The sequence below is a fragment of the Malus sylvestris genome, chromosome 8, assembly GCF_916048215.2.
Source record: "Malus sylvestris chromosome 8, drMalSylv7.2, whole genome shotgun sequence".
Taxonomy (NCBI): Eukaryota; Viridiplantae; Streptophyta; class Magnoliopsida; order Rosales; family Rosaceae; genus Malus; species Malus sylvestris.
This window is the reverse complement of record NC_062267.1, coordinates 3,481,970-3,538,497: the sequence shown is the minus strand read 5'-3', so window position 1 is coordinate 3,538,497 and position 56,528 is coordinate 3,481,970. Positions and strand designations below refer to the sequence as shown.

Sequence of the window (56,528 nt, the reverse complement as noted above, 5' to 3'; positions counted from 1 at the left end):
TCTAGTTATCATATTATTACCCACAAGGGTAAAGGAACATCACTACTGCTGGATAATTGGAAAGTCCCTGTGTGTCAACCTCTGTGCTCCGTGGCAAGGTAGACTAGCAAACATGCCCTACCTTTACTCACATTCGAGAAAACACTCCCAACAAGATTGCTTGCTCCAAAATCGAAGAGCTACCGTTCTCCAAATCTCGAGAGCCAAGACTCCCAACATGATTAATTTCTCAAAAATCGAAGAGACACCGCTCTCCGAATCTCGAGAGCCAGACTCCCAGCATGATTGCTCTCTCAAAAATTGAAGAGGCACCGTTCTCCGAATCTCGAGAGCCAGATCCTCGACAGGATTGCTTGTTTGAAAACCGAAAAGGCACCGCTTTCTCAACTTCGAGAGCCAGATCTCCTTGGATAAAGCTTGTCTGTAATCTTCACACGCAACATTAGCTTTCTAGATACCACAGACCACTTTTTCAAAGTGCTCTGACACACGTGAAGCTGGCAGCTCCCACTACCGTGCTATGACCAAGCAGGGTAAATGAATAGCATTACTACTTGTTGTTAGGGAGACTCCTATATATGTCGACCTCCATCCTCAACGAACAGGCAGACCTGCAAAAATGCTCAACCCTTCCTCATATCTGAGACGGTACTCCCAACGAAACCTCTCGAAATACTCAGCCTTATTTCCCCCCGATAATACCTCTGCAAACAAGCTACACCAGAGCAATAATATCTCATATCATCAGGGTTAAAAGCAAGAGTATCACATATCATGCTTTTTCCCTGTCTTTTCCTTTGGCCTTGTTCTTACCAGCAAGACAAGGAGAAAGAGAGCAATGAGTCAGCACTTGGAATCAAGCTTCCAGTCAGGAACTGACTGCCTGGAACCCCTTACCTGATTACTTACCTGGCATTGCTCTCGAGTACTCATCTTCAACATTTTATGCTTCCAGAGAAGATACCACATCTGTCTGAGGAACCGATAGGGAAAGTGAGAATGATACAAGGAAGCATGTGGAGACAAGCGTAACAGAACGCGTGCCGATACATCCACTACTCTAAATTTAATGGACTTGTTTTGACCCTCAAATTCTTCAGTCAGCCTTATACTCTGGAGGAAACCAGAAAACCCTCCAGCCCAGTTCAAGAATAAGCCTGTGGAAAGTTACTTCTTCAAAAGCAAAAGTATCTCATATCATTTATTCTCCTTTTCTTCTCTTTATCCTTCATGCTGCCTGCAAGATAGGGAGAATGAGAACAATCAGCCGGAACTCGAAATCAAACTTCTGATCTGGGACTGATTGCTTGGAGCTCTGATTGCTTACCTTGTCTGTCACATCTTTCAGCAGATCCCTTAGCTCGGCGACTTGGGGGACTCCTACTACATGGTTTGTATCGCGCTTGACCAAGCCTGAAACTACAAGTAAGCTTCAAGTGAAATTGATACATTACCTTATGCATCTCCACCAGTTAAAGATACCACCCCTGGATGGAGGAAGAGTACTTCCAGAGAAGATGCCACATCTACCTATGAGACAGATAAGGCAAGTGAAGACGATACCACACTTCGGTACTTAGAAGTTTCGTGATTACGAGATCATTCTCCCACAATATTTCCTAATGTCATTTGTACTAAATCATTCATTTGTACTCACTAAAGGAGAGTTTGAACCTATGTACTTGTGTAAACCCTTCACAATTAATGAGAACTCATCTACTCCGTGGACGTAGCCAATATGGGTGAACCACGTACATCTTATGTTTACTTTCCTGTCTCTATCCTTTTACATACTTATCCACACTAATGACCAGAGCAATAACTTAATACTTTCTGTTGTACCAAAGTCCTCACTGATTTTGTGCATCAACAATCCTTAAGTCTTTACCCTTTTGCGTTGGTAATGGATGAGTTAACAGGACATATTCAAGATGATATTCCTTGGTGTATGCTTCTCGCAAATGATATAGTGTTGATAGATGAAACTCAAGAGGGGTAAATGCGAAGCTTAACCTTTGGAGAAGTGTTGGAATCTAAAGGTCTTCGCCTAAGCCGATCAAAGACATAATATATGGAGTGCAAGCTCAGTGCAAATGGAGGCCAAAATGAGTTAGGGGCGAGGATCGGAGATCAGGTAATACCAAAGAGCGACCATTTTCGCTACCTAGGATCTATCTTGCAAAAGAACGGAGAATTAGATGGAGACCTCAACCATAGAATACAAGCTGGATGGATGAAGTGGAAGAGTGCATCCGACGTGTTGTGTGACCGTCGTAGGCCACTGAAGTTCAAGGGAAAATTTTATAGGACGGCAATAAGGTCGACGATGATGTATGGCACAGAATGTTGGGCGGTGAAGCATCAACACGTACACAAAATGGGTTTGGACATGTGCAAAACCGAGCGCAATGGCGTTCTAGGATTCATATAGCCAACCCCACTTAGTGGGAAAAGGCTTTGTTGTTGTTGTTGTTGTTGTTTGTCAAGTTGATCTAATCAAATTTAAATTATGATGTGCTCCAAGGCTATGTTTGGATCACTACGTATGGGATCGCTAATCGTTTAAAGTTGATGAGCTCATCGGTCAAAATTTCTATGCAAGGTGTATCAGGTGTACAAATTTATGTTCCAAGAAAAACAGAGATATGCAAGTGGTGGATTGCCCTGGTGTTTAGGGTCTTCCTCTTCAACTCGTTGCGTTCCGAGTCACTTTGAGTAATTTAGAGTAGAAATATCGCTTGAAAAAGAAAATAAGACATCATGCTTATTGGCATATTGGCATCAAATAGGTTTTTAACCCAAGTTTTTAATAACGGATAGAACGTCTTACCTTGTATATTTCTTTCTCTCTTGCATAATCATGTCAACTCCATGTTTATGAAAAAATAAAAATCCTAGCCCCATCATAAGAACCGCCGCCACCATCCACCACCAGGCATTAGGGGTGAGTCCGCAAATATCTTAGACGTGAACTTTATGAATCAAAGCTAATTGTGTAGCTCCAAAAAGGAGGAAGAGCCTTCATGTATAGAATTGGATGATTCGTACGTAATAACACCTTAGCGATTTACCAGCGACGCATCAAGTTGATCTATATATCAAATACATGTTGAGCACATCACTATTTCAACAATATTCAACATATTTAGTTATGAATTGATGTCATTGGCAGCCTTGACCTCCTACCCAACTATTTCTCGGAAACTAGGTTTTGCCTTGTCCTACAATATATCTCCTGGAATCTCATTTTAGATGAAATCATCGTTTCTTACTATATTTCTGAATGCTTGGCCTAGTCATATCTACATAACTACTTTCGGAAAATTATTCACTTCATTCCCACGTACGGGTGGATTTTTTTGCCAAATTCTCATGCCAACCGAATTGTCAACCGTGCCATACCGATTTTGTACCAATCGGTAATGGTACGGTATTGTACCGTATCAAAATTTCATGATACAGTATTGGTAATAGATATCATTGCCACGGTATTACCGTACAGTACCAAAAATATAATTATATAATATATAATATATAATTTATAAATTATATAATATATAAATATATAACACATATTTATAATATTCAAATAATTTGAAAATAAAACTCTACTTATATTAGCATTGTTGTTGGTGACTTTGATCTCTTGAATTGGTGGAAATCAAACACAAAAGAGTTCTCAATTCTTTCACAAATAGCCAAGGATATATTTGCAATCCTCACTTCTACCAATGTTATAGTGAAAATGCATTTAGCCTAGTAAGGATGGTTGTGGACCCTTTTAGAGCATATTTAACTCCTAAAATGATAGAGGCACTAGTGTGTACTAGTAATTGGCTTAGGGCAGATAAAGTAAACTTCTATAAAGAACCAACGGAATATATGATTCGATTTTACAAGGAAATAGAAAAAGTGGAAACAAGTAAGATATGCTTTAATTCTTTTAGTAAATTTGTTATTAAATGGTTTTTAACTTTAATTATTCCTGCTACTAATATTTTTTCTTTGTTTGTAATGTAGGCTTGGCACAAGCTCAAACTTCTACAAGTTCAATACCTCATCCAAAAGCTTCGACATCTCAAGTTTGAAGAATTGATCAATGAATTTTACTTTTTGAAGTTTAGTTCCAATTTTCATTTGGTTTGAGACTTTTAACTTCTATTTGGATTGTTAACTTCTATTTGTTTTGGTTCGTAACTTATATTTGGATTGTAAACTTAATCTTCATCATGAATCTTGCTGCATCATTTGAATTATTGGGTGTGTGAATGATGAATTATAGATAAATTTAGGCTACAATGTATGAGATAAAGGTGCAAGGCTACAATGTATGAGATAAAGGTTCAAGGCTACAATGTATGGAAGATGAATGCCCTACCAAAAATTTAGAATTTCTTGTGGAGAGTTGTGCGGGAGGCGGTGGCCACCATGGCAAGATTATTCTCTCATCGGTCGTCTCCCTTACCTGTGTGTCCAATTTGTAACAACTAGGAGGAATCGGTGATGCATTTGTTATTGCTTTGTCCTGTGTTAAGCCCGTTTGGATTGGTGGTCCACTTGGCTTTCGGGTTAATGGTCGGGGTATTTCTTCCTTTGGAATCTGGCTCCGAGGTATGATTGATGTGGCTTATCGCCTGTCAGATAGATCGAGATTCCTTTCTGTTATTGCTTTTTCTTGCTGGCATATTTGGAAGACTCGATGTATGTATGTTTTCAATGCTAAAGTCATTGTTCCTTCTCAGGTGGTGCATGTTATTTCTTTCACTTCAGCTACCTTCTGGGAGGCTACTCTTCCAAGCCCTTCTATTCCTCGGCCTTTCCCTGACTCATCCAGGCCTCCTACACAATGGTGCCCCCCAAATGACCCATATATCAAGTTGAACGTTGATGCGAGCTGGAACCGAGCGGACGGTCGAGCTTGTTTAGCTGTGGTGTTGAGAGACCACAGGGGATAATTTGTAGTTGCCCGCAAGCTCTCTATTGTGGATTTGAATGTGGTGGTTGCAGAGGCGATGACGGTGCTTCGGGGTTGTGAGTTGGCAGCTGAATTAGGCTTTCGTTGGGTCATGGTGGAATCGGATTCCTCTGAGGTAATCTCTTCACTGCTTGGGGATATTTCTAATGGCAGCTGGGAAGTTTACCCAATCTTGGAAAGAATTTCAAGTATGGGAACTTCTTTCTAGGGATGTTGCTGGTCTTGGATTCCAAGATCGGCCAACCAGACGATAGACCTTTTGGCGTCGAGGAAGAACATGAAGATGTGCAGCAAAACTTGGGTTAGACGACCCCCATCTTCATTGATACACATTCTCAACAAGGATGGACTTTCGTGCCCTCCTTAATAGTTTTTTGTTGTGGGGGTGTTTTGGGGTGACGCCTTGCTTCTGTGGCAACGTCTTATTGCTTATTCCCCTTACACCGCCCTTTCTGGTTTATGTTGCTTTGTTTGCCCCTATGGTGGGCTTTCCATGTACGTTTGGCTTTCGCCCTGGCAATATATGTTTCCAGTTCACCAAAAGAAAAAAAAAAAAGGTACAAAAAAAAAGTTTTGCCCTTGAATTGGGCTAAAAAATAAAAGCAGATTTTGTCAAAAAAGTGGCAATTGCCATTGACTTACCATGTCAACCGAACTATTTGGTAATACCGAACTTTGGTATACCAAAAGTTTGGTATGGTAATGGTAATAAATTTTGTCAAACCAAAAGTTTCGTATAGTAATTGGTACGGTAATTGTACCGAACCCACTTCTATTCCCACATGTTCTTAGACTTGTTTCTTCCTTCTTCATTTTTATTTGAATACCTTAACTTTTGCTTATACCTATGTTTTTTTTTTTTAACAAACGATATTATTTACACTAAGGGGAGGGGAGTGGGCTAAGCCTCACAATTGGCTAGCAATAATGTGTTCAAATTCATCTTTGGCGAAAATCGAACTTAAGACCTTTCACTTACAAATGAAGATGAATACCACTAGACCGTACTACTACAAAAGTGGCTTATTGTGTTGGAGACTAGTGGCGGTTTTATACAATGTACTGTCAGATAAGACATTTTCGACAGCCTGTTTAAATGTCGGATAACAAAGCAGTATTGTTGCTTATAACCGACAAGACTTGCTTTTTGTTTTTTAAATATTTTCAAACTTGCTTCGGATAGCTTAATGTCGGCATTACTGTCGCTTATAACCGACATGACTTGTTTTTTGTTTTTCAATATTTTCAAAATTGGCAGTACTGTCGCTTATAACCGACAGGACTTGTTTTTTGTTTTTTTTTAATATTTCAAACTTGTGTCGGATAGCGTAATGTCGGTTTTATCTGACGAAATTGGCGTGAAATATTTGGGCATGAATTTTCCCGCTAGTTTTGCACGCGGAATTGGGCAGAGTGATGTCAATGGGCCCAAGGTGGTGTCGGTTTTAACCGACAGAATTAATATATGATGTCGGTTTTGTCCAACTCTAGTTTTCTACCCTAAATAAAAGCCTTCTCTTCCCCTATTTCCTTCATGCGCCGCTTCTCTCTCCTTGTTTCTTTCTCCATCACCTACCTTCGAAACAACACTATTCTCCCTTCACCCTACCTTCGAAGCATCCCCGTGGTTCTTTTTCCACTACTCCTCAAAACTTTCAATCTATTTTTTCTCTATTGATTTTCCAAAAAAAAAAAAAAAAAAAAAAACCATCTTTGCAGAAAATGTTTAAATTTTCTCTGGAATTCTTGCTCATCCCTAAAATTTTCTTTTTGGGTTTGGTCCTCAAGTCGCGAATTTAAAAAGGTTTTGTCTTTCAAAGGAGGTGGAGATTGGTTATACAGCAGCAACATGTGGTGTTGTAGTGGAGCAGCTGCTCGACAAGAATCCTTACAACTCTGACATCTTTTCCGATCTCGAAAATTACGTCAACGAGCAAGTATGTATCTCTCTCTTTATTGATGGAAATCGATACTTGGGTTTGATTAATTTTGATTGAATGACTGGTAATTTGGTTGTTTTAGGTTTCTTCACAAATAGAAACTTGGGTTTAATGCCAATCTCTGCCTTTTTTGCCTCTATCAGGTAAATTTGAGAGTTGAGTTGAGTTTTTTTCTTTTAGATTAGATTTTGATTTAGAGTCAATGCATGAGTGATTTTTTTTTTCTATTGTGTTTTGTTTTGATTTGAAAATTATTGCAAAAGTGAAAAAAAAATTATTTGAAAATCCATAGTTTTCTGCAAATTCGCTTAATTGGTCTTTAATTTTCTTAGTTGGTTTTCAATTTATATTCTATGATTTACTGAAAATTTGAACTTTGTTAATTATTTATTTTATTTAATAAAAAACTGGAATAGGCTTTTTATATATATATTTTTATTATTAATGGTTAGTGGCGTCGGTTATGAGCGAGAAAAATCTGCTTTTTTTATTATCCGACTGGAGTTTCAATGTCACTTTTATCCGACACTAATGTTTTCTTTTTTTTTTTAAACACTTTCCTTTTTCTTGACAAATTAAGGGAACTAACCGACAGCAAAAGCCTTTTCATGACGCTAGCAATGCTGTCGGTTCTTTTATCCGTCATTACATGAGTTTCTTTCGGATTTTTCTTTAATATCCAACATTAATAGGTTTTTCTTGTCGCTTTTTAAAATGTCACTGCTAGGTACTTTTGTAGTAGCTATACCTTTTAAATATACTACGTTACTTCTTTTTAAGACAAGATATTGCTACGCAGTAATAAGGAGAGGGAGGAATTCCAAACTCAAGTACAGTGATTGCAAGGCTAAGGTCCTATCCATCAGGATTTTGCAATTTACTTGGAAATTGATAGACAAGTGTTTTTTTTTTTTTTTGCTTGAAATTTTTTTAACCATCAAATTAACATTTTGACAACGAATCAAAGAGAACATTAATTGGCATTTGTTTTTTACATTAAGGCATCAAGATACACACACACACACACACACATACATATATTTATATTTATTTATTTTTAATAAGAGTATCTTATCCATAAAGTGATAGGATATTAAAAAGTGGAACTGTATACTGTAAATTATTTAGCAATTTTCACTTCTATCATTTACAAATATTGAAATTTTCAAGAGACATTCATGGTTTATAAAATGACGATAGTCTAGAGTAATGACCCCGGCAAGACCAAGACCACAATAATGCAGAATTCTATCACATTTTTCATAATTTGCTTTTTGCAGCCACTATCCCATTTCAGAATGAATTGTTTGTTATATAATTCCAAATTTCCATGAATGATTTCAAGAGTTAATTTTAATTCTAAATTTAAAATCAACTGGCTTTTATTTGTAAGTTTTTTTCAGTACAAGAGATATTCTACACTAATTTACAATAAGGAGAGGGGAGTATTTAAACCAGAACAAAGTGGAGTTGAAGAGAAAGACGGACCACTAGAGCAATCTATCACTTAAATTCTAAGTCGATCACCCAAACCCCTTATTATTCAATTCACATGAACTTTCTGTAAACCTAGCAATGTCAATTTATCTTGTTCTATTGTAAAAGAAATTATTGTATAATTATTCATTGAATTATGATAGCATTAGTGACACACCCCGACCTGGAAAGGTCGAAGCATGCTGGCTGTCACCGTGAGGTGACGTAACCATAAGGGTAAGTGATGCAAAAAGTGAATAAAATTAAAACTAATTAGAACTAAACAGTGAAAGAGTGCGCAATTTATTCAGAGCGTAATAGACAGTAAGACTACGAAAGAGTAGTCAAAGCAACCAAAGTACACTTATTACATAATAGTGATAAGCTCGTACGTCTAATAGAAGGAAATGTCAGAACTATCGTGATTCCTCGAGTGCCACAGAGAGTACAGCTATCTAGGTCCTGGAGGGGCGAAAAATAAAGTTGAGTGGGTCAGCAAAACAATGCTTATAAGAAAACATTTATCTTTGAATATACTAACTCATCGCCGTAAAACAAGTATAGTTTCCTCAAAACATACTACGTAAGTATGAAATCCAATATATCAGCCATATAACCAGAAATATGCCAAGTAAATGATGTATCATATGCCACAATAATAATCATGTGATAATTAATATAACTAAGTGCTCATCCATCTAAGCTGACACACAAGTTCGAACAGATGGTTTCTGACACGAACAGAACTGGGTGTAATCAATATGCTCTAGTACTACGATCACGTGAAGACTGGTGCAAAAGCACATCACATACAAGTCGGATCGCCTAATGCAATCTACCCAACAAGACTGGCACCTAAACTTGGATCCAAGGTGAGCGAACGGTGCGGATGTGAACATACACATGAAGGACTGGCCCTGGCCCTGGGGCGAATACTAACACCGGGTGCAGCAAGATGAACATGTACACAAGTACGTATGAATGCCACGACAGTAATATCACAACCATATAACAGCATTTATCACAATTTATATCACAATATTGATACTAGGCAAGATAAGCGTAAAAGTGAAATAAATACGCATTTATGGAAACTATAAATATATATAGGTATAAAACAACTGCCCACTCACAAGTACGTCGCTGGGTCGTAGCCCCCGAGCCTAGCTTGGCCTCGAAAATCCTCGGAATAAGTTTCCCCTATATGTGAAATAACTAAATAACATTAATTAAAGCACATAACGGAAACCTAAATAAAACGTCCATAGTTTGCTCAAACCTAGGGTATAAATATATGAAATTGATCTACTCGACGATACGAACACACACGTGTCAACCACGCGCCGGCCGGAGGCCAGACGCGCCCCCACACGCCGTCTAAAGGTTTAGTCCACGCGCGCCCACACGCCCCCGCGAGTACACTGTACTCGCCTTCTTCGCGAAAATCTGCAGTTTTGCAAATTTTTGGCCCAACTTCCAGAGCCAATAACGAGCTCGATTCTCAACCAAATTCACTTCTACAAAATCCAAATTAAAGCTAGAAATGTGATCTACCGATCCCAATTTACAAAAAGTTCGAATATAGTTCGTGTTGTTCAGAAATTTGGCCTGAAAGTGGCCAAACGACCACGGCTGAAATTTTCTAGAAAACTAAAATTTTCTTCCCAACTTCCAAAGTTGATTTCTAACTCATTACTTAACCAAACTCAGTGATTCAAAATTCATTTTGAAGTTAGGAATGTAGAGAACAAGTTTGTACCTAGAAGAAGTCCAGTTGTGGTCGAGGTTAACCAAAAAAATGGTTTGAAAGTTACTAAATGGCCACGGTTCTTGAACGAAAAACTTCGGTTCTCCTTCTTCTCGAGTTTCTGGGTAAAACCACACGTTCAAAACACAAACAAAGGATCAATAACAACCCATAGAAGTGAAATGAAGGTTCTAAGGGTTTCTCAAGGCTTACCTAAGCCATGCATGGCTTGAAAACCGTAGTATCGAACTCGCCGAGTCGGACCTTCCGAGTTGGACGTTCAAAACTCGGTCAACACTTGAACCAGGGGTATGGTCGTGATCGTGGGACTAAGATGAGCATGATGATGTAGTTTGTTTGTTCAATCTATGAGCTTTGGAGCTCGTTCATGGAGTTGCAGAGGAAGAGAGAGTTCACGGGAGAGAGAAAGAAGAGAGTGAGGTTTTGAAATTTTCTTTGCTTTTTCTGATAGAGGGGGACAGAGAATAAAGAAAAGATGGAATAGTTGAGACTGAATGATGAAGGGAAGTGCACGGGTAGGATTTAAAAGGAATCCAAGGATAGCTTTTTAGATTTCCTACAGTAAAAGGAAATCGAAATCTATCCGAAGTAGATGTTTTTATACTTTAAAATTTACACATACTCGTACTAGCGTGTACAATTTAAATGCGATAGCGAGAAATAAAAAGGAAAGCGATAAGAATAAGTCCACGTTACTTGCCGATAAAGGCATAATCGTCAATACACATACTTGGGGAGAAATTACATAGAAAAATTAGGGACGGGTCGTCACAATTAGTGTCCACACACTCATAATGAATTTACATAATTTAGTGCTTTTGTTGTTGGTTATGTAGAGTGTTTATTGTTAGGTTTTAGGGAGCTTTAATATAAAAAAAAAAGTTTGGGTTAAGTTTTGAGGAATTTGAGAGAATTTGAGAGATTTAGTAGTTTATTTTAAGCATTCACAAATCTCACCTCTCTTCATGAGATTTCGAGGGAATTAAATTAAAATTTTATATGAAATCTCTACTGACACACCCCGTCCCGAAGGAGGGCGTGCTGGCCGTCACATAAGAGTGACGTAACCATTTACACAGTTCGGAAGCTTTAGAGATACAATTACTAAGATATAACACCCGGGGGTGAATCCTACTTTTGTGAATTCTGTCAGAACATCGCTGGATTTCTCCTAGCCACCAAAGCTCTGCTAACTTGAACTTGGAGGGGCGCAAAACAAAATTGAGTGGGTCAGTAAAACAAAGTTTCTCGAAAACCTTTCACTTCTTTCACTTAAAACATTTCTAACCCCTCGCTGTAAAACCTGTATACTTTCCCAGAAAAAATAGTATATAAACATATATATACACATATCATCAAAACTCAGCTCATATCCATCAACATAACATCTCAGAAATAATATGCCACGCCATGCTAAATATAATCAGAAATGCATCAATATCAATCAGGTGAAATAATAAATCAACCGGAGACCCTACAATGGTCCTGTACGGCTGATTCTAAAGCTCAACATCCCACTCAGCTGGAGTCACCACAGTGACCTATACGACCCTACCGGAGTCACCAACTGTGACCTGTATGGCACTACACTGCACATCACTCGGAACTACGTATAGTAGTCTGTACGATGAAAGGTGTATAAATACGCTCTAGTGCTTCTCTCATCAATCATCAACACGCATAACTAAGGTCACCCACTAGTCGGAATCACATCTAGTGATCTATACGACTAGCATGTCGGAACCCTCACATGGTCTGTACGACATCCACCTACTTGGATCCAAGACGAGCGTGCGGTGTGGTGAATAATATAAGCACTATCACCTAGGGTGCAGGTTATGAGCTTTCAATGCAATTCTCATCAAATAACTCATCTGAATAATATAAAAACTCACATGTGCGTCCACCGCGTCAATTAACATATATATGCATCCATTATCAAACTAAATATCTCAACATTTGCATGCATGGCAATTTAAATCATAATTTTCATATAAACGCATTTTCTGGGAAAAACAGTTGTAAATAGGTAGTACGAAAACAAAACTGCCCACTCACCTGTAGTTCGCCCTACAACTCCCTAGCACAATACGTCAAGGCGTCATGACGATCGGCGCCTAAAACAATAACCAAATCCAACCTCAGAATTCATATCGATAGAATATATAACTTATATAAAATACGTCACTACGTAGTTCGATCTGAAAGATCTGCAACTCAGATTTTAAATCCATAACTTCCAGAGGTCCACAATATATCTCTAGGACAACATCCTAAAATTTCATTACCATCCAACTGTCAGATCTCCGTCAATTTCCAAAACTAAGTGACGGTTAACATTTTATTTTATGAACTTACAACTCCAATTCCGGAAGATCCGTAACTCGGATTCCCAATCCGTAAGTTCCTATAATCCTCAAATATTACGTATTACAATGTATCAAAGTTTGGTGACGATCTAACGGTTGGATCGTAAATTCACATTTTTTTTTTCTTAACCACGAATCGTAACCAACTTAGGTTCAATTACTCAATAACTTCTCATATGGTGCTAAAATTGGGTATATGAATATACCACAGTGACCTACTTGACGTCACGGACGTCGTAATATTTTTAGAAAAATTTTCTGATGTGGCACGTGCCCCCACGCGCCAAGGAACGGTACACGCGCGCCCATGCGCGTCTTCTTCCTCGCGAGCTCGCTGGACTGGTTTTTCCGGTGGCTGGAAAACTGGGCAATTTTCAATTGCCTTGTTCTCCTTCGTTTCTCAACCATTTTCTTCGTATAATATATCAATTTGAAGCCCTCAACATGTAGAATCACAATAGACTAGTTTCAAGGTCTAAACATCACGAAATCTCACCGGAACAATTCCAAGAAAACCGGCCAAGGTTGAACCCAGTGATCCCGACGTCCAAAACCTTCAAACGAAGCACTCCGAGCTTCCTTGGGACCTCACTAAGCTCACTACAAGCTTAGAATTCCCTGAAAATCAAGAATTTACGTGTGCATGAACAGTATCATAAAATGGGAGTTCGGGTTTCACGTGATTCCAAGGGTTTCACTTCCTAAAACTAGTACCATTCAACTCAGAACATCAAAAGGATGAAGAATCATACCTTATTTGCTTCGATCTGTGAAGTTTAGAGGGTTCTTGGGTGAGGCCGTACAATTCGAGAGTGAGAGAGAGAGAGAAGTCGACGGGGAAGAGAGAGACACAGGGGAAAGAGAGAGGGATGAGGTGTATGTGTGTGGTCCAACCACAATCAAAAATCTATTTCTTACCACACAAAACACAAACCAAAATTTAATCTACATAAATATAATTTCCAAAAGTTTATGAGATGTGTGCATTTAGTCCAAAATATATCACACACACACATACCTTAGTCACGTTAAGGTCATTTTCGTCATTTCACATTCCCGATATAGAAATCCCGGGACGGGCTGTGACATCTACAAATCAATTAAACTCCATAAAAATCCATGAATTTATAAATCTATTAAAATCTCTCAAATTCACAATTGAATACACCTTTCTAAAGTCTTTTAAAATCCTTTCAAATCCTCATTTGACTACACCCTGACGTCAAAGTACAAAAGTTTAATATAATAAAAAATAAATAAATAAAGTAATAAAAAATTGACGCATCGAACCCTCGTGTCCGTCACACACACACTCTCCTCTCCCTTGCTATTTTTTAAATTGAACACTGACTATTTCTTAAATTGAACACAAGTACTACACTATTTCTTAAACTGAACAAAGACTGTTTCTGAAAACTGAACACGGTACTCACTATTTTTTAAACTGAACACTGGTACTATCACTATTTCTTAAACTGAACACTAATACTATCACTATTTCTTAAACTAAACACTAACTATTTCAAAAATTGAATACAAGTACTACACTATTTTGAGCATATGATTTTGTCAAGGATATAGTCTCCTTAGTTCATTTACAAACTCACGTGTGAACCACTAAATGAGATTACACGTGAGAAGACGTGTTAGCAATCCCACATTGGTAGGGTAATGAAAAAATATTTCACTTGACACTCATGTCACATAAAAAAAATAAAAAAATTGCAAGTCACTGCACCAATCCGAAGACTAAGGAGGAGGATTATCTACCCGCATATTCCCATCTTCTTCCCTCCCCTTCTCTCATAGATTGATTTTTGTCTTATTATCTCTATAATAAAAAATTAATATAAGATGTTGACGTGACTTAACTGTGATCGTTCAAATAGAAGGAGATTGAAGGGTAGAGAGATTATGAGAGTAGAGTCCTCCTCCGAAGACTAAAATCTAGAGGAAGAAAACGTAGTGGCCACTCTACCACACACTTGGTGAGCAAATATCTGTAACTTTTTTTTTTTTCACAAGCAAATATAAATGCATCCTTGATTTGTCAAAAGCTAGACTTGGACAATATAAAACTCACCAGTCAGTAGCCTGTGACTTAGTGCCCCTCCTTCTCTCCCAGAAACTCCTGAACTTTTGAAACCTTCTCTGCCGTCGACTCCTTTCTCCGGCTTGGGATCGGCGGCAACCCAGTGCCCATCCCTCATCGCGCTCCTCCCTTTTCCCCTTTCTTCCACCCTCTGATTCCTCCCTTTCTCCCCTTCTCTCCCCGTTTTTTCACCCTTCTCTGTCTTTCATTTTCTTCAACCTTCTTTTACCTTCATTTCTTCCCTTCTCGCCCTCCGTTTTCACCCTACCTCTCCATCCCCCCTTCCTCCCCCTACTCCATCCCTTTTTTCACTTCTCCAAACCACCATGGTTGATGATTTGGATTTACTTTTTATGCATTTAGCTTTCAGCTTTTTTCTCTCTTGAGTATTTTGTATTTACTCTGAGTTTGGTCTCAGTTGTCCCTGTTTTTATCTCAGATTTGGCTTCTATGCCTTGATCCTCTCCAAATATCGCTCCTCACTGTGAATTTACAACCATCTACCATTGCTGCTAGTTTCATTGGGTGTCACTTCCTAGGCTCTCCTCCGGAGGTGTACTTTGGTGGCTCGTAGCATTTAAAGGGCATTTTACACTATTTGGTAAGATTATGGGAACGCTCTCAGTGTGGTTAGCTTGCCTACCCCTATTTTCCGTTCATCCGTTTGGTTCTTCAGCCCTTCTTCAGGGTGATGGCGTAGGATCTGCAGTTGCGGTAGTGCTGCTTTGTAGAGGTGGCTGCTTTACATTTTCCTGTGTAAACTTTTCTGAGCCCATTTCATTGTATTTTTCTTTTATGAAGTTGGGCTTTTACTTGGCTTATCTGCATTCTCCTATTGAGTTGTTTTTATCTTGGACTGGCTTTCTCTGGAAATTTACTTTGATTGACCAAAACCAAAAGACTTGGACAATATAATATGAGACAAATAGTACCTTTGAATTTTCAACTTTTAGAGACATCCCGTACCCATTGATTTGGAAAATCCAATTAAAACCTTCACCAAGAAGAAGGGTGAACATAAAATCCCTACCACCATTGACAATCTGCAAAAAAGAAAAAATTTTGATCAAATAATAGATTTTGTTAAATTAGATATTAGATTAGCCACTAGAGTTTAAAACTATTTTTTGGAGATGCTGATAGCATGTTACATGCTATCACTGCCAATGGATTATGGAGTGTTGGATGCTTCCTTTTACTTGTATTAATTTATGTAATCAACAAATAATTAACCCAGTTTAGAGCTTTAAATCCACAGTTTCTAAGTCTATTTAAATGAACTCCTTTTTACTTGAAGTCATGAATTGCAAAGCTTGAAAAATTTCCCAAAAAATTTCAACATGGCCAAGAAGGCTAGCTGCAGCAGCTACCTTTTTGCTCTGTTCTTATTTTCTAAGACTACTTTCCTGGCCATGGCACAAAACAATAAGACTACCCCAGTCCATGTGTGGGTCTGGGTCTTGACTTTGATGCCTTGTATGGGAAGATGGAGCTGAGCTGCATCGAAATCTTAACTACAAAACCATGCTTGTTCTGCACAAAAGGAACTTCCCTTTAGATGTTGTTGTCACAGCTTCTGCAGGTAATTCTATCTCTTTTCTCCTTGTTCATGTTTTGTTTTTGCCCCTTCCATTTAATCCCCGTCTGTTGAACGCCTTGCATAATAGTTAAACAATAATTTATGCCCGCGCGCGGTGTGGCAAGTTGAAAAATTTGTCAAGTAAATTTAAAATTTTAGTAAAGGAGGGGGAATTGAACTTAGGAGTTTGAGTGTTGAGGTGATGTGTATCTTTCTGCTTTGTATCTATCACTCTAACCATCAAGTTAAATTTTATTATTTTGACATAGCACTCTCTCAGTTGTCCTAAGTTTTGCTTCCATGAAGTCATATTGATGACAAATGAATTAACAGTTGTTTATTCACATCAAATAAGAACTTTTTTCTAAAGTAAAAACAGTAACCTTCAAGATATACACAGGGATGAGTAATGACCTATATGAAATTACTGTCATTCATGTAAGCAAGAAGTGTGTCCATCAAAATCTTGACCTGCACAGATTTACTGCTTTTCCCTGTACAGAAAAAACATGAGTATCTAATGATTCACAGAACAAAATATTGGGTAGTGGCAGATTATGTAATTTTGGTACAGAAAATGATTAATTCTAATACATATAGCACCAAAATTATTATAAAAAAAAAAAAGTTTAATCAAATCTCTATAAGACATAGATGTTCAGTCTACAAAATTTAAAACTAAAGCGCTTATATCAAAAGATTCCTTCATTTAATTCTTTATTATTAAAATAATTCAAATATGTAGATATGAACGTTATCACATTGAGTAGATCAGTGAATATGCTCCTCTAAGCACTCGAGTTCGAATTTCCTTTCATAATTTAATTTACTTTAAAGATAAAAAATATCTAAGACTATTCTTTATTATAGGAAGTCAGTTTTGCATTAGATTATAAATAGGCAGTTCCCGTCAATTAAACTTCTACATCCGTAATTTTAAATTCTAGTTTGGCTGCTTTCAATGTAGAGAAAGAATGCTTCAACTTTGAATTAAGTGGTGGAATCTAAGACTATTCCCATTTAGGCATATTTAACTACAAATAATATATGAGTCTTTAAGCGTAAGAAGTCATTCATCTTATTTACTTGCAAATTACAGTTTTAAATGAAAAATAAGTCAAACTATGATTTTTCTTCCGAATTACCAAAAGACGACAACAATAGAAATGAATATAAGAAGGAGAATAAAAATGAGTACGAAAAAAATTATTGAGAGAGTACCACAAAGTCAATAAAAATTAGTTTAATTTCCCATATAATATTGTTAATATATTCAATGTACATATCTTAATTTTCATAGTATATGGTTACATATTTGTTCTGGCCGTATAGATTGGGTCATGGCGACGACGACCGGCTGATTCTTTGAGAATTTCACAGGGACTTTTCCATGTGTGATTTTCCAGGTAATTTTCATGTGTACCTACTCTGCATATTCATTCATATATTTATATGTATATGCTTTAGCTTCACAAATAGATGTTACTTGCAAATTGAGAAAGCATTCGTTCCAATAACATGGGTGCCGTCAAGAAACTTTGTATAGTCTTTTTTTGCTTTCTCTTCCTCTTGTCATGGATTTTCAATGTGGCTACGGTTGCGGCGGTGGAAAACACAACGATCCAAGTGAATGTGGGTGTTGTTGTTGACCTCGATCAACCCAGTCAGAGCGGGAAGATGTATTTGAGTTGCATCAAAATGGCCATCGAGGACTTCTATGCATCTCATGCTCACTTCAAGACCAGGCTTGTTTTGAACACTAGGGACTCCAAACAAACTGTTGTTGGTGCAGCTGCTGCAGGTTCTCTCTCTCTCTCTCTCTCTCTCTCTCTCTCTCTCTCTCTCTCTCTCTCTCTCTCATATAATGATCTCCTATTGTAATGAATGACACATGCCTAGAGTGTGCTATAAATGAATTTGTTTAAATAATTAGTGTAACAATTAACAAATTATGTTAAAGGTGCGTGTGCAAAACCCTGCAATTTTCGATCTCACGTGTTTAACAAGACAAGGGAATGTGAGCAAGAGGGGAAAACGGCATGTTTTTCAGTTTTGTCTTTTAATTATATTCTTCAAACCGTGTTAGGTAGCTGGTCCCGTCAAGCTTTGTGAATTCTTCAACGGAAAAGGATCCTGGGATCCCGTGATCATGACGTTTATCGTACATCGTGCAGTCAGAAATTATTTTAAAATAAAAAAATTAAATATAAATAGTACCTAACAAAAACTGACCGCACGATGTACGATAAACGATCACGATCACGGGATCCCTATGATCCCCAGGAAAAGGATCCAACGAGGATCCTTTTCCTTCTTCAACGACCAACCAAAATGTTGTCTCTTTGTAGATTCGAGGTATTAGTGAATATTGACATCGTTTTGTACGGATAAGGATCCTCTTCGGGTCCTTTTTGTAAAAATTCTTAGGATCCTCACATCCTATCCATTCATAGTATATCATATGGTCAGCTTTCGTTAAGTACTATTTGTGTTTAATTTTAAATAAAATAATTCATAATGATTTTTCACCGTACAATGTACGATAAACAGATAGGAAATAAGAATTCCTAGGATGGAATTCAAATCCATTTCGTATGTCATGTGATCATAATTAACTATGCAATTTATAAAGGTTTACAGTCCTTTTGGTATCCTACTAAAACAATTTCTTTTATTTTTTTAATTATTCTTAAGACCAGAACAATTTTTAGTAAGACTCAAAAAATTGTTTGGTGTAAAATTCAAAATTATTTTTAAGTGTTCACAATCAAAAAAGAAAAAAAAACTTTTAACTCATTGGTGGAGCTAACGGATGTAAGAGAGATAGGGGATCTGGCGTGAGAGTAGAGATAGAGGAAAGAGAGGAGAGAGAAAGAGAGTGTGTGGAGAGTGTGTTGAGTTTGAAACACTAAAAAAATGATTGCTGTGTTTTTAATACATAGGCTATTTTTTAAGTTGATTTTGAGTTCAATTTCTGAAATAGTCCTACCAAACAAGGATTCTTGACCTGAAACTCAAAAACTATTTTTGAGTTAAGAAAATTGAATTCAAGCTGAATATCAAACATATCTTTTAACCATTTTAACTAGAAAAAGAATGTCTAAATGTCTAATATCATCAGATTAATCACTCACTCTAGTCACATTTTTTATTGGGACACAGCTCTAGACCTGATAAAGAAGGTAGAAGTGCAAGCAATCCTAGGCCCAGTGACATCAATGCAGGCTAGCTTTGTTGTTAATCTTGGAGACCAAGCTCATGTACCCATTTTATCATTTTCTGCAACAAGCCCCTCTCTTACTTCACTCCAAAGCTCCTACTTCTTCCGACTCTCACCAAGTGAAGGCCATAAGTGCCATTGTTAAAAACTTCGGATGGAGACAAGTTGTGCCAATTTATGTAGACAATACGTATGGCGAGGGAGTCATACCCTTTTTAATTGATGCATTGCAAGAGGTTGATGCTCATGTCCCTTATCGGAGTGTCATTCCCACATCAGCTACAGATGTACAAATTGAAAAAGAGCTTCACAAGTTAATGACAATGCAAACTAGAGTCTTCATTGTGCACATGTTGCCCAAACTTTGCACCAAGCTATTTGCCAAGGCAAAAGAGGTAGGAATGATGAGAGAAGGCTATGTTTGGATAATGACCAACGGGGTAGGAAATCGTTTATGGTCAATCCCTCCAGTGGTTCTGAATTCAATGCAAGGAGTATTAGGTGTGGAAACTGACGTTCCAAGCACAGAGGAGCTTAAAATTTTCCGAAAGCGGTGGAAAAGAAGATTCCAACAAGACAATCCAGCCATCATCAATGTTGATGTCGATGTATTTGGATTTCGGGCTTATGATGCAGCTTTTGCACTAGCCTTTGCAGTAGAAGAAGTTGGGTTTAATAAAAACTCTGATTTCCGAAAGAGGAATAATTCCGATAACACAACAGATCTTGATACCTTCGAGGTCTCTCAATATGGTCCCAAACTTTCACAAGCCTTATCTAATACTTCATTCAAAGGCATAGCTGGTGACTTCAGGCTTGACGATGGGCAACTTCAGGCATCAACATTTAGGATAGTTAATGTAAATGGTGATGGAGTAAGAACTATTGCATTTTGGACACCAGAAAATGGTATGGTAAAGACACTGAATTCAGCAAACACAAGCATTCTTTCAATTTCAACTTCCAAGTGCAATCTTACAAGCATACTTTCAACATCTAAGTGCAATCTTTCACCGATTATATGGCCTGGAGATTCTTTCTCCGTTCCCAAGGGATGGGATATCCCAACAAATGACAAGAAGATGAGAATTGGAGTTCCTGTAAAGCTTGGTTTTAGTGAGTTTGTTAAGGTAACCAAGAACCCTAGCACTAACACAACGGAAGTCACTGGGTTCAGTATTGATGTCTTTGAGGCTGCAGTTGAAGTACTACCATACGCTCTTCCTTACGAGTTCATTCCCTTTGAGAATTCTGATGGAACAATGGCTGGAACTTACAATGATTTGGTCTATCAAGTATCTCTTGAGGTAAACTTATATGTCAAAATAAACTATCGAGAACTGATTTCATTTTGGACCCGCAATTTATATTTTTCTCTGGTTACATCTTTTGTTGACAGAAATTTGATGCTGTGGTGGGAGACACCACAATTAGGGCAAACAGGTCTTTGTACGTGGACTTCACGATGCCCTACACAGAATCGGGGGTAGTAATGGTTGTGCCAAGCAGAGACACCAGGAGCAAAAATGCATGGGTTTTCTTGAAGCCTTTGACATGGGACTTGTGGCTTACGACTTTTTGTTTCTTCATCTTCATTGGTTTCGTCATTTGGGTACTTGAACATCAAATTAATGAAGATTTTCGCGGCCCTCCCTCACATCAAGTTGGCACAAGCTTTTGGTTCTCCTTCTCCACCATGGTGTTTTCACATAGTAATTATCGATCCCTTCACTAGCTAATTTCAAAATAAGTAATCTTAATGGCATTCACTTATGTTTGGTACACTTTTTTTAAACCACTTTTACAGGGGAGAGAGTGGTTAGCAACTTGGCCAGATTCTTGATGATTATATGGGTGTTTGTTGTGCTAGTTCTGACACAAAGCTACACAGCTAATCTAGCATCGCTATTAACAGTTGAACAACTCCAACCAACTTTCACGAATATAAAGGATATACTAAGAAAAGGGGAGAATGTTGGATGCATGGAGAATAGCTTTGTTTGCGAACTCTTGATGAAACAAATCGGTTTCCATGAGTCCAAGCTTAAGGGTATGAATTCTATGGAAGAATGCGATGAAGCTCTTTCGAAGGGGAGTGGAAAGGGTGGTATTGCAGCTGTTGTTGATGAAACCCCAAATATGAAGCTGTTCATTGCGAAATATTGTTCCAAATATACCATGATTGGTCCAATCTTCAAAACTGATGGCTATGGCTTTGTAAGATTTCTCTCTATTATACATAAGGAAATGATTTAGACACACCTTTTTTTTTCCTTATGCATGCATACCACTGTTTATTTTTGCACCTTGATTTATTCAACTCAAATGTCATAATTAAACATGATGCATGAGGAGAAAATGCGTGCACGGAATTCATTTTCCTTATACATATATGTAGACATCTACGCACATGCATTTATAAAAACGGGACTTCTTTGAGGCGATCACTTTAATTGGCAGGTGTTTCCAAAGCGTTCTCCTCTTGTACCCGATATTTCACAAGCAGTCCTAAGCTTAACGGAAGGAGAAAAGATCATGAAAATTGGGAGCAAATGGTTCAGTCAAGAAAGCAATTGTGAGGATAACTCCAGGATTCCAAGGATCTCAAGCAACACTCTTGATCTTGAAAGCTTTTGGGGCCTATTCCTAATTGCCGGGGCGGCTTCAATTCTAGCTCTCATCATATTTGTAGCTTCCTTCTTTTACAAGCATAGGCATGTCTTGGAGCAGCCTGATTCCAGAACTTCTTCGAGATGGAGAAGGGTTCGAGCCATGGTTGAAATTTTCAACGAAAAAGACCTCAACTCCCATACTTTTAAAAGCCGTCAACAAGAAGAAGGAATTGCGGGGGTTGGAGAAGAAGTTAAGGCCTCACCTAATAGGAACTGGCCTGAAAGTCCATTCAGCTATGCAAACGACACTGATAAGATTTTCGGATTCTACGAAAGGCAACAAACGCCATCTACTACTAGTCATGCGTCGCCGGGGATGGTGCATTGAGCTTACTATTACTTTTCAAGAAATGCATGGAGCTCATGTAACAGGTCACGTAGAAAACAATTAACAGGTTCAGTGAAATAAAAGGATAGTTTGGCCTACACATAATTTGAAAATAAATAAATAAATAACACTAAAATAATAATATGAGTGCTATTATTGACACTCCAAAATAGTAAACCTACACTCTTGTAAAGAATTGTTCGATAAAATAACACTAGAAAAAAGTATAAAAGAATGACTTTTGGGAGCGTCAATAAAAACTCTCTTTCGTTTTCCATAATTCGTATAAAATAACAAGGCATTATGGGAGTAGGATTATCTCCCCTCCTATTTTCATCCCCTTCCCTCCCCTCATCTCACATTGTTTTGTCTTATTGTCTTTATAAAAAAATCAATTTAAGATGTTGACGTGGCTAAACTGTAACCGTTCAAATAGGAGGAGAGGGAAGGGGAGAGAGGTTATGAGGGGAGAGAATCATTATGTGCAGATACATTATTTTTGGACTTATGCTCACTTGCTCAGGAGAAGGAAAAAGAATGACAGTTGAACCTGTGCTAACATGAGAGATTTTTCAGTGTGACCAGCACACAGGGGTGCTACACCACGTGTCACTATACAAATTGTGGGATATGTGTGTTAAAAAGTTAATAATTTAAAAAATAAAATTTCTCATCACTTACATAAAAACACGTAGTGTACCACCCGTGTTCCCGTCACAATGAAAAATTTATCGAGCTAACACTTGCATAATTGAGAAAACTATAGATCTTCATAAAAATGATTGCATTAATGATTATATGCCGCATATACGATGGACTCTATAACTAGTTAGGAGAGATTTTTCAATGTGCCTGGAATATGGGCACATAAGTAGAGAGCAAGGTTCTAAAAAACGCTAGGCGCTAGTCGAGCGGCGGGCTAGTGCCTAGCGCCTAAGCAGCTAGGCGGGATCTAGGCGGCGTAGATGGATTTAGGTAAATTTCTTGTATATTTTGTAAATAAATGCATATTGACACTTACAAAAAATTATACTTGTATGAAATCTATGGATAAGATAATAAAAAATGATAAAATGCTAAAAGAGTATTCAACAAGTCCAAAATTTAAAAACACATTAAGCATATATGTCATATAACTATAGTGAGGAGTATTGTAGGATGACAAATGTACAACAAGTTCACAATTTTAACCACTTAGACTTAGATAGGATTTTTTTTTTTTTTAAATTTCATAAAAAAATAAAAAAATAAAAAAAAAACCGCCTAGCCCCGCCTAGGCCGCCTCCTAGAGCCAATCCGATTTTTCCAACCAAGCCTAGCCCGCCTAGGCGGCCGCCTAGAGCCGATCCGATTTTTCCAACTGATTTGCAAGAAAACACCTCGGCTCACCACCGCCTAGGCCGTTTTTTAAAACAGTGGTAGAGAGACACTTAATAAAAAAATTCCCTCCACTCGTATAATAACACATAGCGTTATGCCTAGCTTTCCTACCACATTAAAAAATCTCTTGCTAGTTAGGACTTCCAAATTCTAGACCATCGCAATTAATCTCTCTATAAATAACTTTCTTTGGACAATTAATTGAACATATGCAATCAGTCTTCGCCTACTTTTATTTGTGGATCGAAAAACGCACAGGAAACCAAACAGCCGAATGCTAATTTTCTACATATAGTTTGAATCTTCTAGCTACAGCACAGTATTAATTTACTGATCATATTCGTCCCTCAATTTATCTTGAGACAACCACCCTAGCACAATAATCTGCAAAGAAGTGCACCTGTTCTACACACTGACATCATGAGCAGCTTGGGCCAATGCCAGTTTGAGGGATCTAACATCTCGCTCACTTCCATTATTTGCACTGGGTTTGAAGGTTCTGATGGCTCAAGCACTACTGGCATGCTAGGATCAGAGGTTGACATAACCGGAAAGGAAATTACAGTAAAGGAAAACACAAGAAAAGTAGAAGAAATCAAAATAAATTCATATCATTTCATTCGTAGTCAACTTTACATGAGAAAAAAGGTTTAAATACATCTAAGGATAGTAGAGTTGATAAGTAGATAAGCCTAATGGTATTACATATATAATGGGTCTAATAGATAACAATAACAATAGATAATCCAATTGGTCCTAACAGAAACCCAGTAGCTTAGAATCGCATCAATCTTACCTTTTAACATGAGGCTTGTCCTCAAGCCTCTCAAGACTCAAACCGAGAAAGAAGCATGGAGCAGTCTGGGAAAGAAAGCAGCCAATTTTTCAAACCGTGTACCATACACATCTCCAGTATTAACTTCTGTATGGTCTTTAATCCCGAACCATGTTCTTCCAAAACATCTCCATTGTGGTCACCCAAAAGACAAATATCAGTAACAGATATATCCTGCCAAAATGAATTCATAAAATAGTTGGAGCACACTGATCTTGACAGCGTTGAGTAAGAGAACTATTGGCCTTGTGCATCACCACCAACCACCAACTCCTGTGGTAGATAGATTGAATTAAAATGGCAAGTGATAGAGTAAGATGTACCAATTGCACCCATTTCATAGCATTCAGCATCTCAGGTGACTGAGCATATCCACTAAATTTCTTGTCAATTTGGGCTTGCTTGATTGGCTCCATAAAAATTAACTCACGTTGTGCAGACTCCAACAGTTTGATCTCTTCCAATAGTCTCAGCCTTGGAAGCTTTCGGGGCCTCTTTCTCATTTCTATCGGTTTTCCAATAGTAGCTCTGCTCATATTTGCTGCTATGTTTTTGTCTGGAGAACTCGAGGATATCTCGGTGCAACTAAACCAGCTTGGTCCAGAAGCCTCATTGTGGAGCAGAGCTCGTGTCATATTAGGAAAATACGACGAATGTAACTGTAAACACGAAAAATTTCTGAAACGAAAGAGACAAGAACAAACGTGCACAAAAGAATATTTTGTATTTGATGATTTTGGGTTACAATCTCTCTATAACTTGATCCTCTGATTCGATCTTCATAAGGTGGGTATTTTTGGATGTGCGATTGATCCAAGGGCCATCGAGGCTTGATCTTGGATGAACGGTTGAAAGTTTCTTTAATGGCTGTTGAGGCTTGATCTTGAATGACGGTGATGAACTAATTTTCAAGGGCTTTTGGGCTTGATCTTGAAAAACAGTGATGAATGGATCTTCAAGAGCTTTTGGGCTTGATCTTGAATAACAGTGATGAAGGGATCTTCAAGGGCTTTTGGGCTTGATCTTAAAGAACGGTTGGATGTGTGGATTTGTCGACGTTGTTGATCCAAAGAGCTGTTGGGACTTGATCTTAAGATGAACGGATGATGAATGATGAACACTTTCTTCAAGGGCCGTCGGGGCTTGATCTTGAATTGCTGGAAGTTCTTCAAGGGCCTTTGGGGCTTGATCTTGAATTGGTGGATGATTGTTGATCCAAGGGTCGTCAGGGCTTGATCTTGGAAGAACGAAGAACGAAGAGGGCTTTCTTGATTCTTCGAGAACCTGGATGCTTGAGAGCTTCGGAGTTTCAGAGCTTCAGAGCTTCAAGGTTTTGGTGTAATATCAATTGGTGTCCCCAAATGAATGAAATTGGCTTCTATTTATAGAATTTTCCAAGGCCTAATTTTGAATATAATATTTCAAATGAAATAAGTCGCTTTTGCCAGGTATTGACACGTGTCCTGTTTGATGACTTTTCCGACTCATTTCAATTTTTCGTCGAGTCACATGCTACGTGTAAAATTTATGTAATACATGAGCGTTGAAACTTTGATTTATCGGTCAACATTTATTTACCAAAATTTCGATGTCTACAAATGCCCCCACTTTAAGGCGTGTCGTATACATGTGCTTGTCACGTGTAGAAGATGCGTTTTGAAGTCCTTTAATGTAGATGTCAATCCAAGGGCCATCGAGGCTTGATCTTGAATTGGGCTGGAGATTTCTTCAAGGGCCGTTGAGGCTTGATCTTGAATTGGGCTTGAGATTTCTTCAAGGGCCGTTGAGGCTTGTTCTTGAACTTTGTTTGAAATTTCTTCAAGGGCCGTCGAGGCTTGATCTTAAAGGTTGAAATTGGACCACAAGGAGCTTCATGTGGTAGATGATTTTTGGCTTTGGTTATGGATGAATTGGCACGTATTTGTTTTTGCGCTTGTTGACTTTCCACAACTTTGATCTTGAACTGGGTTGGAGGATTTTGTGGATTCCTCCGATTGTTGACTTTCCACAGCTTATTCTTGAACTGGATTTGATTCACGGGATGGTGAATCGACACGTGCAGCCCATAATGCCTAGCGAGTCGACCCAAGAATTTGAGGGTCAAAACGAGTCCTCCACCTAGAGTGATCGCAACCCTGATGATATGAGATACTTTTGATTTTGAAAAAGTAGCGGATGAATTGGCATGTGCTTTGTTGTGCTTGTCTCCACATGCTTCAATGTATCATTTTCCCTTCCTTATATGTTCTCCAGGCAAATGTGGCATCTTCTCGAGTTCCTCAGCTCAGACTCCTTCTGCTGAGTTGACTGTGCAGGCTGCATTCTTCTCTGCTTGTTTCTTCTGCACGTTGTCTCCACATGCTGCAAGGTATCATTTTCACTTGCCTTATCTGTTCTCCAGGCAGATGTAGCGGCTTCTTTGGAAGTACAGCAGCAGTGGAAGACGAGTACTCGAGAGCAATGCCAGGTAAGCAACCAGGCAAAAGTTCCAGGTAGTTGATTCCTTACCCGAGTTTGAGTGGAGGTTCCGCATATTGCTTTCTTTATAGGAAGTTCTTTAATTGTAGAGGTACTATTCTTTCACTCGTGTCAGTAACCATTGAGTGATTGATCAGTATGGTTTCACGTGCTTTCTTCTTTATCAGAAATCTTCAACAAATTATCCGTAATTTCCGCCAAGATGAGTGTGTATGTGACAGGTGTTGACGAGGTTAAAAAAGACCGACGCCTCTTCGATATCTGGGATCGGCGCTTCGACAAATTACCCGTGATTTTCTCAAAGTTGAGTTTGTGTATGACGGGTGCCGACGCGTCTGGGAAAAGCAAGATGCCTCTCCGATTTCTGAGCTTACCTCTTCGATTTTTGAATTGGCCTCTTCAAATTCTGAGCTCGCCTCTTCGATCTCTGAAATCTTGTTGAATGCTGATTTTTATAAAGGCACGCAGTTCGTTTCAAAGCACACTTGAATTTTCGCTTGTAGAAACTCCCTTCTTGCACTTCTAAGATCTTGATTCGTCCGACTTCTTCTTTCTTCAACACCTTTGAAAATGTATGGACCCTCCGACCGTCGTTTTGATTTGAACCTTGGTGAAGAGGCAGTCCCGCCTTCTCCAGACAACATATGGCGCTCATCCTTCATATCCCCTACTGGTCCTCTTACCGTTGGGGATTCAGTGATGAAGAACAATATAACCGCTGCAGTGGTAGCCAGGAACCTTGTCACTCCCAAAGATAATAGACTACTTTCCAAACGGTCTGATGAGTTGGCTGTTAAGGATTTTCTGGCTCTCAGTGTGCAGTGTGCAGTTTCTGTGTCTAATATGGCCCAACGTCTATTTGCTCGAACCCGTCAAGTTGAATCATTGGCGGCTGAAGTGATGAGTCTCAAACAGGAGATTAGAGGGCTCAAGCATGAGAATAAACAGTTGCACAGGCTCGCACATAACTATGCTATAAACATGAAGAAGAAGATTGACCAGATGCAGGAATCTGATGGTCAGATTTTACTGACCATCAGAGGTTTGTGGGTTTTTTCCAAAAACAGTTGCCTTCATCTTCTGAGGCTGTACCGCGTAATGAAGCTCCAAATGATCAACCTCCGGCTCCTCTTCTTCCTGGAGTTCCGACGAGTGATAGGGCTTCACACGAGCAACCTTCGTGAAGGCTCCCTCATGTTTGCTCTTTTTTTTTTTTACTGATGTAAAATGTACATTTATGTAAATTTTTTCAGAGAAATCAATAAACGAGCTTTATTTTACTAAAACGTAAATATTTTTTTTGTTTTTTGTTTTTTGTTTTTTTTTTTAAATGCCACCCATCCATCTTTCCTATATACATATATATATAATTTTTTATGTATATATTCTATCGTGCAAGAAACGCCTAATTTTTTTTTTAATCATATATATATATATATTTTTTCCTCTTTAATCATGGTGCCAGACGCACCAAAGATCAAAACATTTTTTTTTATTATATATATTTTTCCTTTAATCATGGTGCCAGACGCACCAAAGATTAAACTTCTTTATATATATTTTTTTTTATTATATATACTTTTCTTTCATTCACATGGTGCCAGATGCACGATTCGTCGACAGAGAAGTAAAGTGGAAAACACGGGTATTCCACTTATTGCCTCTTGTGGCTTTATATGCCTTCTCCCACTTCATCGTATAGCAGAAGAACCATAACTTTCAGACCGGCGGTAGAGAGGAAGAAGAAGGTGTATCGAACCAGGTTGCTCACGTTCTGCTGTCCTTGTTGCAAAAGCTGTAAGGATCAAAGCATGCGGACTCGCAGAGATTTGTTTTTCGAGTTGCAGAACTAAGAGAGAGAGGTCCAGGTTCCTTCGTTTTAAGGTAAGGATGATTTTGATATATGTATGTATATATATATATATATGCATATGTATATACACTGACTTAAGCTCTAGTTTACTGGTATCAAAAATGTCGACTGAGTAGTGCATGCAGCAGCCAGTTGAAGTCTTGAAACAACGGCGGGCATCAGTCGTGGCGAAGCAACATCGAGCAGCAAGCAAGCCGTAAGACAAAGGAGTGCAGTTCGTGGTGCACGCATGAGGTGCTGGAGTTTGCAGACGGGTGACATCGTGGCGCAGCAACAGCAAGCTTTTACTCTGAGGTATGTTTTAGGCTAAGGATGATTTCAATCTTTCGGACCTCATATATATATATATAATCTGTTAGGACGCTAGAATATATATATTCCTTCAATCGTCCCATCACCATCACCATTTGCGTCATTTCAAGCCATATATATATATATATATATATATGTGGAATCGTGAGAATGACGTCGTCCACAATTCTGGCGGGAATCGCGAGCGCGAACGCAAGTGAGGGTTTCCACAGACGGAGGAAGAGCACAAGTTTTTCTTGCTTGGATTGCAGAAAGTAGGGAAAGGAGACTAGAGAGGGATCTCAAGAAACTTCGTGAAGACTTGCACCCCGACTCAGGTTACCAGCCATGCACAGAAGTACTTTCTGCGCCGGAACAACAACAATCGCCAACGCCGCAGATCTAGCCTCTTCGACATCACCACCGAAACGATCTCTCCAACTCCAATGGATGAAGAGCTAGTAAATTTTCAAGATAACGCATCTCAGTCGCATCATTTGCCTCCTCCGCCACTATCTAACCCTCGCAACGCCAGTGATTTTCCAATGACTGTAGGTCCAGCTGCCTTGCCAGCTCCCATTGAAAACCCTACGGAAAATGTAGCTCTACAACAGGCAAATCACGAGGACAGTGCCTTAGCTAAGCTCGTCCATCCAGCTGCCCTTCAATCGTCCCATGCATCGTCATCATTTGCGTCATTTCAAGCCATATATATATGTATGTATGTGGAAGTTTGAACGTCTCGTCACCATCACTGTGTATACATTGTATATATTTGTATATGGAACTTAGTTGCCGTGTCTTATATATACCCATATACACACACACATATAATACCATATAATGTGTCTATTTTTATGCACATCGTGTTTGTGCCCCCACTGATGGATTTCTTTGCTGTGATGCCAGGAATCCTTAATTTTAAAAAGGTAGAGCATGATGCTGGGACCCTCATGAAGCTTTCAGAGGTGTGATTGTTGGTGGCGGAGTGAGCAGGTTGCCTAGTGCTTCTGCCAAAGACTGCAACTGGGTTTCGCTGTGTAGTGCCTTTTGATCACAGTTTTCCCTCGGTGGTGCGCTGCCGTGTGGTGCTGTGCAAGAGACTGCAGCAGGGCTTCGCTGTGTAATGCCTTTTGGTCACAGTTTTCCCTTGGTGATGACGTCGTCGTGCGGTGCAAGAAATTGCTTGAGTAGTCGCTACAGGTTTGCGTAGTGCGATTGCGTAGCATTTTGGTTTCCTCTGCCACTGTAGCGTGCTTTGAAGGACCGTCTTGTAGCTGTCATCTCTGCCGTGCTGCTCAAGCTTTGTGGCTGACTTTTCCATTGCAGTCATGGTGTTTCTCAAGTGCTTTAAAAACAACACCATGTCACATCCCGGCTCGGGGCGGACCACTTCCCGGGCCCGCTCCACCACCGTAGCACGATATTGTCCGCTTTGGGCCCCGACCACACCGTTACGGTTTTTGTTTCTGGGAACTCACGAGCAACTTCCCAGTGGGTCACCCATCCTGGGAGTGCTCTGGCCTCCTTCTCGCTTAACTTCGAAGTTCCTACGGAACCCGAAGCCAGTGAGCTCCCAAAAGGCCTCGTGCTAGGTAGGGATGGGAATATACATTTAAGGATCGCTCCCCTGGGCGATGTGGGATGTTACACACCATCACCATTCTTGCGAAGGAATGCGATCCACAAGATAGTGGAACGACATTGAAGCTTTATGCGCCACTGATTGGCCCTAAGGCACTTGTTCTTCCCATAAAAGATAACTTCATGCATATTAAGTCATGGTCTTCTGAAGTATCTTGGGAGGTGGTAGACTCTGTTCGACCAACTACAAAGAAGAAGGTGTGCAAATCGAGGATTCTTATCTTAAACTCTTCGCACCATGATCGTGCCAACCCTTTGGTTAAGTCTAAGCTTCTTGGTAATCGTATCCGTAGTGGAGCTATAGCTTGGAATAGCACCCTATCGACTACTGGAGGATCTGCCTTCGTTGAGTTTTATTGGGAATGGCTTGAAGATGTCTTGAGCCGCTCCAAAGATGTACTTACCAACATAGGCCTCTATCATGCTGTATACGCATCTTTGTTCAATTATGATCGCCATCCTTCCGTCCTTCATGCATTCTTTGAGCATTGGTGTTCAGAGACCACACTTCACACGGTTCGAGTGGAGATGTCGATTTCACTTAAGGATCTCCACAAGCTAGGGGGTCTGCCTATCCAGGAAAAATTTTATGCGAGGTTGTTCCTAGTGTGGAGGAGTTTTCTTGTCGTAATAGTCGAGGATTGCCTGCGAGCTGCCGCTATTTGTTCTGGGCGTACCATAAGCTTTTCCAAAAGGCCCCCGATAAGTTAGGCATGAAGATTTCTTCGTGGATCCGATTTTGGTATTGGGATGCCGTGAAGTACAAGAGGCCTTCGAAAAAAATGGTCGTAACAAGACACCCAGGCCTAAGGGAGATTCTGATCTATCAAGCGTCATTGGTCTAGCTAGGCGTCGTACCCCTAACGAGTTGAGGGCATTTGAGGATCTCGGCGTGGCGTTAGAGCACTTGGAAGAATCTTACTTAGCTGCATTCTTAGCTTGCTTGCTTTGTAAGTTTGTCTTCCCTAAAGACGACGTCAATTTGATTCATCTTGGAGTCTTCAAAGTTGCTAGCAAGATGGCTGCAGGCAAATCTTTTAACCTTGCTATTTCGGTCTTAGCCAACATTTACGACGGCTTAAGAGTTGTTTCGGACTTGGCAAGCACTGAAGATCGTGATGCGGTACTTCCTTACCACTACGTGTACGGTTGGTTGGGTGAGTACTTTGGTACTCAAGCTGGGATTTTTTATGACGAAGTATTCTGGCGTGCTTTCTACGAAGAGTCTCGACGATCAGCAGACGCAAACATTATTTAGAAGTTGTGAATGATTGAGGATGGATCGCCTGGCGAGGGTTGGCTCGGTGCGGTGAGACATCATAGATGATTCACATCCCCACTTTTCAGATTAGTCTTACCTTATAAGTCTCCACTCGGGGTATGTTTCTTTGCGGCAAGAAGATCGATGTATCATTCAGCCATACAGTCCTCACCGCTTTAGCAGGTGATTTGGTTTTGTCCAAAATGTGCCAGGCACTTTGAAGGAGAATCCTTGCAAGCCGTGTATATGCATTGTGAGTCGTATACCCGTGCATGTACAAATGCTTCTATCACCCTGCCGGCCAAGGGCGAGTTCAAGAGTAATCCAGTAACCCGTGTTCACGTACGTTGGTGGTCAAAGGTATATTATGAGAATTTAGGGACGGAAAGTGGTACCAATTCTTCCCATTCACGTCATGATGCGTCAAAAGAGGGTTGTTCTGTGGTTCCTACACAGTTAGTACCTTTTGATTGTGCGAGTGTCATTCCTTTGCGAGATAGACCTATGGTTTTGGCCCATCAACACTTGCGTCTGTCTTCTCCCTACCTAGATGTTTCTAAAGAGGTGGGTGACGAAGTTGATTCGCACGGAGATAGACCTGTTTTGCGACTACGCCAACAAGTTTTTAACAAGCGGTCACTTGAAGTCACTCAGGTTGACAGCGATGTTAATTTTCATCATAAGAAGAAAGAAATGTTTAGGCCTCCTCAATCCGATAGTCGTGTGTCAGATGTACGTATTTCTTTCTCTCTTATGATTTATTTATTTTTTTCTCATTATTTTAGCTTTCATTTCTAACATCTTTCTTTTTAGGTTGGGCCTTCTTGTTCTTTTGATCTGGCGACTGCGGGCGTTCACTCCTGTACAGACATGCTACTTGGAAGCAATCTACCTACAGATGGGGAGATTGGGGATCCACCTGGTGCAGAGCTGGTTTAAAATCTGCCCAATTTCCCAAGCTTGTCGTGTGTCGGTGGAGGCGTACAAGGGTCCATCATGCGTCCAACATCTTTGCCAGCTAGTTCGGGGATCTCTTTGAGACGGCCGAACCTTAGAGGTACTGAGCAAGTCATCCATCGCATCCGTCTTGGTGCGGCAATGGATATCAAGAGCCATATAGAGAAGAGGATTTCTAAATGCCCGTTGGAAGACCTTACGTTGCTCAAGGAGGATTTGTCGAAGCTTGTTTCTATGATTGACAACCTTAACGTTGATTCTTCATCGTTGAAGATCCAGATTGCTGAACTTATGGCCGTCTCAACTGAGTATTCTTCCTTGCGTGTTATTTCTTTGGAGAAGTTGAGTCCGGATGTTAGAGCTCATCAGCTAGCAACGATAAACTCGTCATTGGCTCAAGTCCAGTCTTTTCAGCAAGCTGTTTCAGGAGATTATCAAGTCACAGAGACTTTTTTAACTTCTGTTCAGGTGCGTCTGGATGCATTGGTGCGAGAGCGGGAGCAGTTGGTAATCGAAGCATCGCAACTTTAAAGTGTACTTACGGAGCAGTGAACTACACTTTCTCAGTACCAAGAGGAGATTTCGCGCCTAGAACGAGAGAAAGGCATGACTATGAAGTTGCCCATCTTGTCTCCCACCGAGGTAGAGACTTTGAAGACTTGGAATGCTTGCTTGAAGATCGCCTTCGTAGTTTTAGGGACATAATTTTCAAGTAGTATCTTATGCTTTTTATTTTTTTTAATAATAAGGTTTTGGAGCCGACTCCTTCTTTCAAAGAAATAAAGCATTTATGTTCTTGAATTTGCTCTTCAATCTTCAAAGTGTTATATTTTTTTTTTTAGATGGTGTGACTGTACTTGAAGTTTTGACGCTTCAAGTTGCCTACGTACCCTTTGTTGATGAAGGATCAAGTCATAACGTAGTTCAAATTCATTGTTTTTCTCTTTTTTTTTTGTGCCGCACACAGTTTATGCTCTTGCAGGCCAGGAGTGTGGCGTTTATTTTAGGGGTAGTAGCGCTTCAAGAATCTACCATTGATGGGGCCGATCTTTAAGCCGTCTTCTGCTATGATTAAGTAGGCGTCATTGGTGTAGAATTCTTGTGTTACGTATGGTCCATCCCATTTTGACGTAAACTTGCTCTTTGTCTTGTGAGTTGTGATGATAGGCCTACGCAATGAAAAGACGAGATCTCCCATTTGAAAAGAACGAGGGAGAACTTTCTTGTTGAAGGCCTTGGAGAGTCGTGCTTGATAACACTCAAAGTGTTGCTGGGCTTTGAGTATTTTCTCATCCAGCGCTTCCAGCTTTTGAAGGCGCAACTTTGCATTCTCTTCGTCAGTCAAGCCTTCTTGTATAGCCATCCTTAGCGAGGGGATTTGACTTTCGAGCGGTAAAACAACTTCCACACCATATACGAGAGAATAAGGTGTAGCTTGGGTAGGCGTTCTATATGTCGTCCTGTATGCTCAAAGTGTTTCGCCTATTCTTTCATGCCAGACTTTCTTTGTTTTGCCGATTACCTTCTTCAAGAGGTTGCACAATGTCTTGTTGAATGCTTCTGCAAGACCGTTGGCCGGAGCATGATAATGGAGGATTTTTGCTGCTTGAACTTGTATTTCTTGCAAAGCTCGTCCACGAGTCGGTTGGAGAACTGTTTTCCGTTGTCAGTGACAATGTAGCGAGGCACACCATATCAGTGGATGATATGTTCCTTGATGAAACAGACGACAGTTTCCTTCTTGACTTCCTTCAAGGGTATAGCTTCAGCCCATTTGGAGAAGTAATCTGTTGCAGCCAGGATGTAAGCTTCTCCTGCAGATGACTTTGGCGCAATTGGTCCTACGACATCCAATCCCTATACATCGAATGGCCATGAAGCAGCTGTGGGGTGTAATGGTTCAGGCGGCTAATGTATGAAGTTAGCGTGAAATTAGCAAGCTTGGCACCTTTTGGCGTGTTCTAGGCAGTCCTTTACCATGCTTGGCCAGTAGTAACCCATTCTTTTGAGCTGGAAATGAAGCTTCGGTCCGGACTGATGCACCCTACATATTCCTGAGTGTGCTTCTTCCATGGCTTGATTGGCTTCTTCCTCGCCTAGGCATCTCAGAAGTACTCCTTCAAAAGATCGTCGGTAGAGTGTCTCTTTGTAATAGAGGAAGCGATGTGCTCGTCGACGTACTTCAGAGCGGTGTTTTGGATCATCTGGAAGTATTTCATGCTCCAAGTAGTTGATCAGAGGCTTTCTCCATTCTTCAACGTTGACCAGAAGTATTAAAATAACATTTGTATCACTCAGTACCATTTCAATGACAAGCAGGATTACCCATCTTTGGCAGACTGGCACGTTTGTAGCTTCGTCTTCTCCTAATGTCATGCTCGAGGCTAGGTTAGCGAGAGCGTCTGCCATTTGATTCTCTTTTCTTGGCACGTGTTCTAGTGTTACGACCTCAAACCTTTGTAGCAATTGTGTTGCCAGCCGGAAGTATGGGACGAGATCATATTTCCTCACCTCATATTCAATCAGGAGTTTATTGATTATGAGTTTTGAGTCGCCATATATCTCAAGGGCTGTGATTTACATCTTGATCGCCATTTGGAGCCCAATGATCAGTGCTTGGTACTCAGCGATGTTGTTGGAGCATAATTCGCTTAGTTGGAATGAATAAGGTATTATTTGCCTTTGTGGCGACATGAATACTACTCATGCCCCCGCTTCGTCTGCTCATGCAGATCCGTCGAAGAACATCGTCCATGTAGGGAATATGTCGATGTAGAACACCTTCTCGCCAGGTAAGTCGTCTGAGATTTTCCAATCGGTTGGGATTTGATGGTCGGTAAGGAAGTTTGTTAGCGCTTATCCCTTGACAGCTTTAGCTGGGACGTAGATGATCTCGTATTGATTGAGAAGCAATACCCATTTAGCTAGTCGCCATGTCAAAACTGGCTTGGACATGACGTATTTGACCGGGTCAGCTTTAGCAACCAAGTGGATGGTGTAAGCATGCATGTAATGTCTGAGCTTCTGGATGGCAATAGAGCGTTCGACTGAGGTAATAGAGCGCTTCTTCTTTCTGGGATTCGTTTTCCTGTGCCAAGAGTGCTCCAACTGAACTTTCCTGAGCAGCGATGTACAATATGAGTGGTTTCGCTGGTACAGGTGCCCCCAGGACAGGTGGACTTGATAAATACTTCTTTACGTTTTCAAAAGCATTGTTGCATGCTTTATCCTATACGAATGGAACATCTTTCTTCATGAGTCGACTGAACGGTTGACAACGCCCTGCAAGGTTGGAGATGAAGCGTCTGATGCAGGCTAGCCGTCCTTATAGACTTTTCAACTCGTGCAGGTTTCTTAGCTCGGGCATGCTTTGAATGGCCTTGATCTTTGATTGGTCCACTTCAATGCTACGATGCTTAACAATGAAACCAAGGAACTTTCCAGATGTGACGCCAAATGCACACTTTAACGGGTTCATCTTGAGGTTGTATTTTTGCAACCTTTCGAACACTACTCATAAATCCTTCAAGTGATCTGATCTTTTCTTTGTCTTGACCACCACATCATCTACATAGCATTCTACATTCTTGTGTAGCATGTCATTGAAGATCTTCTGCATTGCGCGTTGATATGTAGTTCCAGCATTCTTCAGACCAAAGGGCATCACCTTGTAGCAATAGATACCTTTCAGAGTGTGGAAAGCTGTTAGTTCCTCATCTTCAAGAGCCATACGAATTTGATTGTATCCAGAAAAGTCGTCCATGAATGATAGTGCCTCATGGCCAGTGGTCGCATCCACCATGATTTCAATGATTGGCAAGGGGAAGTGATCATTTGGGCAAGCATCATTGAGGTCTCGGAAGTCTACGCAAACACGTATTTGTCCAGATTTCTTAACGACTATGACGATGTTGGAGATCCACTTGGGGTATTGCACCTCTCGAATGAAGCCTGCTTTGATCAACTTGTCAATCTCGGCCTCAATTTGTGGGATGAGCTCGGATCGATAGCGTCTTTGAGTTTGCTTTATTGGTTGCGTTCCAGGTTTGACTGCAAGACGATGCACAGCAATGATAGGGTCGAGCCAGGGCATTTCCTTGTAGGTCCAAACAAAGACGTCCTTGTACTCTAATAGCAGCTGGTAATACTTCTCTATCTCGTCTGCACTTAGTAATGCACTCACGAAGATCGACTTTGGTTCCTCACTTGTGCCTAAGTTGAGTTCTTTGAGATCGTCAACTGTGGCTTGGCCCCCATCTTCGAGTTGTGACGGCGCTGCAATGACATCTTCCTCGAGGATTTCATCTTCTTCACCTTCTTGGATTATGATGTGGAAGACGTCTTAGGCCTCTTCTTCGGTGTTGACATTTCGAGCTTGTTGGCATGAAGATTGTCCAGTATGGATGATGGTGCGCCTTTTCACTTTCAGTGATCCAACTGTGTTAACCTCCAAAATTGCTTAGCGCTTCATTCTTGAAGAAATGGAACTTCGAACGTCATCCTTTTCTGCCAGACGATCGATCTTTTCTACTTCTGGTGTCGTCTTTCTCCTTCTGAAAGGCTCTTTGTCTTCTTCAAGTCTTTCCATAACTGACTGTCGTGGAGGAAAGCTAGTCGTATTGCTTTGCTTCTTAGGTTTTGACAACCTTTTGAAAACAGAGCTTCGAGATGCTGACGTGTTAAGACTTTTGAAGACAAAAGTTCTATTTTGACCGCCAATGAGTTTAGGTGCCGAAACTCTAGGCCTTGAACGATTCATTCTATCGAATACTGATGTCGGGGGGGCAGGTTAAGGCTCATCTTTATATTGTATAACGCTCACGCTGATGTGTTGAGCGCTAGCATTTTTTGCTTTGCTAGAGATCTTCACCGGCGCATTTGGTGTGAAGCCAACTCTAGCTTTGTTGTTGTTGACCCCGTAACCATGTTCCTCCAACTTCTTCTGAGTTTTAGTGTGATCACGTTCGTTGTCTTTGACGGTGTTCAAATCATTTTTTCCCAAATGTGCAGAGGAGGTGAAGTTGTACCCAGCTTTCGACATGAGTTTGTAGGCATTTGGATCAAAACCTTCTTCGCTCCTCTTGGTTGGGAGAAAACTTGGTTCTACCCCCTTTGGCAGGCCTTTTATGAAGCCTTGCGATGGTCTTACAACCTTAGTGTCACCTAGCTGTGTCAGAGGTAAAACTGCATTTGTTTTGAGCAACTTTACATTATCCATGTGCCGCTGTGCATCAGTTTTGCTTGCTGCAGTTTCAAACGGGGATTGACCATTCTTTCTTCTCGACGTCGGGATGTATCGGAAAACAAGTATGTTTGGTCTATTTGAGGGCGTCCTACTCCCTCTGGTTGTTGCAGGTTTAGCAAGCTCATCGTCGTTTTTGCTTGAAGATGGCATAGCTTGTTCTTCTTGCTTCTTGGGCACGGTTTGCCACTCCTGCTTCTTAGGTGTTGCTTTGCCCATGGATTTGATCTCTTTTGAAAAAGTTTCGGGCACCATGTCTTCATCCATGTAGAACTTGGCGTCTGCGAAATGTGATTCGACTTCGGTGAATGGCTTGGTGTCGCCATAGATCACCTTCACTCTTTCTCGGTAAAATTTGAAGCATTGGTGCAAGGTGGACGGTACTACTCCATTCGCATGGATCCAAGGCCTTCCTAAGAGCAAACCGTAGGAAGTTCTTGCATCAATCACGTGGAATATTGTGCTTGACTTGAGTTCACCAATGGTCATCTCCACTCGGATCATGCCCATCGATCTTTGTCCTCCTTGGTTAAAACCTTGGATTAGTATACAGCTTAGGGATAGTTCATCCACCTTGACGCCGATTGTGGTCATTGTTGACTTTAGCATGATATTTATGGCTGATCCACCATCCACAAGCATGCGGCTGACTTTGTGCTCCCTTACGTACCCAGAGACAAAGAGAGGTCGGTTGTGAGGCTTGGATCCTAGCAGCAAGTCTTCGTCGGTGAAGTGGATTACATCATCGGCGGTACAGCATGTGGCACATTCATGTGGCCGAAGCTTCAAGCCTTCGTTCTTGCTTTCTTGCACTTCATGGTCATCGGAACTTGCCAAGACCGCTGTCAGTGCTCTTCGCATCTTCTTTGGCAACCGGAGCGCTCCTTCGATGCTAAAGTGTGTTGATAGACCTTTTTCAGTTGTAAGAGTATTTTCCCCTTCAGTGGTGACAACTTTGCCTTTTAAGGGTTCTTCCATTTCTACTTCGACCATGTAACATGCAGTGATAGTGCACTATTGGAAGAAGTCCTCCGGGAAGTATTCGTGCAAGGAGACGGGAATACATGGCTCTTGCTCCATAGGTTCCCCAGCATATGTTGGCTTAACAGCTCTTATGTTTCTTTTAGGCTTCCTATTGTTGCGGCGGCGGTGTTTTCTCGCTTGCTCCCCCTTTGGCCTTATAGCTTGTGGTCTTGGCTTCCTCGTCTTCTTATAGGTCACCAATGTCCACCCTTCTTCATTATCGATAGGTGCATCCTGGTCGTTTGCCCCCAATGATGGTTGTGCAGAAGGTGCCGTGTAGCTTGTGCATTGATAGGAATGGTCAGGCATTTCTTGAAGATGCACGGGATCAAAGGATCTGAACACGATCGTGGTGGTGTGTGTTGCGGCTGTGTCTTCTAGGTCGAGCTAAATCCGCCCTTGCTATACCAACTTCATGATGAGTTCTTTTAGGATGAAACACTTGCCCACATGATGACCTACAATACGATGGTACTTGCAGTACTTGGGATCGTTAATGCAATTCATCTCTTCGAGGCGTTTGCATTCAAGCAACTCAATCACCTTCTTCTCCAGCAGGTCGTCCAGCATTGCGTCCATGTCGGAGTCCGGAAAAGGGTATACCTTCTACTCCAGTTCCCTCAAGGTGTTTTTGTACCTATCTTGGGTGTGGGAATACTCACTTCTTTTTATCTCCTTTGCTTTGTTATTGGAGGAGATTTTGACGGGTGCAGACAAGATCTTGATAAGGGTGGTATTGGTGGTAAAAGCTTCCTTGGTGGGCTTTTTTCCATGATTGTCTGCTCTTGAAGTAAACACCTTATCCCTTTTGAAATCGGTGATTGGCTCCTTCTTTCCATGGTGGGCGATGCTCAGCTCCATGTCGTGGGCACAGGTGGCTAATTCTTCAAAAATCTGTGGTTTGATACCTTGAAGGATGTATTGTAAACCCCATTGCATGCCCTAGATGAACATCTCGATTGAAGAAATCTCAAAGAGCCTGTCCTTACAGTCGAGGCTTAGATTACGCCATCGGTTAATGTAGTCCATGACTGGTTCTTCCTTCCATTACTTCGTGCTCGTCAGCTCTAGCATGCTTACAGTGCGACGGGTACTATAGAAGCGGTTGAGGAATTCCCTTTCCAACTGTTCCCAACTGTTGATGGACTCGGGCTCCAAGTCCGTGTACCACTCAAAGGCGTTTCCTTTTAACGAGCGCACAAACTGCTTGGCGAGGTAATCTCCCTCCATCCCTGCATTGTTGCAGGTTTTGACGAAGTGTGCGACATGTTACTTTGGGTTTCCCTTTCCGTCAAATTGCATAAACTTCGACGGTTGATAGCCCCTCGACATCCTTAAGGCGTCGATCTTCTTGGAGTAGGGCTTCGGGTACAACGTGGAGGCATGAGAGCTCCCTTCGTATTGTGCCTTGATGGTGTTGGTGATCATCTCTTGCAGCTGCTGGATAGAAAGAGATCCCATGAATACCGCTGCTTGGTCTGGCTCCGGCTTCACATTGATTTTCTTCACCGAAGGCTCCTCTTCTTCGCTAGCTCCTCTCTTTAGTGGATCATCATCTGGGTCGGTTTTCTCGCCTTTCTGCGCCTCCAGTCGGTTGACTAGTGCTGCAATTTGCAAGTCTTTTTCTTCAACAATTCGGGTTAGCCTTGCGATTGTTTCATTCATTTGAGCCAGCTGCTCATCGATTGAAGTTACCCCAGTGGTCATGACTTGCATGGCTGAATTGCCGCTTGAATCGGCATTGGAGAGCATGGATTCGAAGTATTTCCTTGGGCTTTCCCCCCTTGGTGCCCTTAGTGAGGCTAAGGTGATCACAGGCTCGTGCCTTGGGTGCTCTTATTCCCTTGGCAGAGTTGATGCAGAGGTGAAAAAGGCGGCAGAAGTAGCTCTTGCCTTGCTTCGAGTCGTGATGTCCAAAGTGACACCACTTGTGACGAGGACGCTCTTGTTCTTTGCGCCGGTTGCAGGAACAGTTTGAGTCTTCCTTGATGCCATTAATTTTGGAAGTGTGCTTGAATTTCTTGAACGGAGAAAGAAATGAGAGGTAGAGATGGTCCCACTGGGCGTGCCAAATTTGTAAACACAAAAAATTTCTGAAACGAAAGAGACAAGAACAAATGCGCACAAAATAATATTTTGTATTTGATGATTTTGGGTTACAATCTCTCTATAACTTGATCATCTGATTCGATCTCCGTAAGGTGGGTATTTGTGGATGTGCGATTGATCCAAGGGCCGTCGAGGCTTGATCTTGGATGAACGGTTGAAAGTTTCTTCAAGGGCTGTTGAGGCTTGATCTTGAATGACGGTGATGAACTGATTTTCAAGGGCTTTTGGGCTTGATCTTGAAGAACAGTGATTAAGGGATCTTCAAGGGCTTTTAGGCTTGATCTTAAAGGACGGTTGGATGTGTGGATTTGTTGACGTTGTTGATCCAAATGGCCGTTGGGACTTGATCTTAGGATGAACGAATGATGAATGATGAACACTTTCTTCAAGGGCCGTCGAGGCTTGATCTTGAATTGGTGGAAGTTCTTCAAGGGCCTTTGGGGCTTGATCTTGAATTGGTGGATGATTGTTGATCCAAGGGTCGTCGGGGCTTGATCTTGGAAAAATGATGAACGAAGAACGAATAACGAAGAGGGTTTTCTTGATTCTTCGAGAACCTGGATGCTTGAGAGCTTCGGAGTTTCAGAGCTTCAGAGCTTCAAGGTTTTGGTGTAATATCAATTGGTGTCCTCAAATGAATGAAATTGGCTTCTATTTATAGAATTTTCCAATGCCTAATTTTGAATATAATATTCCAGATGAAATAAGTCGTTTCTGCCAGGTGTTGACACGTGTCCTGTTTGATGACTTTTCCGACTCATTTCAATTTTTCGTCGAGTCACATGCTACGTGTAAAATTTATGTAATACATGAACGTTGAAACTTTGATTTATCGGTCAACATTTATTTACCAAAATTTCGATGTCTACAGTAACTCAAAGTCATTTACTTCTGGAACGTCCAGTAATCAATCATGATCCTGTGATTGAACCAGTTGAAGATTCGGATCCTAGGTATTAATTTTGTATCGATGTCAAGTTGATTTCTCATATTTAAATTATGTATGATGTGCTCCAAGGCTATGTTTGGATCACTACTTATGGGATCGCTAATCATTTAAAGTTGATGAACTCATCGGTCAAAATTTCCATGCAAGGTGTATTAGGTGTACAAATTTATGTTGCAAGAAAAATTGAGAAGTATAAGTGGAGAATTGTCCTGATATTTAAAGTTTTTCTCTTCAGATGTAACATAGCTATCACTTTTTTAAATGACCGTATCTTATGCATGAAAGTGATAGGATATTAATAAAGTGGAACTGTAAATTCTTCGACAATTTTCACTTTTATCATTTTCAAATATTTGAAAACTTTCAAGAGACATTCATGGTTTACAAATGACGATAGTCTAGACTAATGACCGTGGCAAGACCATGACTACAATAACGCAGAATTCTATATCAGATTTTTAATTATTTGCTTTCTGCAGCCACTATCCATTTCAGAATGAATTGTTTGTTATATAATTCCAAATTTCGATACATGTTTTGAAGAGTTAATTTGAACTCTAAATTTAAAGTCCTCCGTTTTTATTTGTGCAAGTTTTTTTTTTTTTAGTTCAAACGATATTCTACAATAATCTACACTAAAGAGAGAGGGGGAAAGGTTAGAAATCAGAACGCAGTGAGTTAAAGAGGAAAATCCTAACCACCAGAGCTATCCACCACTTAAATTCCAAGTTAATTATCCAAAACCCTCATGTTGTACCATTGTTGAATACCTAACAATGGCATATATCTTGTACTATTGTAAAAAGAAAAAATATTCATTTAATTATGATAGCATCAATCATACACGCATTCATAATTAATTTACATAATTTAGTGCTTATGTTGTTAGTTATGTGAAGTGTTTAATTTGTTATTTATCTTTTACTTTTTTCTGGATGATGGCTTTGGCACCTTGGAGTTGGGATCTCTTCCCTTTTTATGGTTCTTGCAAGACTCCTCTCGCTTGTTAGTTGTTGCTTCTTTTTGTTTTATTGCGTTCTCATCTGCCAAAGATTGAGCATATCATTTTATCAATATATTATCCTTTACTTAACTTGTCACTACGACGCTCACTATTATGTAGTATTACTAATTCATGTCATAAATTTTAAGGCGCTGCACCGAATACAAAAGTGAGCGCTCCACCACACACTAGGTGAGCAAATATCTGTACTATTTTTGTTTTTTTTTCCACATGCAATTATAAATGCATCTTTGATTTGTCAAAGCTAGACTTGGACAATGTAATGAGACAAAGATTACCTTTGAATTTTCAACTTTTAGAGACATCTACCACCATTGACAATCTGACATTGACTCGCTGAATGAGGACAGCAAACTTAAACGTATTTTGAAGAATGAAGATTCTTTTCGGATTTTCTTTGTTATGATTCTGAAAATTTTCAAATTATGTCTATTTATCGTATATGTTACGACTAATTTTTATCAAGTATTGTTTATGTTTAATTTTAAATAAAAATATTTTAAATAATTGTTAATTGTACCATGTAAAATAAACTAACACGATTTGGAATCATAAGATCCGGATCCGAAAAGGATCCTCATTATTTTTTAGAGATGCTGATAGCATGAAATTACATGCTCCTTTTACTTGTACTAATTTATGTAATCAACAATTAATTAACCCAGTTTAGAGCTTCAAATCTACAGTTTCTAAGTCTATATAAATGTAGACTCTATTTTCTTGAAGTCATGAATTGCAAAGCTTGAAAATTTTCCCAAAAAAAAATTGCAAATGGCCAAGAAAGGTAGCTGCAGCAGCTACCTTTTTGCTCCGTTCTTCTTGTTCTTATTTTCTAAGACTACTTTCCTGGCCATGGCACAAGACAATAAGACTACCCCATTTCATGTGGGTCTGGTTCTTGACTTTGATGCCTGGCATGGGAAGTTGGAGCTGAGCTGCATCGAAATCGCCCTATCCGATTTCTATGCCTCTAACTCTAACTACAAAACCAGGCTTGTTCTGCACAAAAGGAACTCCCCTTTAGATGTTGTTGCCACAGCTTCTGCAGGTAATTCTATCTCTTTTATCTTTGTTCATGTTTTGTTTTTGCTCCTTCCAATTAATCCCCCTCTGTTGAGAGCCTTTCATAATAGTTTAAATGATTTTTGTGCTTATCTAGTTTATTGTTCATCGATTTTGATTTAGACACTCACGTTCTAGCATTAACCCATTTATGTACTCCATTAGTTTTGAAAGTATAAATCTCATGTCAGGGGAATAATAGCCTTGCATAATAGTTTAAGAAATCTTGGGCATCTCATGTTCATTGTCAATGAGTTTTGAGTTGGACGGTCACATTCTAACAAGTACCCGTGAAGTTTTGAATACTCAACTCGTTTTCGGAACGTGAATCCCACTTGGGGGAGATTGATTTAACATTTTCTTGTTTGAATGAATAGCTCTAGACCTGATAAAGAATGTTCAAGTGCAAGCAATCATAGGGCCCACATCATCAATGCAGGCCAACTTCCTAATCAACCTTGGACAGAAAGCCCAAGTCCCCATAATCTCTTACTCAGCAACAAGCCCATCTCTCACTTCAATCAGAAGTACATATTTCATCAGAGCTGCACAAAATGGTTCATCCCAAGTGAAAGCCATTAGTGCTATCATCCAAGCCTTTGGTTGGAGAGAAGTTGTGCCTATCTATGTCCAAAACGAGTATGGGGAAGGAGTCATACCTTACCTCTCTGATGCCTTGCAAGAAGTTGATGCTCGAATCCCCTACCGAACTGTCATTTCTCCAACTGCTACTGATGACCAAATTGCTACTGAGCTTTACAAGTTGAAGGAAATGCAAACTCAGGTCTTCATCCTGCACATGTTACCATCTCTCGGTTTGCGAATTTTCAACAAGGCAAAGGAGATCGGCATGATGGAGGCAGGGTATGCTTGGATAATGACTGATGGGATGACCAACAGGTTTAGTTCCATAGATTCCTCTGGCGTAGAAAATATGCAAGGGGTTTTGGGTATAAAAACTTATTACCCGAATTCAAAAAAGCTTGAGAGTTTTCGAGTTAGATGGAAGAGGAAATTTCAACAAGACAATCCAACTGTCCAGGATGTTAAACTGGATGTGTTCGGATTGTGGGCGTATGATGTTGCTTGGGCACTAGCCATGGCTGCTGAGAAAGTTGGGGCTAAAAACTTCAGCTTCGGAAAGGCGAATACTTCTGGAAACTCTAGTAATACTGATCTAGAAAGATTTGGGGTCTCACAAAATGGTCCTCAGCTTGTCAAAGAACTAGCAGGTACAAATTTTAAAGGCATTTCAGGAGATTTCAATCTTTTCAATGGCCAATTACAATCATCAACTTTTGAGATCGTTAATGTGTTTGGAAGTGGGGAAAAACCGATTGGATTTTGGACACCCCAAAATGGTCTTCAAAGAAACTTAAATTTGAAAAAAACAAGCAAATATTCTATTTCCAATGCTAGTCTTGGATCTATTATATGGCCTGGAGACACCACATCTGCTCCAAAGGGTTGGCAGATTCCTACACTTGACACGAAGCTGCGAATTCTAGTCCCGGTCAAGCAAGGGTTTTTGGAATTTGTAAATGTCACACATGATCCTAGAACCAACACAACCACGGTCAATGGTGGATATTGCATAAGCGTCTTCGAATCTGTAATAAAATTGCTACCCTACGCTGTTCCTTATGAGCTTATTCCCTATGCAAGGCCTGATGGTTCGGCTGCTGGCAATTACAATGACTTGGTCAATGAAGTGTATCTCAAGGTAAGAGTCTTTTTTCCCTAATCTAACAAACTTATCTTGATTTCGTAACTGACATGGTAACATTTTTTCTTGATAGAAATATGATGCGGCAGTGGGGGATATCACCATTAGAGCAAACAGATCCTTATATGTGGACTTCACGTTGCCGTACACAGAATCTGGTGTGTCCATGATTGTGCCTATCAAAGACAACAAAAGCAAGAATGCTTGGGTGTTCTTGAAGCCTTTGACATGGGAGCTTTGGGTAACGACCGGTTGTTTTTTCATATTCATTGGTTTCGTTGTTTGGGTTCTTGAACATCGGATCAACGAAGACTTTCGGGGGCCTCCACATCACCAAATCGGTACAAGTTTTTGGTTCTCATTCTCAACCATGGTTTTCGCACACAGTAAGTTCGCTCGTCTTAATTTACTCTCCAAAGAAACTGTGCAAATTTAATGTTTTCCATTGTAAGGTATCCCTCAAACTTATAACATCCATGACTCATTGCTCTCCACTTCTTTGTGTTTTGAAATTTTCGTTACAGGGGAGCGAGTAGTGAGCAACTTGGCTCGATTCGTGGTTATAATCTGGTGCTTTATGGTCCTCATCCTGACCCAAAGTTATACTGCAAGTTTGACATCTCTGTTAACAGTTCAACAGCTCCAACCAACTGTTACTGATGTTAACTTGCTCCTCAAGAATAGGGACTATGTTGCCTACCTATCAGGTTCTTTTGTTCTCGGGATTCTGAAACAACTAGGGTTTCAAGATGACAGGCTTGTGACCTATGATACCCCTGAAGAGTTGCATCAACTTTTTCAAAACGGGAGTAATAAGCATGGCATCTCGGCAGCTTTCGACGAGACACCATATATGAAACTATTTCTTGCAAAGTATTGCTCGAAATACACCATGATTGAGCCGACATTTAAAGCTGATGGTTTTGCCTTTGTAAGTTCACCTACTTTCGCTCCTTTGTCTCTGTCATGTTTAAATGTCTGTTTTCTCATGTCATGTGGGATTATTTTGTATCCTTTCAATTGAGAGTGTGAGTTTCGAGTCGGAGGATTAAAGCGTTGCATAAGTTTAATTATCCTTGGCTTATACTTAACTCCTCGAGAAGAATTACTATAAATATATTCCTAATACCATCTTTTGACACTTTTACTTTGTGACTTGTGTAGGTCTTCCCGAATGGTTCGCCTCTTGCTCGTGACGTTTCGAGGGCAATCCTAAACGTGACCGAGGGAAACAAAATGAAGGAGATTGAGAAGATGTTGTTCAACAATCAAGCAAGTTGTGCAGACCCTAACAACGATGTCTCTCCCAACAGTCTCAGCCTTGAAAGCTTTTGGGGCCTCTTTCTCATAGTCGGTGTTGCTTCAACATTAGCTCTGCTCATATTTGCTGCCATGTTCTTGTACGAACACAAGGACATCTTCTCGCAACTCGATCCAGAAGCCTCATTGTGGCGAAAATTTTGTGTCATGCTAAGAATTTACGACAAAAAGGACTTAAATTCGTTTACTTTTAAGAAGGGTGAACTGAACACCTTCCCGCCAAGTCCATCAGTCTACTCAAACAACACTGAATTGCACAATGTTTTCGAGGAACAGATAGGAACACCTTCTACTGAGCATGGTGGTTTCAGTCACAGTGATTGTTCGCCAATTGGAAGAGAGATGGAATTAGCCATTGAAATTACTGAGAGGCCAAGACCTCATGAGATTGCCTGATAGAATTTTTACCATTTGCAAAAGTAGGAATAAAAATGTTTAAAACTACTTGTAAGAGAATAAAGTAGTTGTAATCACTACAACAAAAATGGTCACGCGCATGATGAATTATTTGTGCCCTTTGAGGCCAAAAAGCACCAACAATTGTGCTCATAGACCAATAGTAACAATGCAGCAACTAAATTTGTATATGTGCCCTCTATGGGCGTCACCATTTGCCAAAGGGCACAATATGGTCTTTACTGCCCAAAAAGTTCAGCACAAATAAGGGTTTTCTGTGCCTCTTTTCTGACACCCATGTCAGATGACTTTTTCGTTAGCACAAGTTTGTTATTGTGCCCAATAGGATAAATATATTTTTAAAAAAATTCAAATAGTAATACCATCAATAAGAAATTATTCATACAGATAATGAAAATAATTCCTAATACATTTTTTATTCCATGAAAAACTATTAACTAAATCTAAGAACCTAACAAATACCATTACTCTCGAGTTCCTCGCATGCCAGACAACCCTTAACCACCGCAAACAACCTTCAGCTCCTGCTCCAGCCTCTGAAAATGAACATGAGTAATAAATCTATCGAGTAGTAAAAGCAGCGATGCTGATGCATTGCTATTTTCTTTTCAAAGACTATGTAGCAAAGTTTCGACAGAAACGCCAACCAAAATACATAAATGTTAATCAATCATTGCCTAAATACACATACCGTAAACTTTAACGATTTCTTATGTAAGAGAGTAGCTAAATAGCAAGTTGTTATACTAGTCCTAATTATAATAGTAGAAAGATATACTCTTCGCATCATAATGCAACAACCAGCCAAATTGAGGAAAAGGTCAAAGAATAAGTAAAAAAACAAATAACCCGGCAAGGACAAGCTAATAAATAAGTTTTATGAAATCTAACCTGCTAATAATCAAGTAGTTTTCAGCTTTTGATAATGTCTTTCGTGCTTCCACTCGGTAGGGAACTATACAACAATATGAAAAATCATTATAATTTATCAATCCATTATAAGTCGGAAGAGAGGAAAGGTAACTTATCAATTCTAATACCAAAAAAAAAAAAAAAAACATGTAGTTACTCTCCAATGGAATAACCAGACAAGAGGAATAACCAATGGGAAATAATAATGCACTTAGTGTAGCGTATACAGAAAGAACAATCTTTTAATCCAATACAACAGAGGAGAAAACATATGCCCTTAAAAGAATAACATTTACCAGAAGGTGAAAACCTAACCTGTTCTGGGATGGAAAAATCTGAATTTCAGCGTAGTCCCAAGATGCACTAGCATCAATTTCCCCTCCATTTTCAATGCGCTTAAAACTGGACCCAAGCAGAGCAACCTGTATGGGAAAAGAGGGAAACAAAGTTTAGGTAAAAAAAATTCAGCATTTGAATATACAGATTTACAAAAATTTAGCACTTAAACAAACTAAAAGCCTGCGAATTCAGTGTAGTAGATACACATACATACATACAAACATACATATACATATAAATATAAATTCAAAGATAAAGAAAAACCAAACAATTTACAAGAGCAAAGAAAATGAAAGGATAAAGAATGAAAGACATACCTCTATCATCTGTGGGAGGACTCATATTTGCTTTAGGGGCCTTTCCACCACCTGCTTAAAGATGATTCTTATATAACAACTCCACCGTCTAAAACAACCAACAATGGAAGTAGAAGATTAATAGGGGAAACTACAAGTACTCCTCATAAAAAATACATTTACAAGTGTTCAAGATAAAAAAACAAACAAAATTTCTGAGATTTTCCATAAAGCAGTTCACACAACCAACAAGAGGGGAAACTACCACATATTTCCAGTGATGTTCAAGGACCAAAAAACTTTCAAACATTAAAAACTTAAAAATGCATTACCAGGTTGTTCAGTCCCATAAGACTTTGCACAAGGTTACATGGCTAGTTGGATTCGTTATAGATAAATATTATCATCTTCATTTTGATTCCAGTATTCAAGCACAAAGACTAGAGAAGTTTTTATCCTTTAAGGTTATGTAACAGACCAAAGAAATTGACCAACTGGAATTACCGCTATTGACAGTAACCATGGCAAAAACCTATTGAAACCGACTGACATAACCCTTAGCTTGATGTTAGTAAATAAAAGACCCACTCGGCTAACAGACTACAATATTCATTAGATACACAATCATTATATAGTCATCAAAACAAATATATTCAAATTCAAAACCATTCCCACAATCAGTCGAAAATGACACAAAAAAACAGAGTTAATTAAAATCAATACCTAGAAGTTCCAGATCTGCCATGGAGTCAGGCTACCTCAACATCTTTCAGAACCTGCAAATTCAAAATGTCTTAATCAAATATATAAAAAGAAAAATCAGGTAAGCAAATACAATAGCTTTGAAAGTTAATATCATAATCCCATGTTTGTTGCAGAAGCCCTTTGCAAGGTTTGTGCTTTCTTGTGCTTCTTTGGATAATGACGTAGAGAAGTTCTTGTCGGGGAAATTTTAGTTGGAAGCTAGTTGGAAATTAATAGGCATCATATCAAGCAATTTGACTAGAGCATACAAAAGCTAGTTGGAAATAAAATTAACTATAAAGGGAAGATTAGGAGAAAATTTGGAAGAGACTTGAACAAATAAATCATTTGCCACTTCCAGTACCATAGCAATTTGACAACAACATATCAAAGTACTACCAGTGCCAGTTCATTTGCTTTCTAAGGAACCCCCTTCTCTTTCTAGATTGTAAGTTCATCAATACATTATACATACTACTACCAGTACCAATTCATGCTTTATTTCCTAAACTAAATTACTCTACCAGTTCAACTTCCTTAAATAATCATTGCCTACTGTACAAATACGAAAAACCACTCGTTGTACAATCAACCTGAATTGTACAAATGCGTTCATAGTGACAAGTCACAAATATGAACAATCAACGAGAAATATGAACAAATTTGAGCAAAATGGAATAACAGCCTTCCAATTAATTATTGTGCCATGAAAAAGTTGAATAACAGCTTTCCAAAGCCAAATATACCATTGGCTAAGACATTAATTAGTACATATACAACTCAATATTTGTTAATTCATAAAAATAGCCAATCACATTCCAGTATAAATTCGAAGTGATAGCAGGTCACTTTCCATTCGAAGCAAAACTGGGTATGTTTGAATCTGAACCAGATCAAATCCCCTTTTGATTATAACCCAAAAGAGAAAAACAATCATTTCCCTTGTGTTTCAAACGAACCCTAACCCTAACCCTAAAATTAATCACAAATTATTAACTAAATTAACCAATACAAGTTCTAAATTGTTACCATTTTACCTGGAACGAAGTGGAGAGGAAGGAATCGCATTATACAAGCACTAAACTGAAGGGGAATTGGGGATGAGATGAGAGTTGAGGCCGACTGATTTGTAGATTCCGTGTGAAGGAGATGGATTTGCAGAGTCTGTGAGAATGTGTGAACTCGACTGAAGACTTGAGTTGAGACCCACCGATTCGCAGCGTATGAAATTTGAAGGGAAAGGATTTGCAAATTATGTTTCTACGTGAGATGTGAACTCGACTTGAGAATTGAGATAAGAGGCGAGAGAGACAGAGAAAGCGAAATAGAAAATTTTGGGGAAAATACAGAGAGAGAGAGCCTAGGGTTAAAGAGAGGCTCGGTTTGATTGGGAAGGGGAGAGCCAGAGAGAGGAAAGGTGGAGGAATTGAGGAGAGGCTGGGTTGAAAGGGGAAACACAAAGAGGCGGAATGAATGAAATGAGGACAGAGTGAGGCGTGAAGATTGAGGAAAATGGTTTCTTATTTTGTTTAAAACATTATTTTAAACAAAGGGCACAAAAAATCTACTTTTACTTTAAATATATTAAATTATAGGACACAATTATATTTATGGTGGCATTGCAAATTAATAAAAAAATTCCATTGCTGACATTAAAGGCACAAAAGTCATGGCTATGTGCCCAATAATGTATTTGTGTCCACTTTTCTTAACATTGCACACAATTCATAGTGCCCATTGTGAAATGAGCACTGTTCCACTTTATTGGTGCTTAAACAAACACAAACACCTCATTTGTGTCTCCAATTTTGTGCCCAAAGGCCATTTTTCTTGTAGTGAATAAGGATGCTCATGTAAGGTTGTTTCCACGGAGATTATTTAAAATCATATATATTAAAATCAAATCTTAATTAATTATTTAAAACAAAGCTTTAGAAAAGGTTAATTTTGGAATTTAAAATAATAAAAACGAATTTGAATAAAAATAATTAAATAAATCAGAAAAAGGAAAACAGTTTTCAAAAATCAAGTTGTAAAAGCATAGGGTCAATCGTCACCTTAAAAATCCTACGTAATTCTCCAAATTACTTATGGCTTATACATGCATATTTTGAAGGTTAAGTTTTCCTAAAGTATGCTCTACTTGAACCCCCAAGCTAACTTATACATGCATATTTTGAAGGTTAGGTTTTCCCAAAGTATGTACTGGGACCCCAAACTAGAACTGTGAAACCCCGTTCCAAATTTTGTATTTTATCACTAAGATTGGGATACTTATTTTAAAAGGCTTACTATTTGGATCTTATTTTGTGTGCCACATGGGGCCCATTTTCCATTTTGGTTCCCCCCTCCCCCCCTCCCAACCCCTCTTTCCTCTTTTCCTTTTGGACCCGTGAGTCCCCCTCTCCCCTTTTCTTTTATTTTCTAAAAAAGCTCTCTCTCTCTCTATCTTAACCCCCTCTGAGGGCTTTTCTCACCAACAAACGACACCACAACAATATCAACATCTCCATTAACACCCTAGTGAGCTTAGAATCGAAAAAGAACACTCTGAATCCCTCTCTTTCTCTCGGCTTACACTGTTCATCGAAGTTCTCCGACAAGTTTCCTCCTCCGACAACGAAGGTAAGCCTTGAACCTATTCCAAAAGTTGTAGTGTCTTAGTGTATGTTTGGAAGTAGTTTTAGAAAGTTTTATCGATGTTTGGACATAGGAACCTCACGGGGGAAAACTTCACCAGTTTTCTGGCGAGCACCGCCCCTTTCGAGGGGATTTTTGGCCAAACCACTTCGAGTTAGCCGACCTACAAGGTATCAACATCTTCATCTCATTGCGTTATCACTTGATTTAGTTGAATATCGAAGAAGTTATGAGCATTTGAAAGTGTGCCCAGAAATCGGCCAATTCTTGGCTGGAAAACCGTACCATCAACCTAGATTTCCTTTAGACCGGGCTACTAAGCCAAAACCCCAAGGCCCAGCCCAAAACCCCAAAACCCCAAAGCCCAAGCCCAAACTCCAAACCCAGCCCAAGCCTTGGGGCCGGGTTGCTGAGCACAAACCCTTTTCGAAGCCCAAGCCCAAACCCCAAACCCTTTAGACCCAGGCCCTTGGGCCGTCCTACTCGAGCCTTCAGCCCTGTAACCCCAAAACCTAAACCCTTTAAAACCTTGGCCCAGCCCAGTTGAACTGGTTTGACTCGTTTGACTCGAACCCATTGACTCAACCCGTTGCCCGTTGACTTCCAATCAACGCCGACCATTGACTTTTTCGAGTCTCGGTTGGGACCCCTCATAGGCTAATTTCAACGTCCTTGATCCATTTTTGAAGTCTGTTTCTTGAAATTCAATCGTTATGATAAAGTTTTATTAATTAGACCATTTATGTGCTTTGGTGCGACTATTAGTGGCGATTTCGTCCTTCCTATTTCGCACGGCTCATCGATGACGAAATATTTGTGAGTGTACCCCTTTTAAAATGAATGTTTTAATATTAGAAATGCATACATGAAAAGCATGATTTAATGGTTACGTTTTATAAGTAAATTAGATTTACACTTTATGATTATCATGCTTTACTGAGAATATTTTGGAATATCATACTTTATCAAATTTATGTTCTTTGTAGTATATATGATGAATGACTATATACTGTTTATAAACATGTTTTTACATTCTTTGTAGTATATATGATGGATGACTATATACTATAAAGATGTTTTGAGATATATGTACTTATGTTGGAAAAATTATATTCAATGTTTTGGTGCGTATCTAATGGTCACTGTCCTACCTACGAGCATATGTTCTGCCTACGGGCAATTGTCTTGCCTACGAGCGTATGTCCTGCTTACGGGAGATGGTTTTGTGGCAAACGGGTCGTGTCTGTTATGTTCGTGTCGTTTTCGTGTAACACATGTTATCTTAACGGGTCATGTCGTGTCACACCCGTTATTTTAACGGGTCCTTAACAGGTCGGGTCACTTTACCCAACGGGTAAAGTGACCCGACCCACTATGACCCGTTAAGAAAAAAAAAAATCTTAAATTTGCACATACCACACATTGCCACATAAATATTACTTCAAAATATTAAAACACATTTGTCGTTTAAGTACTACATCTATACTCGAAAATAAGAGCCTAATAAAAAAATAATACATACACTACTACTAATCTATTACAAATATTAAATGTGCAAGGTTATGGAAAATGAAAGAGTTTTTGTTTTCAAGGTTGTGAAGTCTTTCTCAAAAGTTTAAACATCAATTTTTTAAATTTAATTATATATATATAATTATGAAATAGACGGTTGAGATTAAATCTTAGCCAATCCAATGGTCATCAATTTTTTAAATTAAATTTAATATATATATAATTATATTATATAATGATTATAGTTTTTAGGGGTATAAAATTGTTGAATTAATATTGTTTGTACCATACTTGACCAATCCCGAAACTACTGAGCACCGGTCAACGTTATACCGTCAAGGACCCAGAAGAGTTTCCCTCCAACTAGGAGGCCAATCACAGTGCGACATGTGTCGACATAGCCAATCACAGCGCGACACGTGTCAACATCAGAAGCCAATCACAACATGACACGTGTCAATGTCAGAACAAAGCTAGAAACTCTCTTCTATAAAATGAGATCATTCTCCCACAATATTTTCTAATGTCATTTGTACTAAATCATTCACTTGTACTCACTAAAGGAGAGCTTGAACCTATATACTTTTGTAAACCCTTCACAATTAATGAGAACTCCTCTACTCTGTGGACGTAGCCAATCTGAGTGAACCACGTACATCTTGTGTTTGCTTCCCTGTCTCTATCCATTCACATACTTATCCACACTAGTGACCAAAGCAATCTAGCAAAGGTCACAAACTTAACATTTTCTGTTGTACCAAAGTCCCCACTGATTTTGTGCATCAACAAATATATATAATTATTATAGTTTATTCATACTTTTATTAAGTATAACATAAGATTAGTGTAAATATTTTAAATTGAAGATCGAATTCATTCTTTGTATTCATATAGGGTCAAGGAGTATAGCTGTAAAAAAATCATCAAAATCGGAGTTAAAATAACCGTTAAATCATGATTTTTTGTTTTATAACTGTCGAAAAGTTTTGTCCCGTTACTTGATCTCTGAATGTTTATTTTTTGTAATTTTTGGCATATACGATCTCGAAGTATATACAAACATGTTTGACGGCTAGATCGTTGAAACTAGTTTCGTAGAATGCGTGTATCTCATCAAAACAATAGATTTACTAACACTTAAAAGTTTATTCATAATTTCATTAAGTATAATATAAGATTTTGTGGTATCCACCAGTGTAAATATTTTAAATTGAAGATCGAATTCAATCATTGTATTCATATAGGGTCAATGAGTGTAGCTGTAAAAAATCATCAAAATCGGAGTTAAAATGACCGTTAAATCGTGATTTTTCTTTTTATAACCGTCGAAAAGTTTTGTCCCGTTACGTTACTTGATATTTGAATGTTTGTTTTTTTCAATTTTTGGCGTATACGATCTCGAAGTATATACAAACATGTTTGACGGTTGGATCATTAAAACTAGTTTCGTAGAATAAGTATCCCATCAAAACAATAGATTCACTAATACTTAAGAGTTTATTCATACTTTCATTAAGTATAACATAAGATTTTGTGGTATCCACTAGTGTAAATATTTTAAATTGAAGATCGAATTCATTCATTGTATTCATATAGGGTCAAGGAGTGTAGTTGTAAAAAATCATCAAAATCGGAGTTAAAATAACCGTGAAATCGTGATTTTTCGTTTATAACTGTCGAAAAGTTTTGTCCTATTACTTAATCATCGAGGTTACTTGATATTTGAATGTTTGTTTTTTGCGATTTTTTGCTGATACGATCTCGAAGCATTTACAAACAAGTTTGATGGTTGGATCATTGAAATTAGTTTCGTATAATTTGTATCCCATCAAGTTCAATGGTGCGTGTGTATATATATATATTTATTTATTTATTAAGTAGATTTAAATCTATTTATTTTGTACGTATAATTGACCGGTACACGGTGACGGAGTAATACATCACGTGTCATTATAAAAATAGTGGGATATGTGTGATAAAAAGTTAATAACTTAAATAAAATAAAATTTCTCACCGCTTTTATTAATTTTCATTTTTCCCTCTCTTTTTTATTTCCTTTTCAGCTTTTCTTATAA

General features: G+C 39.3%; 2 protein-coding genes, 2 long non-coding RNA genes and 2 pseudogenes across 6 annotated transcripts; 5 read left to right on the top strand and 1 right to left on the bottom strand.

Annotated features, from left to right (window-relative positions):
- Nucleotides 1-2,330: 2,330 nt before the first annotated feature.
- On the top strand, nt 2,331-15,566 carry LOC126631099 (uncharacterized). Of its 2 annotated transcripts, none has more exons than XR_007626233.1 (2): nt 2,331-2,471; nt 10,846-15,566. It is a non-coding gene; the product is annotated as an uncharacterized LOC126631099 (long non-coding RNA). The 2 variants fall into 2 exon arrangements; XR_007626232.1 differs by having other exon boundaries at nt 2,331-2,474.
- Nucleotides 15,567-16,306: 740 nt separating this feature from the next.
- LOC126631094 (glutamate receptor 2.8-like) lies at nt 16,307-22,581 on the top strand (annotated as a pseudogene).
- Nucleotides 22,582-29,431: 6,850 nt separating this feature from the next.
- Nucleotides 29,432-30,013, top strand: LOC126632529 (transcription factor MYB1R1-like; annotated as a pseudogene).
- Nucleotides 30,014-32,676: 2,663 nt separating this feature from the next.
- Nucleotides 32,677-33,300, top strand: LOC126631098 (uncharacterized). The gene is made up of 2 exons (XM_050301262.1): nt 32,677-32,913; nt 32,995-33,300. Exons 1-2 carry the CDS (start codon nt 32,686-32,688, stop codon nt 33,118-33,120), a joined length of 354 nt encoding a protein of 117 aa, XP_050157219.1. The 5' UTR covers nt 32,677-32,685; the 3' UTR covers nt 33,121-33,300.
- Nucleotides 33,301-44,068: 10,768 nt separating this feature from the next.
- On the top strand, nt 44,069-48,180 carry LOC126631095 (glutamate receptor 2.7-like). The gene is made up of 5 exons (XM_050301259.1): nt 44,069-44,533; nt 44,925-46,270; nt 46,347-46,659; nt 46,798-47,204; nt 47,438-48,180. The coding sequence occupies exons 1-5, from the start codon at nt 44,257-44,259 to the stop codon at nt 47,987-47,989; spliced, it is 2,895 nt and encodes a 964-aa protein (XP_050157216.1). The 5' UTR covers nt 44,069-44,256; the 3' UTR covers nt 47,990-48,180.
- Nucleotides 48,181-48,231: 51 nt separating this feature from the next.
- On the bottom strand, nt 48,232-51,766 carry LOC126631101 (uncharacterized). 2 transcript variants are annotated; one of them, XR_007626235.1, is made up of 5 exons: nt 51,339-51,766; nt 49,579-50,333; nt 49,238-49,344; nt 48,902-48,965; nt 48,232-48,546 (listed from the first exon to the last, which is right to left on the bottom strand). It is a non-coding gene; the product is annotated as an uncharacterized LOC126631101 (long non-coding RNA). The 2 variants fall into 2 exon arrangements; XR_007626234.1 differs by having other exon boundaries at nt 49,579-51,766.
- Between the last annotated feature and the right edge of the window lie 4,762 nt (nt 51,767-56,528).

Bases quoted from the DNA above. Each gene is read 5' to 3' on its own strand.
- LOC126631098 (XM_050301262.1), top strand. From the start codon at position 32,686: ATGGTTTTGGCCCATCAACACTTGCGTCTGTCTTCTCCCTACCTAGAT. The intron at 32,914-32,994 runs GTACGTATTTCT...CTTTCTTTTTAG, and splicing joins CCGATAGTCGTGTGTCAGAT to GTTGGGCCTTCTTGTTCTTT.
- LOC126631095 (XM_050301259.1), top strand. From the start codon at position 44,257: ATGGCCAAGAAAGGTAGCTGCAGCAGCTACCTTTTTGCTCCGTTCTTC. The intron at 44,534-44,924 runs GTAATTCTATCT...TTGAATGAATAG, and splicing joins TGTTGCCACAGCTTCTGCAG to CTCTAGACCTGATAAAGAAT. The intron at 47,205-47,437 runs GTAAGTTCACCT...TGACTTGTGTAG, and splicing joins AAGCTGATGGTTTTGCCTTT to GTCTTCCCGAATGGTTCGCC.